General features: G+C 46.7%; 1 protein-coding gene across 1 annotated transcript; it reads left to right on the top strand.

The window, feature by feature from the left end:
* The first annotated feature begins 24,081 nt into the window (after positions 1-24,081).
* Positions 24,082-58,267, top strand: LOC144759288 (uncharacterized). Its single transcript, XM_078646479.1, has 2 exons — positions 24,082-24,117; positions 52,858-58,267. The coding sequence occupies exon 2, from the start codon at positions 53,797-53,799 to the stop codon at positions 55,093-55,095; it is 1,299 nt and encodes a 432-aa protein (XP_078502605.1). The 5' UTR covers positions 24,082-24,117; positions 52,858-53,796; the 3' UTR covers positions 55,096-58,267.
* The last annotated feature ends 2,681 nt before the right edge of the window (positions 58,268-60,948 follow it).

The following is a 60,948-nucleotide window of genomic DNA, read 5'->3' on the forward strand; positions in this document are numbered from 1 at the left end:
CCACCACCAGGTCCACCACATCTACCACCACGTCCACCACCACCATGTCCACCACCACCACCACGTCCACAACCACATCCACCAACATCACCTCCACCACCACGTCCACCACCACCTCCACTACTACCACGTCCACCACCACCACATCCAACACCACCACCACCTCCACCACCACCATAACGTCCACAACCACCACCTCTACCACCACCTCCACCACCACCAGGTCCACCGCATCCACCACCACGTCCACCACCACCATGTTTACCACCACCATGTCCACCACCACCATGTCCACCACAACCACATCCACTATCAACATCACCTCCACCACCACGTCCACCACCACATCCACCACTACATCCACCACCACGTCCACCAACACCACATCCACCACCACCACATCCACCAACACCACATCCACCACTACCACCACGTCCACAACCACCACCTCCACCACCACCACATCCACCACCACTACGTCACCACCACCATGTCCACCACATCCACCACCGCGTCCACCACCCCCATGTCCATCACACCACCATCACGGCCACCACGAGTCCACCACCACGTCTACCACCACCACTTCCACCACCCCACATCCACTACCACCGCATCCAACACCACCGAGTCCATCACCACTACATCCACCACCACCACCTCCACCACCACATCCACCACTACCACATCCACCACCATCACCACCTCCACCACCATGTCCACAACCACCAGCTCCACCACCACCACATCCACCACCACTACGTCCACCACCACCATGTCCACCACATCCACCACCGCGTCCACCACCACCATGTCCACCACCACGAGTCCACCACCACATCTACCACAACCACAACGTCCACCACCACGTCCACCCCCACTTCCACCACCACCACATCCACAGCATCCTCCACCACCACCGCGTCCACCACCCCCGCGTCCATCACCACCACGTCCACCACCACCACCCCCACATCCATCACCGCCACATCCACCACCACCTCCACCTCCACCACCACCTCCTCCACCACCACCATGTCCACCACCACCAAATCCACCACCACTACGTCCACCACCACCATGTCCACCACCACCAACACGGCCACCACCACGAGACCACCACCACATCCACGTGCACCACCACGTCCACCACCACCACATCCACCACCACTATGTCCACCACCACAATGTCCACCACATCCACCACCACCACCATGTCCACCACCACCATGTCCATCACCACCACCACGGCCACCACCACGTCCACCACTGGGCCACCACCACGTCTACCACCACCACATCCACGTCCACCCCCACATCAACCACCGCGTCCACCACCACCGCGTTCAACACCACTGCGTCCATCACCACCACGTCCACCACCACCACATCCACCACCACCACCTCCACCACAACCACCACCTCCACAACCACCACCATGTCCATCATCACGACATCCATCACCACCACGTCCACATCGTCCACCCCCACCATGTCCACCACCACCATGTCCACCACCACCCTCCACCTCCACCACCACCACGTCCACCACCACCCTCCACCTCCACCATGTCCATCACCATCACCACGTCCACCACCACCACGTCCACCACCACAACCATGTCCTCCACCACCACCACATCCACCATCACCATGTCCACCACAACCACCACGTCAACCACCACCACGTCCACCACCATGTCCATCACCACCACATCCAGCACCACCACGTCCATCACCACCACATTCATCACCACCATGTCCAAAACCACCATGTCCACGTCCACCACCACACTCACCACCACCACATCCACCATCACCACATCCACCACCATGTCCTCCACCACATCTACCACCACCATGTCCACCACCACTACACCCATGTCCTCCACCACCACATCCACCACTACCATGTCCACCACCAACACCACCACATCCACCACCACCATGTCCACCACCATCACCATGTTCACCACCACCACCACGTCCACCACCACTACATCCACCACCATCATGTCCACCACCATGTCCATGATTGCTTCTGTTGTGGGGTGGGAAGGGGGAATTCCATAAATCTAATGCCATTTGAATATAATTAAATTGGGGACTTTACTAAGGAAGTAAGCGGCCACTGAGGAATTTATGCCAAACACATGTTTATTTGTTGACAGGAAAATACACCACCACCCTCCACCTCCACCACCACCATGTCCACACCACCATGTCCACCACGTCCACCACCATCATGTCCATCACCACGTCCACCACCACCACCACCACCACAACCATGTCCTCCACCACCACCACATCCACCATCACCATGTCCACCACATCCACCACAACCACCACGTCAACCACCACCACGTCCACCACCATCATGTCCATCACTACCACATCCAGCACCACCACGTCCAGCACCACCATGTCCACGTCCACCACCACACTCACCACCACCACATCCACCACCACATCCACCACCACTACGTCCACCACCATGTCCACCACCACATCCACCACCACATCCACCTCCACCACGTCCACCACCACCACCACCACATCCACCACCACTATGTCCACCACCACAATGTCCACCACGTCCACCACATCTACCACCACGTCCACCACCACCATGTCCACCACCACTACACCCATGTCCTCCACCACCACCATGTCCACCACCATCACCATGTTCACCACCACCACGTCCACCACCACTACATCCACCACCATCATGTCCACCACCATGTCCATGATTGCTTCTGTTGTGGGGTGGGAAGGGGGAATTCCATAAATCTAATGCCATTTGAATATAATTAAATTGGGGACTTTACTAAGGAAGTAAGCGGCCACTGAGGAATTTATGCCAAACACATGTTTATTTGTTGACAGGAAAATACACTATGCAAAATGTTTCAGCAACTGACAGCTTTTGGTTAAACCTGGGCAGAATCATTCAAATTCAAACTTTGTTGACAACGAATTAGAAATTTATGGTTGTGTGTACAGAGCCCTAGGCCATAAAGGCCCACACAAAAGCTTCAAATTTAAGTTTTCTAATGTCACTAAAAAGACCATGAGACTGAAGATAACAAGCATTTGCAATGCAACAGGTAGCGCATTTACACTAGTTTAAGCTATTGGGATTGTAAATGACAAAGCATTTTATTTATGTTTTGAAACCCAAAACATAAATAAAAGGCATTGTCGTTTACAATGCCAATAGCTCAAACTTGCATAAATATGAGACCAATTGCATTGCAAATGCTTGTTCCAGTTTGTTGTGTGTCCAAACAACCATTTGGTAGCAAGTAGCAGGTATACCCCAACTGCCTGGTATTTAGTAAACATCAAATGAATCGCTAGTGGGCTGCCAACTATCAGGGTCGCACTGAGATAGAGAATATTTACGGGCACTAAAATAGAAATGCTCACCATTAGTGAATAGCTGAAGAAGTGGCATCTATAAGCTAACTGTAATGCACAGCTATCATGCAGCACCTAGATCGAAATGGCTAAAACCATTGTGTAGGAGCCTAGGAACAAGATCACACTCAGAAGCCCTACGCATACTATGCTCAGATGCCCGCCCATTTTTTGCATGTTGTATGGCAAAATTTTTAGGTTGGGCCTGGCGTATAAGAACCTCAAGGAAGCTGCTGCTTCAGTAAAGTGCCCCTTGATGAACTATATTCCGTATGGGTGTTCAAATGTTAATGCTACCCTTATTTGCGCATCTCGCTCTTATTGCTTTTATTGCTTTTATTATCAAACCTGAAGGTATTTTATATTATGTAAATTGTATTGTTTTATTTGATGCTTTGTATTGCTTTTAGGATATGTACTGTATCAAAATAAAGCTTACTTACTTACTTGCTAACTGTAATGCACAGCTATCATGCAAAAGGAAAATAATAATAGACTGCTGCATAGAATATCGGTGCAATGCAGTAAAAAAAAAGTACATAGATATGCAAGTCAGATTCAGAGAGGACTAAATTCATTCTATATCATGCATTACAATATTTTAGCTTTCTCCCACTGGAAACTTGCTCTGCCCAGTAAAAGTTAATGTTAACATGTTCCCCCACGTATCATTAAAACTCTCCCACATTGTTGTACCAAAATACATTTAAGCCTTCTTTATTCATGTACATGAGGGTATACGCTGCTCATGTGCGTGCTTATATTACGTGAATCACGGTGCATTACCATTAAGGAGAGGCATAATAGATTTGCAATGTCCCTCTCTGTGACATTAATGCACACTGCCTATGCTAATTTGCAAACCCTGCCCCTCTAAAACCTATTTTTTGTTTTGTTTAGGGCTCGTGCCCCCTGTACTTTTCATTTTTGTACTTGTGGTTCGCTGTTTTCAGTATCGGTATGGACTTAAATATACAAAAGTGATGTTATTACAATCCTTAAAATAGCGAATGTGTCACAAATTGTGGTTTACGTGAGGACTGAGTGACAGGAGACTTATTAGTTAAGTGGAAAATTAATATACCAGCCTTGTCATACTCCCACTTCTGGAAAGTTAGGGAAGGATTAGCAGAATGTGCAACTTTTACTCCCATGGGACCACCAAGAGCAAAGGAGATACAGCGGCCCCGGCTCAACTGCGACCCATTTTTGAAGAACATGGAAATACACATGTAGCTGGGGTGGTCACTGGGAGGATCTAGATCAGTGCTCAAAGTACGGCCCGGGGGCCGCATAAAGCCCTCCAGGTCTTTACATGCGGACCCCTGGGCAGCAGCAGTACTGGGCTGCCGTTTACTCGACTCAGAACTAACATGAAAAAGAAACGTACATATACAGCAAATACTTATTTAAAGGTTAATTGCAGTTAGGAAAAGGAAGTAACTAGGCCTTTAACTTTAGGAACACCTTCATTCTTAAAGGCATCCACTAGATATACATGCTTTGTTTCCCCATGCCAGACTTTACACCCCGCTGGCATCAGTGCGGCCCTCGATCACACCACAGACCAAACTTTGCGGTCCCCGAGAAAATGTTTGTGAGTACCCGTGAACTAGATCAACAAAAGGCAGAAGTAGTTAGACACGAGGACGAAACAGAAGCTTGTATCTCTAAAAGGCTCAAAGAGGAACCAATGAAAACAAGCATTGGCATAGCCAATAGGTTGCGCCTTTGGGACCTTATACATGTTTAGCCATGCAACAGTTGATGTTGTTGCACCAAGGATATTGTGCTGGATAACTAAACACGTATAAGGTCCCAGAGGCGAGACCTACTGGCGATGCCAATGCTTGTTTACCTGATGGGCATTGGCTGACCGCTACCTGGTTACTGAGGCCCTAGTGAGGTTGAGACATATTTGGGGGAGTTTTAGCCTCATCAGATGATGCTGTGCAGGCCCAGGCCCAGGTGCAATGAGGCGCAGTCGGTGCTGCCTGGTTACTGAGGCCCTAGTGAGATTGAGTCATATTTGGGGGAGTTTTAGCCTCATCAGATGATGCTGTGCAGGCCCAGGTGCAATGAGGCGCAGTCGGTGCTGCCTGGTCACTGAGGCCCTAGTGAGGTTGAGTCATATTTGGGGAGTTTTAGCCTCATCAGATGATGCTGTGCAGGCCCAGCCTAGGTGCAATGAGGCGCAGTCGGTGCTGCCTGGGAGTGTGTTGCCAATGCTTGTTTACCTGAAGGGCATTGGCTGACCGCTACCTGGTTACTGAGGCCCCAGTGAGGTTCAGACATATTAGGGGGATTTTTAGCCTCATCAGATGATGCTGTGCAGGCCCAGGCCCAGGTACAATGAGGCGCAGTCAGTGCTGGCTGGGAGTGCGTTGCCAATGCTTGTTTACCTGATGGGCATTGGCTGACCGCTGCCTGGTCACTGAGGCCCTAGTGAGGTTGAGTCATATTTGGGGGAGTTTTAGCCTCATCAGATGATGCTGTGCAGGCCCAGCCTAGGTGCAATGAGGCGCAGTCGGTGCTGCCTGGGAGTGTGTTGCCAATGCTTGTTTACCTGAAGGGCATTGGCTGACCGCTACCTGGTTACTGAGGCCCCAGTGAGGTTCAGACATATTAGGGGGATTTTTAGCCTCATCAGATGATGCTGTGCAGGCCCAGGCCCAGGTACAATGAGGCGCAGTCAGTGCTGGCTGGGAGTGCGTTGCCAATGCTTGTTTACCTGATGGGCATTGGCTGACCGCTGCCTGGTCACTGAGGCCCTAGTGAGGTTGAGTCATATTTGGGGGAGTTTTAGCCTCATCAGATGATGCTGTGCAGGCCCAGGTACAATGAGGCGCAGTCGGTGCTGACTGGGAGTGTGTTCTTTCACTTTCGATTGACGGGGCGGCCCCCCTTAACTCTGGGGAAGCCACAAACGGGATTCAAGTCGATCTTTTCATCACACAGACTTTTCAGGGGGAAAAAATGTCAAAGTTTGCTGAGGCCTTGAAAAGAGCGACCCAACTCCAGCAGAGAGGGCCAATGAGCACTGCTGAGACAAAATAATCATCGATCGATGCAACAACAACAACAACAACAGATGAATCCCGGAGAGCAGGCTCGAGACCCTCCAGCAGCAGACAGTCTTTGTATCTCTGACCTCACCTGGCTTTCATGTGGGTGCTGAAGGCCCTGCTGGGGTCGGGTTAAAAAGGGCCGCGGATGAACAACTGCGCATGCGCGGCGGACAGACACTGTTTCTCATGGCGCGGGCTAAGAGTCCTTGGATAAATTGCACATACGCTGAGGACAGATACTGTTTCCTGCAGCGTTAAAGAGGGCCTAATGGATAAACAACTGCGCATGCTTTGGGGATAGGGACTCTGCTTTTCAAAGCGCGGGTTAAAGTACCCTTAGATGAACTGCGCATGCGCTGATGACAGACGCCGCTGTTAAGGCAATCGAACTCCGGAAAACATTGCAAGAAATATTTCTTTATTTAGTTCACAACACAGGCTCCGACAGCACGGAACGCAGCACAGGCCCCGACAGCTCAGAGCCAGTACGGGTGGGACGGGGCCCTCAGAGGGACTCAAAGAAGCACAAGAATGACAGTGTCCGCGCGGGGACACAATGAATGAGATACAACAGCTGCCTCGCGCCACAGCACGCGCTGAGATGTGTTGCAGTGCAAAGCTCCTCGGTTCGATTCCTCTATGGGGGTAGTGTCTTTCCTCTGCGCAGGCGCAGTGAGGCTGAGCGCTCTCTGGCCAGGGTGCTGCGCCTGCGCAACCGTGAGATGCCATGTTTTGTTCGCTCGGGGGAATAACACACCGGGCCCCACTCCTCACAGTGAGCCGGGCCCCCGGTGCCGGACTCAGGCGTGCCGGGCCCCCGGTGCCCCCCCCCCCCCTCTCCCCAGGCCCTGCAGCCCCCACTGACCGGTGCTCAAGGAGAGGTGAGGTGTCCTCAAAGCGCCCAACCATGTGTGTGTGTGTTAATAATATTTTTAGTGGATCTTATGTTTTTGGTTGTTGTTTTTTTGTTGTTATTTATGAAGAACAAAATAGAGACAATGAACGTCATCCCATAGTCAAACAATTCCATATAATCCCATTCCCCGTGTGTGTGTTTGTGGAATACCAGGTGATGTCCCTGGTGTCTGATTACTGGTTTATTTGTGCAATTTTATATAGCGCGAACTTTACCCGAAGGTGTCCGAGCGCTTTCATAGGATCCAGTTGAAAACATAAGGACTGACGGTTACATTCGTAAAAATGATTGCAAATTTTTGCATTACATAAGAACTAGTTGAAAGCATACGGATTTAGGATTACATGCGTTACAAAAAAAAGGTACAAACAGAAAAAATTGCAAATGTACAAGAGATAAAGTCACACGAGGAGATACAAATGGATACACTCAAGGCATATACTAGTGATATCTCTATCAACATAGGGAGGGGATACACATGGATATACTCTAAGAGTCACATAGGAATGGTAGAGAGCATAGCGGAATACTGCATATTCTAGTGATTAGAGTTATCTCTATATACATAGGGAAGGGATACACATGGATATACTCTAAAAGTCACATATGAGACTAGTCGTTATAGTTATCTCTATATACATAGGGAAGGGATACACATGGATGTACTCTAACAGTCACATAGGAGACTAGTCGTTAGAGTTATCTCTATATACATAGGGAAGGGATATGACTGGATATACTCTAAGAGTCACATAGGAATGGTGGAGAGCACAGCGGTCTACAGCATATGCTAGTGATTAGAGTTATCTCTATATACATAGGGAAGGGATAGACATGGATATAGTCTAAGAGTCACAAAGGAATGGTGGAGAGCACAACGGTCTACAGCATATACCAGTGATTAGAGTTATCTCTATATACATAGGGTAAGGATACACATGGATATACTCTAAGAGTCACATAGGAATGGTAGAGAGTAGAAAGTTCTACTGCATATACTAGTGATTAGAGTTATCTCTACATACATATGGAAGGGATAGGACTGGATATACTCTAAGAGTCACAGAGAAGGGCTGCCCACAACTTGGTGCGAGGCACCAAGTCAAACGCTGATTTAAGATCAACGAAGACTGCAAAAAGCATGCCCCCACCTAATAACACTACACGCCAATATATTGAAACAAATCTAAAAACTTGGTCAATGGTACTTGTATGGCTACGAAAGCCTGCCTGTAGAGGCGACATCATATACATTTCATCTATCCAGCCCTGAATACGCTGCAGTACAAGCCTTGCGACTACCTTTTGTATACATGCAATCAAACTGATTGGCCTGTAGTTTCCTGGGTCCGAGCATTACCCCTTTTTAAAGATGGGAATGATCTCGCCTCCCTTCCAGGAGTCGGGTATTGGTGAACCCATAGCAATGCCATTTGCAACCAGGTAAATATAAGTGGCCCAAAGATCCTTATCATGTATAAAAAGATCTGCTGGGACGGAGTCCATGCCTGGTGCCCTAGCTTTGGGGATCATATCCAGAATTCTAATGGTATCCGCTTTGGTAAAGGATAGGTGGTTGGTACCCTTTTTTACTTTTAGGGGAGCCTCACTCACTGCTTCCGTTGTATCAAGAGCGGTAAACTGAGACGTAAAAAAAGCGACCCAAGCATTTGGTGATACATAATTAGTAGGATCGCCCCTTTTTACCCCCTACCCCATTTTACCATGTCCCAAAAGGAGCACATAGATCTTTCTTTACTGGCATTCAGGAGCTCCTTCCAATATTCGTTGTCCCAATCACTTTTAGCCTTAAGTTAGACTTTTTTATACATGACTCGGGCAAACTTAATCTTGGCTATCGCTTTAGTCTTTACTGCATTTGATAGGGCCTTGTATGCAACTCTACAGGATTTTCCGTACCATTGATCCTCCTTCCTAGCTGGTCTATACTGTTTTTTTGGCGCCCTTTTTACAAAGAAAGATCCTAGTTTCTTAAAGAAAGAATCATGAATCCGACTGGTATTTTGCACTATCGCCTCATCAGTGGAATTATTCCTTAATTCTGATATGGCCTGAACTGTTAAATCCCTTATGGCAGCTAAACCCTCTTCGTTTGTAGCACAGTTTGCCCATCTAATCCGTCTCAAGTTGTTTGAGAGGGCTATTTCCACACTATCACCAATGCACTCAGATTCTTGTAAATTAAATAATCTAAATGCGAGGACTAGTGGGTTATGGTCGCTTTCTACCCGTTCTTCTATCCGCATATCAACCATAGTAGACCAATTTTCCTTGTTCATCAGGATGTAATCGATTCGACTATGTGATATGCCGTTATGAAACGTAGAGGCTCCCTGCTTGTCAGAGCCCGATCTTCCATTCGTGGCACGTAGCCCATGCTCCACGTTGAGGACTTTAAGCTGTAATGCTGCCTCTGACCATTTCTTAATAGGTGGAATTACCAACTGGGGGATATTCCAGATGAAATCCTCTTCCACTGTGAGATCCACATCATGATTATCTAGTGGTTCAAAACAACAGTTGAAATCTCCTGCGACAATAATATTATAATCTGTTGTACGATATTGCTCAAGGAGAATATCTAACTGTTCAACTGCTTCCGTTGGTTTGCCACTAGGAAGTCCCCTTGAATAAACATTAAAAATAGGTACGTCCTTATGGTTTAAACATTTGAGTTTAACTAATAAAATATCTGGGCTGTTTGTGTTCAACTGAGTGGCAGAGTATCTACTATCCTGTTTCACCCATGTCAGCAAACCAGCCTTCAATCTTTCCCTTAAGCTGGGGATGGCAGAGGTTTAGAAATTTAGGTATCCCTGCTTATATTCCGGATTGGCCTGCCATGTTTCTTGGAGAAGTATTATATCCTTATTGTCCCAAAAGGCTTGCCAATCTAAGGATGTTACCTTACTTCTCAGCCCGGCCACATTCCATGACACCAAAGTAGATAGTACTAATAAGCCAGTGTCATCAGGTCTGGACTTAGGGGCATTACCACCCCTGCTTTGACAAGGTAATGCTAGGCTCCCATCTAAACTGGTGACCAAGGCCTCCTGGGTTGGAACATTATTGTTATGAGCAGAATTTGTTGACGTACAGTGATTTAGTTGGTTTATCCCATTAGCCCCTTCAGGAACCTCTACGGTATTACATAGATCCTGTATGGTATTCCGGGGCACACAAGTGTCACTGGGATGGGTAGGACTGGGAACCAAAAGGATCTCATTTACATTCACCTGGGGCAATGTCGTACTGGCAATGGTCAAATCCCCTTTGAGTCAGTCACAATCGTTAAGGCCAGACAAAATACCAAACCTATTTCTTAAACTAATCCCCCAATCGCTAGTTGGGGCACCTGCTCCCCACCTGTTCCACGGGTGTCCCACCTTAACCCTGGAGTCTTGGGATATGTTACGTTTTGCCACTCGCCATAAAAGAATTTTAGGGTAAGGGGAACAACAGTACCATTCCTACGTTGGGGGGGAAGAATGTTAGGCAAAACATTGGGGAGGACTCCTGAATGGGAAAAGTTCACCACCACACAATCCCCTTTGAACTTTTTTGGTTTATTCCCTATCCATGCTGTTCTTCTGGCCGACGTAATCTCCCCTGCCAGTTGCTGTTTTCCTCCAGGGGCCAACTGCATATTACTTGAGAGCCAGTGTAACGCCTTACTGGAAAGGGAAGTAGGAGATTCTGACTGTCCAGGTGTCAGAGGTGGAACATTTGCCAGCACCAATACCAAAGGGGAAGCTTCTACCATAAATTGTGGGAAGTCAGTTTCTTGGCTAGAGGCAGGTTGAGCAGTAGATGAGGACATCGCCTCTTCTCTGGCTAGAGTATGGATATCTACATTTACTGGTACCTGACCTGGTGGAATGGTTACTGTCGAACTTCTTTCTACCTCCACCGTAGTAGAACCATTCACCCCCTGTAAAACTGTTAGGTTAGAGACCAGAGACGCCATATTACCAACCTCCCCATGTACCGTATTCTGAATCCCACCAAGTTTTTTCACCTCTGCTGTGAGTTTATCTATCTTTGCCACCATTGGGTTGATAATGGCTTTTATTTTATTCTCTATAATTTCTGTTATCCTAGATAAAAGCTCATCATCAATATTGTGCTTAGCAATCACCTCCACAGAATCCGTATTCTTATCCTTAAGTTTTCGCGGAGGTGAAACCCTTTTCTTTCTCATCCCTGAGCGTAACCCACCCCGCTTTGGTAGTGTCTTTTTGCCTTTCCTATCTACCCTAGTATCCTGCTCTTCAATAGATACATCTCCCTCCGGAGGAGCCTGAATGTGTACCTCTGTATCCAGGTCATCATCACTTTCCACATTTACCTCTATGTCATTTTCCAGATCGACCACTGGTGGTGTACTATAGTCATGTACCCCACTGACGTGAAGATCAACGTCAGGGACGTCACTACCGGTGGCCTCTAGAGATGTATCTAGCACAGTAAGTTGCTGGGACGGACTTACAGGGAGGAGAATTGGTGATTGACTTAGTCCTAAGGACTGGCGTCTTTCATTGTTTATTTTAGATACTACTTGGACCATATAATTATCGATCGTATTGGACGCATTTGGAACTAGTTTTTTCGGCATGTTAAACAATTGCTAGTATGCGCCACACCGAAGGATAGAAAACATTTTTTTTTTATATGATATATCCCCGGATTAATAGACAAGAAGTACTTAGGTGAAATAGAGAAAGACGAGCAAATCAACACTCAACAACAACTATCTTCTTGTTTAAGTTCCCATAAGGAATTCAGAGGACTAATAAATGTCTTACGCCAGAAAGATGATGTCCCGAACTTAACAGGAACAGAGTGATCGGCCCAGTCCAGTCTCGTTCTGTCTCGGACTGTCTTAGACTGTCCGCCCTTTGTCCGGGCTTCGTCCGGCGTCCCGCTCGCGTCTCGCTTAGCGCTGGAGGTGTGGCTTTATAGGAGGAGCAAGGGGGCGGGAAGAGACTCCAGGTGTGCTTCGTTAGTCCTGCGCGGAACCCTGGGTCTCGCAGTCCCGTCCCTTGTTGGTCTGTATCAGTAGATCCAAGCCGGTATTTTCTCCCTTGTAGAATGATGGCTCTGGGACGCCAAAGCAGACAAGAAAAAAAGTCACAAATTCACCCTAGCAGCTGCGAGCGGCACCCGCGAAGCGGTGACCGCGAGCTGTTTGTAGGCGATGTAGAGGGGAGGAGCAAGGGGGCGGGAAGAGACTCCAGGTGCGCTTCGTTAGTCCTGCGCGGAACCCTGGGTCTCGCAGTCCCGTCCCTTGTTGGTCAGTATCAGTAGATCCAAGCCGGTATTTTCTCCCTTGTAGAATGATGGCTCTGGGACGGCAAAGCAGACAAGAGCAAATGTCACAAATTCACCCTAGCAGCTGAGAGCGGCACCCGCGAAGCGGGGACCGCGAGCTGTTTGTAGGCGATGTACTAATTCACCCTAGCAGAGCCATCATTCTACAAGGGAGAAAATACCGGCTTGGATCTACTGATACTGACCAACAAGGGACGGGACTGCGAGACCCAGGGTTCCGCGCAGGACTAACGAAGCGCACCTGGAGTCTCTTCCCGCCCCCTTGCTCCTCCCCTCTACATCGCCTACAAACAGCTCGCGGTCCCCGCTTCGCGGGTGCCACTCCCAGCTGCTAGGGTGAATTTGTGACTTTTGCTCTTGTCTGCTTTGCTGTCCCAGAGCCATCATTCTACAAGGGAGAAAATACCGGCTTGGATCTACTGATACTGACCAACAAGGGACAAGACTGCGAGACCCAGGGTTCCGCGCAGGACTAACGAAGCGCACCTGGAGTCTCTTCCCGCCCCCTTGCTCCCCCCCTCTACATCGCCTACAAACAGCTCGCGGTCCCCGCTTCGCGGGTGCCGCTCGCAGCTGCTAGTGTGAATTTGTGACTTTTGCTCTTGTCTGCTTTGCCGTCCCAGAGCCATCATTCTACAAGGGAGAAAATACCGGCTTGGATCTACTGATACTGACCAACAAGGGACGGGACTGCGAGACCCAGGGTTCTGCGCAGGACTAACGAAGCGCACCTTGAGTCTCTTCCCGCCCCCTTGCTCCTCCCCTCTACATCGCCTACAAACAGCTCACGGTCCCCGCTTTGCGGGTGCCGCTCGCAGCTGCTTGGGTCAATATGTGACTTTTGCTCTTGTCTGCTTTGCCGTCCCAGAGCCATCATTCTACAAGGGAGAAAATACCGGCTTGGATCTACTGATACTGACCAACAAGGGACGGGACTGCGAGACCCAGGGTTCCGCGCAGGACTAACGAAGCGCACCTGGAGTCTCTTCCCGCCCCCTTGCTCCTCCTATAAAGCCACACCTCCAGCGCTAAGAGGGACGCGTGCGGGACGCCGGACGAAGCCCGGACAAAGGGCGGACAGTCTAAGACAGTCCGAGACAGAACGAGACTGGACTGGGCCGACCACTCTGTTCCTGTTAAGTTCGGGACATCATCTTTCTGGCGTAAGACATTTATTAGTCCTCTGAATTCCTTATGGGAACTTAAACAAGAAGATAGTTGTTGTTGAGTGTTGATTTGCTCGTCTTTCTCTATTTCACTTAAGTACTTCTTGTCTATTAATCCGGGGATATATCATATAACATTTTTTTTTTCTATCCTTCGGTGTGGCGCATACTAGCAATTGTTTAACATGCCGAAAAAACTAGTTCCAAATGCGTCCAATACGATCGACAATTATATGGTCCAAGTAGTATCTAAAATAAACAATGAAAGACGCTAGTCCTTAGGACTAAGTCAATCACCTATTCTCCTCCCTGTAAGTCCGTCCCAGCAACTTACTGTGCTAGATACATCTCTAGAGGCCACCGGTAGTGACGTCCCTGACGTTGATCTTCACGTCAGTGGGGTACATGACTATAGTACACCACCAGTGGTCGATCTGGAAAATGACATAGAGGTAAATGTGGAAAGTGATGATGACCTGGATACAGAGGTACACATTCAGGCTCCTCCGGAGGGAGATGTATCTATTGAAGAGCAGGATACTAGGGTAGATAGGAAAGGCAAAAAGACACTACCAAAGCGGGGTGGGTTACGCTCAGGGATGAGAAAGAAAAGGGTTTCACCTCCGCGAAAACTTAAGGATAAGAATACGGATTCTGTGGAGGTGATTGCTAAGCACAATATTGATGATGAGCTTTTATCTAGGATAACAGAAATTATAGAGAATAAAATAAAAGCCATTATCAAACCAATGGTGGCAAAGATAGATAAACTCACAGCAGAGGTGAAAAAACTTGGTGGGATTCAGAATACGGTACATGGGGAGGTTGGTAATATAGCGTCTCTGGTCTCTAACCTAACAGTTTTACAGGGGGTGAATGGTTCTACTACGGTGGAGGTAGAAAGAAGTTCGACAGCAACCATTCCACCAGGTCAGGTACCAGTAAATGTAGATATCCATACTCTAGCCAGAGAAGAGGCGATGTCCTCATCTACTGCTCAACCTGCCTCTAGCCAAGAAACTGACTTCCCACAATTTATGGTAGAAGCTTCCCCTTTGGTATTGGTGCTGGCAAATGTTCCACCTCTGACACCTGGACAGTCAGAATCTCCTACTTCCCTTTCCAGTAAGGCGTTACACTGGCTCTCAAGTAATATGCAGTTGGCCCCTGGAGGAAAACAGCAACTGGCAGGGGAGATTACGTCGGCCAGAAGAACAGCATGGATAGGGAATAAACCAAAAAAGTTCAAAGGGGATTGTGTGGTGGTGAACTTTTCCCATTCAGGAGTCCTCGCCAATGTTTTGCCTAAGATTCTTCCCCCCCAACGTAGGAATGGTACTGTTGTTCCCCTTACCCTAAAATTCTTTTATGGCGAGTGGCAAAACGTAACATATCCCAAGACTCCAGGGTTAAGGTGGGACACCCCGTGGAACAGGTGGGGAGCAGGTGCCCCAACTAGCGAATGGGGGATTAGCTTAAGAAATAGGTTTGGTATTTTGTCTGGCCTTAACGATTGTGACTGACTCAAAGGGGATTTGACCATTGCCAGTACGACATTGCCCCAGGTGAATGTAAATGAGATCCCTTTGGTTCCCAGTCCTACCCATCCCAGTGACACTTGTGTGCCCCGGAATACCATACAGGATCTATGTAATACCGTAGAGGTTCCTGAAGGGGCTAATGGGATAAACCAACTAAATCACTGTACGTCAACAAATTCTGCTCATAACAATAATGTTCCAACACAGGAGGCCTTGGTCACCAGTTTAGATGGGAGCCTAGCATTACAGTGTCAAAGCAGGGGTGGTAATGCCCCTAAGTCCGGACCTGATGACACTGGCTTATTAGTACTATCTACTTTGGTGTCATGGAATGTATTATATCCTTAGCCATCATTCTACAAGGGAGAAAATACCGGCTTGGATCTACTGATACTGACCAACAAGGGACGGGACTGCGAGACCCAGGGTTCCGCGCAGGACTAACGAAGTGCACCTGGAGTCTCTTCCCGCCCCCTTGCTCCTCCCCTCTACATCGCCTATAAACAGCTCACGGTCCCCGCTTCGCGGGTGCCACTCGCAGCTGCTAGGGTCAATTTGTGACTTTTGCTCTTGTCTGCTTTGCCGTCCCAGAGCCATCATTCTACAAGGGAGAAAATACCGGCTTGGATCTACTGATACTGACCAACAAGGGACGGGACTGCGAGACCCAGGGTTCCGCGCAGGACTAACGAAGCGCACCTGGAGTCTCTTCCCGCCCCCTTGCTCCTCCTATAAAACCACACCTCCAGCGCTAAGAGGGACGCGTGCGGGACGCCGGACGAAGCCCGGACAAAGGGCGGACAGTCTAAGACAGTCCGAGACAGAACGAGACTGGACTGGGCCGACCACTCTGTTCCTGTTAAGTTCGGGACATCATCTTTCTGGCGTAAGACATTTATTAATCCTCTGAATTCCTTATGGGAACTTAAACAAGAAGATAGTTGTTGTTGAGTGTTGATTTGCTCGTCTTTCTCTATTTCACTTAAGTACTTCTTGTCTATTAATCCGGGGATATATCATATAACATTTTTTTTTTCTATCCTTCGGTGTGGCGCATACTAGCAATTGTTTAACATGCCGAAAAAACTAGTTCCAAATGCGTCCAATACGATCGACAATTATATGGTCCAAGTAGTATCTAAAATAAACAATGAAAGACGCTAGTCCTTAGGACTAAGTCAATCACCTATTCTCCTCCCTGTAAGTCCGTCCCAGCAACTTACTGTGCTAGATACATCTCTAGAGGCCACCGGTAGTGACGTCCCTGACGTTGATCTTCACGTCAGTGGGGTACATGACTATAGTACACCACCAGTGGTCGATCTGGAAAATGACATAGAGGTAAATGTGGAAAGTGATGATGACCTGGATACAGAGGTACACATTCAGGCTCCGGAGGGAGATGTATCTATTGAAGAGCAGGATACTAGGGTAGATAGGAAAGGCAAAAAGACACTACCAAAGCGGGGTGGGTTACGCTCAGGGATGAGAAAGAAAAGGGGTTCACCTCCGCGAAAACTTAAGGATAAGAATACGGATTCTGTGGAGGTGATTGCTAAGCACAATATTGATGATGAGCTTTTATCTAGGATAACAGAAATGATAGAGAATAAAATAAAAGCCATTATCAACCCAATGGTGGCAAAGATAGATAAACTCACAGCAGAGGTGAAAAAACTTGGTGGGATTCAGAATACGGTACATGGGGAGGTTGGTAATATAGCGTCTCAGGTCTCTAACCTAACAGTTTTACAGGGGGTGAATGGTTCTACTACGGTGGAGGTAGAAAGAAGTTCGACAGCAACCATTCCACCAGGTCAGGTACCAGTAAATTTAGATATCCATACTCTAGCCAGAGAAGAGGCGATGTCCTCATCTACTGCTCAACCTGCCTCTAGCCAAGAAACTGACTTCCCACAATTTATGGTAGAAGTTTCCCCTTTGGTATTGGTGCTGGCAAATGTTCCACCTCTGACACCTGGACAGTCAGAATCTCCTACTTCCCTTTCCAGTAAGGCGTTACACTGGCTCTCAAGTAATATGCAGTTGGCCCCTGGAGGAAAACAGCAACTGGCAGGGGAGATTACGTCGGCCAGAAGAACAGCATGGATAGGGAATAAACCAAAAAAGTTCAAAGGGGATTGTGTGGTGGTGACTTTTCCCATTCAGGAGTCCTCCCCAATGTTTTGCCTAACATTCTTCCCCCCCAACGTAGGAATGGTACTGTTGTTCCCCTTACCCTAAAATTCTTTTATGGCGAGTGGCAAAACGTAACATATCCCAAGACTCCAGGGTTAAGGTGGGACACCCCGTGGAACAGGTGGGGAGCAGGTGCCCCAACTAGCGAATGGGGGATTAGCTTAAGAAATAGGTTTTGGTATTTTGTCTGGCCTTAACGATTGTGACTGACTCAAAGGGGATTTGACCATTGCCAGTACGACATTGCCCCAGGTGAATGCAAATGAGATCCCTTTGGTTCCCAGTCCTACCCATCCCAGTGACACTTGTGTGCCCCGGAATACCATACAGGATCTATGTAATACAGTAGAGGTTCCTGAAGGGGCTAATGGGATAAACCAACTAAATCACTGTACGTCAACAAATTCTGCTCATAACAATAATGTTCCAACACAGGAGGCATTGGTCACCAGTTTAGATGGGAGCCTAGCATTACCTTGTCAAAGCAGGTGTGGTAATGCCCCTAAGTCCGGACCTGATGACACTGGCTTATTAGTACTATCTACTTTGGTGTCATGGAATTTGGCCGGGCTGAGAAGTAAGGTAACATCCTTAGATTGGCAAGCCTTTTGGGACAATAAGGATATAATACTTCTCCAAGAAACATTGCAGGCCAATCCGGAATATAAGCAGGGATACCTAAATTTCTATACCTCTGCCATCCCCAGCTTAAGGGGAAGATCGAAGGGTGGTTTGCTGACATGGGTGAAACAGGATAGTAGATACTCTGCCACTCAGTTGAACACAAACAGCCCAGATATTCTATTAGTTAAACTCAAATGTTTAAACCATAAGGACTTACTTATTTTTAATGTTTATTCAAGGGGACTTCCTGGTGGCAAACCAACGGAAGCAGTTGAACAGTTAGATATTCTCCTTGAGCAATATCGTACAACAGATTATAATATTATTGTCGCAGGAGATTTCAACTGTTGTTTTGAACCACTAGATAATCTTGATGTGGATCTCACAGTGGAAGAGGATTTCATCTGGAATATCCCCCAGTTGGTAATTCCACCTATTAAGAAATGGTCAGAGGCAGCATTACAGCTTAAAGTCCTCAACGTGGAGCATGGGCTACGTGCCACGAATGGAAGATCGGGCTCTGACAAGCAGGGAGCCTCTACGTTTCATAACGGCATATCACATAGTCGAATCGATTACATCCTGATGAACAAGGAAAATTGGTCTACTATGGTTGATATGCGGATAGAAGAACGGGTAGAAAGCGGCCATAACCCACTAGTCCTCGCATTTAGATTATTTAATTTACAAGAATCTGAGTGCATTGGTGATAGTGTGGAAATAGCCCTCTCAAACAACTTTAGATGGATTAGATGGGCAAACTGTGCTACAAACGAAGAGGGTTTGGCTGCCATAAGGGATTTAACAGTTCAGGCCATATCAGAATTAAGGAATAATTCCGCTGATGAGGCGATAGTGCAAAATACCAGTCGGATTCATGATTCTTTCTTTAAAAAAATAGGATCTTTCTTTGTAAAAAGGGCGCCAAAAAACAGTATAGACCAGCTAGGAAGGAGGATCAATGGTACGGAAAATCCTTTAGAGTTGCATACAAGGCCCTATCAAATGCAGTAAAGACTAAAGAGAAAGCCATGATTAAGTTTGCCCGAGTCATGTATAAAAAAGTCTAACTTGAGGCTAAAAGTGATTGGGACAACGAATATTGGAAGGAGCTCCTGAATGCCAGTAAAGAAAGATCTATGTGCTCCTTTTGGGACATGGTAAAATGGGGTAGGGGGGTAAAAAGGGGCGATCCTACTAATTATGTATCACCAAATGCTTGGGTCGCTTTTTTTACGTCTCAGTTTACCGCTCTTGATACAACGGAAGCAGTGAGTGAGGCTCCTTTAACAGTAAAAAAGGGTACCAACCACCTATCCTTTACCAAAGCGGATACCATTAGAATTCTGGATATGATCCCCAAAGCTAGGGCACCAGGCATGGACTCCGTCCCAGCAGATCTTTTTATACATGATAAGGATCTTTGGGCCACTTATATTTACCTGGTTGCAAATGGCATTGCTATGGGTTCACCAATACCCGACTCCTGGAAGGGAGCTGAGATCATTCCCATCTTTAAAAAGGGGTAATGCTCGGACCCAGGAAACTACAGGCCAATCAGTTTGATTGCATGTATACAAAAGGTAGTCGCAAGGCTTGTACTGCAGCGTATTCAGGGCTGGATAGATGAAATGGATATTCTGTCGCCTCTACAGGCAGGCTTTCGTAGCCATACAAGTACCATTGACCAAGTTTTTAGATTTGTTTTAATATATTGGCGTGTAGTGTTATGAGGGGGGGCATGCTTTTTGCAGTCTTCGTTGATCTTAAATCAGCGTTTGACTTGGTGCCTCGCACCAAGTTGTGGGCAGCCCTTCAAGAGCAGGGTGTCCCACCTTACATTTTGGCACTCTTAATTAGACTGCATGAAAATAACTATGCCCGGGTACGCTGGAACCAGCAGGGAAGTGTAACCGATAAATTCCCAATTGACAGGGGGGTACACCAAGGGTGCGTGCTCGCACCTACCCTCTTTTCGTTGTACATCAACAGGGTGATCAGCTACTTTGAGCGGCAACCAACTGATGCTCCTAAACTGAATGGCAAGCTGGTCCCCCTGTTGATGTTTGCTGACGACACGCTGTTGATTTCGAGAACGCAGCAGGGACTCCAAAAAGCTGTTGGTGTCTTCGAGGTTTTCTGTAAGGATCATGGCCTTGTCATTAACACATCTAAGACTAAGTTCATGATCCTCCACAAAAGCAAAATCGTCAGAGGGAAGATGGTTATGGATGGGGTCCAATTGGAGCAGACTCAGGTATTTAATTACCTGGGCATAACCCTATCATCCAAATTAGACTGGAAACGGCATACCAACCAGCTTCTTACAAAACACGCCCAACTGACAGGAGCCCTCACCGAGGAATTTTATTTATCTAATACTAGGCCCATTACCCCGGTTCTAAAGATATATGATGCCAAAGTAGGAGCGTCAGTTCTCTACGGGGCAGAACTCTGGGGATTTAGCAATCTGAGAAAACTGGCGGGGGCGAAAAACAAATTTATCTGCAACATTACAGGCCTACCACCCTCCACTCCATGAATCCCTCTACAATATGATTTAGGGTCTCATAGCCCCGAGGATATGGCTAGATATAGATCGGTTGCCTCTTTGAGGAGATTATGGGTCACACCAGAACTTTCCCAGTATGCACAGGCCTTCATCGAGGTAAGAGACCTTGATAAAGCCCGGAAAATATCATGGTTGAGGGAGGTAAAGGCTACCTACAGAGCTATGGGGCTATCTCCACTGTGGGATGACCCTGTAGATAATCCTTTCCCACCAAAAAAGACCTTTCAAGATCTGTACTGGAGTATGCTTGAAGCATCGAGATTCGGCCGTTGTACTGAACCGTCACTTACGGCTGATTTTCTAGTTTTCAAGCATTCCCCGGTTTTCGAGGCATATTGGGATTGGATTACCGTTCCAGGGGATAGGAAGAAGTTCCACCAGTTCAGGGTGGGGACATTGCCTTTAAATGCTTTTACCGCTAAATGGCGAGGAGGTCAGGGATCTGCCTGTCCCTTCTGCCCTGGCCAACGGGAAGGTATTGGGCATGTCCTTTTTGTCTGTCCTGAGTACAAGGTCCCCAGGAGGTCCTGGTTAAAACCTATCTGTCTCCAGTTAGGACTTAAAACGGGTACTGAGGCACTCAGGATTTTGTGTACTGACAATTCCCAAGCTGTAGTAATAGCAATAGCAAAATTTCTCCATTGGATGTGGATAACACGGGCCCGTAAAATGAGCCTACAGTAATTTTGTTTATAACATAAATATGAATATGTTAAACGTATTTAGTGTTTAACCTTCTTGGTGATGAATTTCCTCTCATATTTGAAAATATTTGAAATTTTTTATAGAATAATCTTTTTATTTCTTTTTTATTGCAACTATTTATTGATTGAACTGTATGGCTTTTTATGATCTCTGGTTGGTCAATGCTAATTGCTTAAGGATGAATTGTGGATCTTTCTAGTCACAAATGATGTATTTCCCCTATTTTTCTTGTTAGATTTGCAACAATTTCTTTCTTTTCTCTTTAAAATGTTTTTTATGTATTGTCTTTTATGATTGAAAAATATCGAAATAAAGACTTTTGAATTTGAGTAACACCCAACCCATGACAGACTTGCCTCATCATTTTTTAAACAAAGGAGCCCCTTGATCTATCAAAATTTCTTTTGGAAAAGCCACCCCAACGAACGCGTCTATCATGGCTTTGGCCACCATCATAGTAGTGGGATTTGGCAGAGCAGTTGCTTCAGGAAAACGCGTGGCTTAGTCAACAAGTACTAACACATAACAATATCCACTCCTAGAGGGTAAAAAAGGGCCTATTATGTCCATCCCCACTCGGGTGAAGGGTACATCTATGCAATTGCATCTGGGGTAATCTGGGAAGTTTATATCCGCTAAACATTCTTTGCAGTATGTTTGTACTTGTTGAAAAAGACCTGGCCAGTAGAGGTTATCTAAAATGACCCACTTGTTTTCTTTCCTCCCAAAATGTCCTCACAGAAGGTGACTGTGGGGCAAGAACAGGACCTTATCCCTAAAAAGAGTGGGGATCAATAATTGGGTAGGATCCTTAGGGCCACATTTTCTATACAACAACCCGTTGTTGCACATAGAATTGGGGACCTACTTTTGATGGGTTTTCCTGATCTGCTGCTACACGACAGGCCTCGTAGAATGAGGGATCCTCCCGTTAAGCTGCCCTGAAATTGCGGTCATTATCCCAGACAAAATCCTCTGCTTGGGTAGAAAAGACCTCTAAAGGAATTCGTCCTTTTTCTTCCCTATGCTGTTTTCTACTTTTTCTCTGCTTGGCAGGTGGCCATTTATGGTTGTCCATTTGAGAGTTGTCCTTCCTGGTATCTTGCACCAAGGAATTGAGATGAGGATAATTGTTATCTATGATCATTTGTTCCTGTAGTTTTTGTATGAGACCCCCTTTGAGTGAAACAATGGGTGGGTCTCTGTGTTGCAAGCGTATTTCTGCTATGGGGTATCTTTTACTATCCCAATTTACATACTAAATATTCTCTGTTTCTTGAATCTGAGGAGCAGGATGCTGTAAGACTTGGGGCTGCATCACACTTTGCAGACACCCTGTGACTACCAAGGCAATATCTGGTATATCATTAAAAGATACCTCACAATGGTAAGGGGTACATTTCCTCATAGCATTATTATATAGGACTCCAGGGATTCCCTTTTCCATGTGCTTCTTCTTTTGAGGGCAGAATCATGCTATATGTCCGACCCCTCCACATTGGAACCCTTGTAGTACAGGCCTAGGAGTCTGTACTACAGGGTCAGGCAATAAAATCACAAGTTTGGGGTTTCTCTGCGAAGGGGGAGGAGGATGATGAACAGGTACTGAACTTGGGCTTCTCCAGTTTGACTCTTCCCTCCCTTTTTGTAGTTCCTGAGCTCGACTATAGGTGCTAGCTAGTTCAATAGCTTGTTCTAGAGTCAGATGGATATGCTGTCTTACCCATTCCTGTATGGGAGGTGCGGTATTGCTCCAGCAATATCTTTTCCATTATATCCTCCTTAGTTGCTGTGAGGGGTTTTAATCAACAGTCACTTAAGTCTTTCTCCCTGTAAATACACTGCCATGGGTGTTTCTTGGGCTTCTTTAAGATGATTTAATTTTATTCAATAAGTTTAATCGTCAGTCCTTAAATATTCCAGAATGTTCCTTTTATCTCAATTAAGGGACTAGTGTCCTGAGGATTTGAAGTCTGGCTGACGGATTGTAACTCCTTTGTTAACAAAGGACCTAGATATTTGCTTCACCGGTCAGCCTGCCGGCTGCTGCCTGTGCCATACTCTTGAAAAAGTTTGGATCTTCTACTGTCACATATTTAAGCAGAACCACTGAGGGCAAAACAGTTTGCCCCCTCTATTGTCCCATGGTATCAGCCAATCTTCTAAGGGCTGTCTCCTACCTTTTAGCTTGTGTTGTCTGGGCCTTGTGTATTGCAATGCGATCTTCCAGGGCTGGAATAAGGAATTTTTCCATCGCCCGCTCCTGCTTCTCATGGCTCTCAGCCATCTTGCTCACCACCATCTCCATACATCCAGATCCCAATTCTGACACTGCTTGTGGTACTTTTGGGAGACTGGGCAGGATGTAAAGGCGATGAGGATTAATTTGTTTCTCAATGGTGTCTTTTATTCAAAGTATTGCGATACTGATATACATAAATGTTAATGAAAATGTCTTCAAATGTTGATTTCCCATCTTCTCCTTTTTTCCTTCTAGATCTTCAGTTGTGGCTGAGTTGCCCGGATTGTCGGTGGAAAAAGGAAATGAGTGGTAAGTAACGATTCCAGAGATAATACCTAGAAGTCTCAGTCACCAACACCTCTGGTGGTTAGTTAGGAAAAGAAGTAGTGTCACAGTGAAGGCAACCAAACGTTATTGTATAGAGAAGCACCCATAGGCTGCCATTATGTGTCGGCAAATGGATACCATGCCTTTAAGACTCTCCAGAGATCCCCGGTATCCCATGATGCACAGCCAGAGGCAGTTACTTTCAGTTCTTTTTTCCGGCTCCTCCTAGCAGGACCCTGGAGTATTAAGCTCTACCTTTTAAGGTCTCGCCTGCCAATGCGCTTGCGCATTGCTGGCGAGAGATAAAGAGGGCAAACCAAGGTCTGAAACCATCGCGGATTTCGGACAGTTCGTGTGGTGCACTCGGGCGGAACACGCGTCCACCTCAAAGCCATCAGCCGCCCTCCCACAGGCATATGAAGCTTCCCCCACCATGCGCTCAGCCTCAGGCATTTCTGCTCCCCCCTAATTATTCACCCCTGCTGTTGCTGCCCACGGCCGTACTTTCACTTTCACGGCTGCACTTTCACTTTCACGGCCGCCAGGCCGTGTCTCTTTCAACATCCTCCCCCCTCCCAGTGCACTTTAAAAAAAAATCCTACCCACCATTAAACAACCTTGCTTATTATACATTGCTTTCACGGCCGCCAGGCCGTGTCTCTTTTAACATCCTCCCCCCTCCCAGTACTTTAAAAGAAATTCATACCCACCACTCCCGCCCCCCCACAGCAATGCCAAGAGCTTGTTAGGTCTCGCTGAAGCCAACGCGCATGCATGCGCGTGCACAAACCCATCCTCGCACACCAACATTGTCTTTATCTACTCCCCATATGCTTTTCCTCCCCTCGCTCGCTTCCCCCCCACCCCCCACCAGGCTCTTTTATCTACTTGTTGTAGTTGTGTAAACGCCTTTCTTAGAATGGCGCCACTGTTTGCCTGTGTGCTTCGATACATCTGTGCAGTCAGCCATGTTAATCACCGCACTTCATATATAGTTGCAGTTTGCTATGATTCATGGCGCAGCAGCACTACCCTCTCTCTGGCTCCCAGCATGCCTCATCCAGCCTGTGAGACCCAGCCCGGCTGCGGTGCTGGCAGCTCCATTCCAGCCGAGCGTCAGCTCGGTTTAATCTCCAGCTTTGCAGCGCTGCACAGAAAGAGCAGTGCAAAGCGCCGTGAACAGAAGCCTAAGCGCTGCCTTTTGAGTCGTTCGCAGCTCGAGAGGATCTGGGATGGCACACAAAAACATGGTGAGATCACTTAGCTCTGGGATCTGCTGCTTCTGTCTGGAAACACTCGAAAATTAAGAACTACACACATTCCAGGGGATCCCAGAATATTGTTCAACGCCGGTGTCTGCTGCTCTTCAGGTTTGTGTATTTTTTTAAAAATTGTATTTGAAAAAGATATGGTTGCACTTTGAAGAAACGCATCATGCACCCTGTGTGTTAGTTGTGTAAACGTTGCACCCATCAACATCGCACCGCAATGGAATGCTGTCTACCACCTCAGACATCGCTGTTTATTTATTTATTTTTACTTAATAGATAGAGATTTGCTAATAATTACCGCCAATGCCGAGGCTCCAAACCTGTTAAGGTCATCCGTTTTAGCACTTCCCTCTCCCGTGTTATGTTTAATTTGTGGCTCCGGCACGATTCTCTGCATCATTTGTTTCAGATCCTACACTTACCCATCCCAACCATGTTTCCTTTTTCTTTATCTCTTCCCATCGCCCCTCTGAGATTGCGGTTTAATTATTTATTTTTAATTACTAGATAGGGATTTGCTAATAATTACAGTCGATGCTGAGGCTCAAATTCCGTTAAGGGTGTTTGTTTGTGCACTTTCCCCTACAGTGTTATGTTTACTTTGTGGATCTCTCACCCTCACACACCCTCACCCTCACTCACACTCTCACACACCCTCACACTCACCCTCACCCTCACACACCCTCTCACCCTCACACCCCCTCACACTCACACCCCCTCAAGCTCCCTCACGCTCACACCCCCTCACACTCACACCCCCTCAACCTCCCTCACGCTCACACCCCCTCACCCTCACACCCCCTCACAGCCTCTCACCCTCACACACCCTCACACCCTCACCCTCACACCCCCTCACCCCCTCACCCCCTCACCCTCACACACCATCACACACCCGCACTCACCCTCCCAACCCTCTCACCCTCACACCCCCTCACCCTCACACACCCTCACCCTCACCCACCCTCACACACCCTCACACAACCTCACCCTCACACCCTATCACCCTCACACACCCTCACACCCCCACACACCCTCACACAACCTCACTCACCCTCACCCTCACACCCCCTCACCCTCAAACCCCCTCACACCCTCGCCCTCACATACCCTCACCCTCCCTCACACACCCTCACACCCTCACGCACCCTCACTCACCCTCACCATCACACTCCCTCGCCCTCACACCCCCTCACCCTCCCACACCCTCACCCTCACACACCCTCACCGGCATAGGATAGCAAAACATAGCATAGCATAACAAAACAAAGCATAGGATAGCAAAACAAAACATAGCAAAACACAACATAGCATAGCATAACAAAACTCAACAAAAGCATAACAAAACATAGCATAACAAAACAAAGCATAGCATAACATAACAAAGCATAGCAAAACAAAACAGCATAGTATAACAAAACATATCATAGCATAACAAAACACAACAAAACATAGCAGAACAAAACATAGCATAACATAACAAAGCATAGCATAACATAACAAAGCATAGCAAAACAAAACAGCATAGTATAACAAAACATAGCAAAACAAAACATAGCATAACATAACAAAACATAGCATAACAAAACAAAGCTTAGCATAACGAAACAGAGCATAACAAAACATAGCATAAGATAACAAAACAGCATAACATAACAAAACAAAACAAAGCATAGCATAACGAAACATAGCATAACAAAACATAGAAAAACACAACAAAACATAGCATACATAACAAAACATAGCATAGCAAAGCATAGCAAAACAGATAGCATAACAAAACACAACATAGCAGCATAACAAAACAAAGTTTAGCATATCATAACAAAACGTAGCATATCAAAACATAGCATAGCAAAACAAAGCATAGCATAATAAAACACAACAAAACATAGCATAGCATAACAAAACCTAGCATAGCATAACAAAACATAGCATAGCATAACAAAGCATAGCATAGCAATACACAACAAAACATAGCATAGCATAACAAAACACAACAAAACATAGCATAGCATAACAAAACAAAGCATAGGATAGCAAACCTAAACATAGCATCGCATAACAAATCAAAGCATAGGATAGCAAAACAAAACATAGCATAGCATAACAAAACATAGCATAACATAATAAAACATAGCATAACAAAACACAACAGCACATAGCATAACAAAACATAGCATAGCTTAACAAAACACAACAAAACATAGCATAGCAAAACAAAACATATATTAGCGTAGCATAGCATACCAAACACAACATAGCATAGCATAGCATAACAAAACATAGCATAATAAAACAGAACAAAACATAGCATATCATAACAAAGCATAGCATAACAAAGCATAGCATAGCATAACAAAGCATAGCATAGCATAGCAAAACATAGCATAGCATAACAAAACATAGCATAACAAAACACAGCATAGCTAACAAATCAAAGCATAGGATAGCAAAACATAGCATAGCATAACAAATCAAAACATAGGATAGCAAAACACAACATAGCATAGCATACAGCATCACTCAGGGGCACCACAGCATCACTCAGGGGCACCACAACATCACTATGCGTTACCACAGCATCACTGAACGCCACAGCATCACTCGTTCGCCACCACAACACCACTCAGCGCCACTGAGCATCAATCTGTGCAACCATTCAACAACAACTGGTTCAAATATGTTCTCTCAATGTTTCAAGCTGTATTACAAATGTCACAAAAAGATGTTAATATTTCACTTCTGTTCTTGGATTTGCGCCACAATAAAATACAATGAACATAATCTTCACAAAAGTTATTTACAAAAGTTTAAGCTATTGCCATTATAAATTACAATAACTTTTATTTAAGTATTAATTATTTAAAAAAATTAAAAGCCATTGTTATTTGTAATATCAATACATCTAAGTCAAGTAAATACAACACATATTGCATTAGAAATGCTATAGGTGTCACATTTGTGAAAGTTAAAACTATTGGCATTGTAAATAACAAAGCTATTACTCTCACTATTTTCAAAAGCAAAACATAAATAAACAATTTGTCATTTAGAATACCAATAGCTCAAAATTTCCTAATGCGAGACCTATTGCATTGCAAATGCTTGTTATTCACTGCAGGTTTATCAAATGTGATTAGTCTCTCAGTTTGAACCTCTTGAATTGTAGCAAGGTTTGGTCTTCTGCTACTTCTTGGGAGTCCACTGGGCCTACTACTTATTATTGGCCACATGATTGTGGTTTTACCAGGTCGATTGATACAACTCTGTTCTCCTTTTTACCAGCAAGGGGCGGTAGTACTACTGATCTTGTTCCGATGATAGCTAAGACAGGTACTGCTTTTCTGTAAGAAGGCCCAAATTCCTTCTTCACCGTGATGTTTTCTCTGAACAGATCCCCAATCTTTGGAATCCAGACAGATCTTGCTGGGACAGGTGGTTTTTCTTCAGTGGCCGTTGGCTTTAGTTTTGTGTTACTTAGACTTCTGCTTGTTTCATTTAAGTCCTGTAAAACAGCCAAACGATTTTTGATATCAAAGGCTTTTTGTTCCACCACTGAAGTCTGACAATCGAGGTCACTGATGATCATTCTGGTACCAAACAAAAGTTCATACGGAGTGATTCACCCCAGAGAATTTCTTGGCCGATTATTAAGACTACGTTGGACACTTGTTAGATGTTTGACCCACCCGTCACCCGAACCTAATACCCTCGCTGTTATAGATTGCTTTATGTCACGTTTTTTTCTCTCCACTACCGCATTTCCCTCGGGATGGAATGGACTAGAGTACCGCAACGCAATGCCCATGCTGGCCATGGCCTCCTTGGAAGCTCAAGAGCTAAACGCAGGACTCTGGTCAGAATGTAGCATGCCAATTGCGTATGTGCCGATAAAGACTCGCAAATCTTTTATAACAGTTCTGGCGTTAGCCGAGCGCTGGGGCCTCATCTAAATGAATCTCGTCTTAATAATTATGGGATCGCATTTTTCCGTCTGGATGTTTGCGTATAGATTGCCTAATGCTTTCTAATAGAGGTGTCTGGGCTGGTGTCTGGTCCGGTTCACAACTGCGATCTCTGTTGCAGTCCTGAGAATTCATTGCAAAGTTATAAATTTGCACGCTCATCCCCGGCCACCAGTATTGTGATTGTAATTCTATTAGAGATTTCAAGATCTCTTGGTGCCTCAGACTCATTCCCATGTGTGCTTCTTGAATCAAGTAAGCCCTCCGGTTCGTGTTTGGAATTACTCTGTCCCCCACTCCAGGGATTTGAGCAAAAGGAACGGAGTTCGCATAAATTATGTATGTATTGGCGAGTGGATAGTTGAGAGGTAATGCTGCATAGTCGCCTTTTAATGAGGCTTTTACTGCCAGCATGGTTTCGCCATCTATTTGTTTTTTAGAACGCTTTTTTGTAGCTACGGTAGCCGGTTGAACCGCTGCCGTTCTGGCTCTGCTAGCCAATGAATTCCCTGCAACGTGAACACCATCACGTTGAAGACTCTGCATATGTATCACGTGAGTCTTTCGTAGTTCTTTCTGTAAAAGAACTACTTGTTCCCAAAGCAACTTATGCTTTATTGTGGCACCTGTCTCATCTATGTAACCGTTCTTTATCCATGTCTGCATGTAATTATTGTAAGACTGGACGCAATAATGCAAATCGCACACTATTAGTGTGGGGAATTCGCGATCGGCATTCTCAAGCGCCATCTTTAAAGATCTTATTTCAGCTCGCTAAGCTGTACAGTTGCTGAGTGATTCAGTTTTAATGACCACCGGTCTGAATTTACCTAAGCGCCAGCAACCTTTAACAATCGCGCATGCTGATTGTAAACTTGTTTTTTCACAACGTAGTGTTATGCAAATCTGTCTGTGTAGATTACACAGGTGTATTGTTCGAGAGGCAGAATTTCGATTGACAGAGGACATTCATGTTCGTATTCCAGATCTTCTAGTTTTTTCATTTTCGGATCAAATGCGTGTTTAACGTCTGTTGCAGCAAGATAATGTTCCCATTGTATCCATTTTGGATCTAAAGCTTTAGCATTCGGAATGCTGGCTTTTGTTACTGCTTCTAGGGCTGATACTGCTGTTAAAACAGATATGCTCTTGCCTTGGGCTAGGGCTCTTTCTTTTGCTACAGCAGTTTGAACCGCAGTCAGAATTTTTTCAGTAGAACTGAATTTCATTTCAGCTTGTGTGTACAAGTGTGATTTATAAGCTATTGGTACAGTTTCTCCCTCATTAGAGGTCAGGTACGTGAATCCGCATCTTCCTGGGATGACTCGGATTACAAGGTTGCGTTCGTTCGCGCGTGTTTGCAGTTTTGTTTTAGTTAACATATCTGTTTGTATTGATCTTAAAATTTTTGTGTGTTTCTGAGTCCAATTGATTGGTTTGAAATCAGGTTTTATTAATTCGTAGAGGGGTTTAACCCTCTCTGCGTAATTTAGAATGTATGTTCTTCCGAAATTTAGGAAACCTAGAATTGATTGTAAGTTTTTCAGCGTCTTTGGAGCTTGGAGTACTGCACACTTCTCTAAGAAGTTGTCTGCTAGGCTTTTGCGTTCACTTGATAACTCATATCCCAAAAATAGGACAGTGAGGTGGGCAATTCGTGACTTCTTAAAGTTGAATTTGTACCCTTCAGCTGCGAACCCAAGTATAATGGTGTTCACTCTTTTCAAGAGTGTCTCCACGTCATCGTCTGTAAGATAGATGTCATCGACATAAGATAATGCCTCATCATCATACATTTGTAGTAATTCTGTTACCCTGGCTGAAAATAATCCTGAGCTATTCTTGAATCCCTGTGGGAGACGACAAAATTGCTCATGGGCCCCCATACTGGAGAAAGCGGTCAAATACCTGCTTTCTGGTGCAATGTTTTGACAGAAGAAACCATTTGAAATATCTAATGTTGTTTTATATTTTTTGTGCACGATGTTATTCATTAGTGCTGCACTGTGTGAGTTTTGTACTGCAAATGTTTTGCAGCATGAGTTTAGGTGTCTGTTGTCCAAAACTAGACAATATGAATCATCTGGCTTGGAGACAGGAAACAAAGGATTGTTTATTTGTGAGGTGCATGTTTCAATTACCCCCTGGTATTCAAGTTGATCTAAGATCTCTCTGACTTGTTTTTTAGCTTCTTGCTTAACAGGGTACTACCTCTGTGCAGTAGGTTGATTTTTTTAACTGAATTTTATGGTGAGGAGAATCCTCATCCCATCCTACATGATTTTTATATAATGCAGGGGCTTGGGCCCCTGCCCATTTTCTAGCAAATGTGCATTTTTCACTAATTGGAATGTGATTTGAGAAGGCAGGCATAATCATTTCTTCGCCATGTGGGCATTCCCTGACAAACTCTGGCAGCCAGTCTTTTTCTGCTAGCAGGATATCATAGCCTTTAGAAAGATTCTCCCAAAAGAGACCTCTTATTTTCCTAGTTTAGTCCCCCTCTATACTTAATGTTATTTCATATAATTTATGGAGCACACTAACTCTGGTGTCTGCAGTTTCCACCTGAATGTATTCATTCATGTCCACTGTCTCCAGAAGATTCATCAGGATCTTGCGAGCTATGGTCACTTCTGCTGCGCTGTCTAGCATTGTCTGGGCCCATTCTCCGTTTTTGAGTTGTGTCCTCAGAATCCTCGGCATGTTTTATTTTAATGCTGGCTACCTACTTTTTGGGAAATTGTAATTAATTTTTTACTTTGATGAGCAGGCTCCTTGTCTTTGGACTTGACGCGCTCTTCTTTATGTTCTGACCGTCCTCTTCTTTCTGATGTCTGTGAGGAAGTCTCAAAAGATGAGAGGGACGTGTATCATTATCTTGATATCTGTCAGGTTTTCTTAAATTATCCCTGTTTCTAAGGTTGTATCTTTTTTCAGAGGGCTCCCTTTGTGGAGACTTGCCTCCTCGTTCTGGAGATCTATTTCTCCGTTGGGGAGACCTTCCTCTGGACTGAAACTGTTTTTCTCTGGGAGTGGTATGTTTATTACCCTCCCACCCCTTTTTTGGAGTATTGAGATAATTTTTGATAAATGTTTTTTCAGGATTTTCAGTTAGTTGTGGTTTTAGTGGTTTCCCACCCAAACTATCTCTACCTAATTCTTCATATGATTTTTCAATTATTCTGGCAAGTTCAAAAGGTTGTTCTGCTATATCTGTTTCTTTCAATTTTTGGCGGAACGCCACAGATGCTGCTTCTCCTTTTATGTTGGCTAGTAGTATAGCCGAGACTTGCTTAAATTCTTTCAGTAATTTCATACCTAGAGTTAAAGCAGGTTCTGGACCGTATTCATTTTGAATCTGTCTTAGTACGTCTGGTATAACTGCCATAGACGGAACACCATGCGTTTTTGTGTATATTGAAGCAAAGACTGTTCCCCAAGTGTCACAGTCCTCCACATGTGGTGCGATCCCCATTGGTAGGCAGATTGTCGGAATTCTGTGTTTGTCATGAGGTGTAGTATCAGGAAATACTGCCTCTATTTGAGTAATTTTTTGAGCTAACCAGAACGGAATTTGTTCCCGTTTTGCGGGTAATTTGCCAATGACTGATTGTATAGTCTGTGGTGTAATTTTATTTGTATTCCCCTGGTTAGGGGTGTGCTGTGGAATTCTTATTGCTGGTTGGACTGTTAAAGTCCGCATGACATATTGGACCAATTGTCTATGTATTTTAATTAGTTGTTTTAGCTGAACTAAAAGTTCTCCGCTTGACATTTTTGCAATGTCGGGATGTGGTATGTAGCCGGCTAGAACTGGCCATGTGGCTCCTGGTCTACCTAGTGGACTGAGCCTGGTGAAGTGATTTTGATGTTTTAGGGCGCCATTAAACCATAGCTAGTGCTCTTGGTACGTTAGCGGAATTTCAATGTCCTCGAAGGGGACGTATTCCTCTGGAGATTCATCTATTTTGTAGTAGTGAAAATCGCGTGTTACAGCATGTGCTGCTGGAAAGTGTATCCAGGAATAGAATACCTCTTCTGCCGATATTCATGGGCCTCTACCACAAATATGACTGTACCACCTCTTGGTGATACTCCATTTTTTATAAGTTTGTAAGTTACACTCTTCCTTACATTGACTGGAATGATTATAGCATCAGGGTCATCTTGCCAAAGACTTGTGTCTTCTGCTAAAAGTTGAGCTGCTAAAGCATCTCTTTCTTTATCCTCTTCGCCTTCCGACATTTTACTGACTGAAAGGTTTTTTGCAGAGCAAGTTTCAAGGAAACAAAGATTAGGTGCACAATATTTTGGAACACTGTATCCTTCAACGTTGACTAAACCAAAAACTAATACATAGGAATCTCTTCCTACTAAGTTTCGGCGGATATTAACCTTTCACCCACTCCAGACGTCTTTTGGAGTATTTACGGGAAAAAGGGGTCTGTGTGAAAAGCACGACTGAGTTACTCTAGCATCTAGCGTTAAATTATCGCCTTACCAAACGTTGGGCGCCATGTAGTGTAGTTCCTATATTCCCAATAGGCTCTGCGCATTGGAATAACATAAACGATAGTTTAGACGTAGGACTTAGGTCGACTAGGTCTCTATTGAATATGTTAGACTTAATTATGAATGCTAGCTAGCTCAGAGGTCACTAGAAACTTTCTCGAGTAAACAAGAAGGTGTTAACTTTCCTAAATAGACAAGAAGGGATTAGTTTCTGACAACCGCATAAACATGACAACTTTGCTCCCTCCAGAATAAGGAGTATATCTCCAGAGTCGCGGAAACAATAGATAACTATTTCACTCAGTCAATCGTGCATACTTAGTTTCACCAGAAGCGCAGAGAAACGGAGAGACTGGCGTTTTCAATAAAAGTGGTTATTTATTGAACAGTCTTCTTTCTCATGCAAGAGAAGTGAGTTGCCACAATTGCAATACTTGTCATAAAGTAAAGTGCGTACAGTAAAAGGAGTATTATAAAATAATACTGTAAAAGCATAGTATAGTTTCTAAGCCATACAGTATCTAAAATAGATCAAATATATACATAGACAAAACCTTGGCTAACCGTGCTCAGCTGGTGCTTCTAAGATACGCCTACCCCGGTGTACCTAACCTAAGCCTAGTACGTGGGAAGGAGTAAGTGAGCTGCAGTTTAAGTTAAGATAGTTTTTGGCAGGAATCTGAATCAAGAATTCTCTAAGGATCTAATCAGCTCCGTACCTTGGTTACAGAAGGAAGGAGGTCTTGTATCTCTTTCTCAGGACTCGATCACCCAGCAACCCGCAAGGGTGACTGGAAACACTGGAGCTGGATTTCTCGGCAGGAGAAAAGACAGCGTCTCGCTCAGTGGGTCAATGGGAGGGTCGGCTTCCTTCCGCACTTGCCACAGCAGGGCGTCGAGCAAGTAGATAGCTGATCTGCTCCAAACCACCGTGTGTTTGCTAGGGCAGCTGTTGGTATATTTATACCTGGAAGGTGCCGAGTTTGACTTAAGGTTGAACATAAGACGTCACTAAGAACTCGCAGTTCTTTCAGGACTCCAGGAGTTCTTGGACAATTCAAAACAGAAGCAGGGGGAATTCCCGGGCTGCTTGAGGCTTAGTTTGTTTAAGAAAGCGTTGTACTTTCTAGGAGTCTATGGGAGTAGCCTTGCCGTATTTGGACTGCATTGGCTATGACTTAATATGGATATGATTCTTATTCCTTTATTAGGATATGATTTGTTATAACCACACAAGGGCATAAATCGGGAATATTTAAATAGGGTCCTAGATACGTTCACAACACTATGATGCTGCAGCATGAATGCAATACATGAGAGCTATTAAATGCTACAAGTAACTGATTGAAAGAGCCCATGTCGAATTATTAGCAGACAAATCAAAAACAGCTGTAAGCCTTCTAAGGAAATCTTCTCTATTGTGAACAACCTGATTAAACCCACCTCCAGTCCTGGCTTAGCGGAAGCTTCTAATAGCCACTGCAACAAGCTTGGTCAATGATCTTTATCTTTACTTTAACAGGGGTAAGAAAACAGTCAAACCTGTCTCTCTTGAGACAGGGCCCTACCACTCGCAAAGCAGATTGTCATTCCCGAGGCGGAAGCCGGGAATAGAAGCTAAACTGTTGATTTTACTGTGTGTTTTTAAAAAAACCTTTGCACTGTCTTTCACTCACCTACACTGTTACATATCTCTCACCCTCAGCCGATTAGGCGCTGTTGGGGGGATTGAAAAGAAATGCGGATCATTTTCTCAGCCGCCATCTTGGGTGAGTGTTCGGGTTGGAGGACTAGTTGTCCTGCCCCTCCCGCCCTCGCAAGGATATAATGGCCTTACCCACCCGGACGCGCAGCGGACGTGCGCAGCCGGCGCGCCGAAGCCAGCCCAGGCGCCAGCCCCTCTGTTTAAACGACCATCTATTCCTCAGAAGATCTAAGAATGTTACATCAGGTAAATCTCTCACTTTGCCCTGCACTTTTGATTACCTGAAACATCTCGGCATCCTCCGAGACCCCATAAGTCAACCAGGACCCTTGCCCACTGCTCCCTGCCAGAGTAAGAGGCCCGCCCCAGCGCTAGTCACTGATTTAAAACTTCACATCTCTTACCTTAATACCCGTTCCCTAGTCAAGCATCAATTAGATATCTTCCTTTTCCTCTTATCAGACAAACCCGACATCTTTTTTATCACAGAAACATGGCTCAATACTGACTCCTCCCCGGACATCCTGGCAGCCCTACCAGACACCTATTACATTCTGCATGTCGACCGGGCCCCAGGAAAGGTAGGTGGTGGAGTAGCGGCCTTCATCAATAAAGATCATGTTTTTTCCTCTATGTCCGCTTTGATCCTCCCTGTAGCAGACAACCTAATTATTAAACTTGAATCTAAGGCTGGCCCACTAATCTGTGTATTAATATACAGACTCCCCGAACACATGCCCTTATTTCCTCTCTCACTGTGTGAACAATTGGCCACTGTGGTCACAGACTATACAAAAATCCTCTTACTCGGCGACTTCAACTATTGGTGCAACGATGATAAAGGCGCCCCCCAGGCCAACGAATTAATGGAACTTCTCTCTGGCCTCAATTTTAGTCATCACATTTCCTTCGCCACCAACGTCAAGGGACATACCCTTGATCAGGTGTGGAGTACCAACCTCACTGTCTCCACACCCACCATATCCCCTTGTATATGGTCAGACCATTTCCTTATCAACTTCATTATTTCTATCCCGACTGGCAGCAAGCCCCGGGCAGTTAAGGGGGGTTACATCAGAAAATGGAGCACTCTTGACAAACAAGCCTTCCTGGACAGTTTAGAAAGTTCCATCCCAGCTGACAACATGGACCTTGATCAGGCCAAAGCCAACATCTCCGACTGGCTACTAGCAGCAAGTAATACAGACGTCCCACTGAAAAGACTTAAAACCGCCTGCCACTCGGATGCCCAGAAGTGGTTCTCCCACGATCTGAGGGTTCAAAAATTTGCCATCCGCCAAAAGGAGCGGAAATGGAGGAGAGATTATGATCCACACGCAAAATCTCTCTATCTGACTGCCCGAGCAGATTACAAGAAAGCTTTCACCCAAGCCAAAGCCTTGTATTTTTCGGACATAATAGTACATTCGGAAAACAAATCCAAAGACATTTTCACAATTGTCAATAAGCTATCCAACTCTGAGAGTTCTTCCCAAACCCTTAGTCACCCAAAATCTGTGCAACTCTCTCAATCAATACTTTCTCGTTAAAATTGCCACCATCAAAGCTAGCGTCCCGGACATTAACCATAAGCCGAACCCCCCTGCACATATCTCCAGCGCCCGCTCCTTTGATCACTTTCCACCTCATGATGTACACTCCATACAAGCCCTTCTGACCAGGGTAAAATCCAGTTCCCCCAGGGATTGTTGCTCCCCCTACAACCTAAAAGACACTTTTTCGGCCCTCTCTGCCCCCATCCTGACCTTTCTCAATTCCTCCTTGTCCCAGGGCATGGTCCCTAAAGCCTTTAAAGAGGCAGTTGTCGTACCCCTCTTGAAAAAACCGGGAGCAGATCCCTCAACCTTTTTCACTTACACGCCTATCTCCCTCCTCCCCTACCTGGCCAAAGTCCTTGAAGCTTATGTAACCACCCACCTTTCCAATTTCATCGAGCAATCCAACTACCTAGATCCCCATCAAGCAGGGTTACGCCCTGCCCACTCCACCGAGACAGTCATCACTGCTGTCATGGACTCTCTCTGCGACAACGCAGATAAAGGAATCCCACGTGCCCTGGTCCTACTGGACCTCTCGGCCGCGGTTGACACGGTCGATCATACCATCTTATTGGACTGTGTCAAACAGGCCGGCATCTGTAACTCAGCCTACAGCTGGATCAGGTCCTTACTCAGCGACCTTACTCAAGCGGTCCGTCTAGCTCCCTTCACGGACCCCAAACTCCACACCTCCTGTGGGGTCCCTCAGGGTTCCTCACTGTTCCCCCTTCTGTTCAATCTGTACTTGGTTCCTCTGATCCAGTCCCTGAAAGTGTTCAAGGCCGTCACATTTAATTATGCAGACGATCTTCAACTCATCTTTACAATAGACAACTCCCCTGAATCCATCCGGGAGTTCCAGGGCACCATGCTGCACATCCGTCAATGGATGGATTCTAACCACCTAAAGTTGAACCCCGGCAAGACCGAACTAGTCCTTAACGGCAAAAGTCAATCACCCTGGGGCCCACATTATTGGCCTCCAGAACTTGCCCCCCCCTACTCCCTCCACCTCGGCTAAGAACCTGGGGGTGGTCATCGATAAGGACCTGTCACTGAAAACCCAAGTATGCACGGTGGTGTCCTCCTGCTTTTTGCAGCTCCGCGGGATCAAGAAGATCAGTCAGATGCTAACCCAGTTGGCCTTGATCCAGGTGGTGATAGCCTTAGTACTATCACACCTGGACTATGCCAAATCCATCTACTTGGGCCTCCCTATTTTTCTCAGCAAACGTCTCCAACTGGTTCAGAATCAAGCAGCCAGATTGATCCACCAGCAGCCTCGTTGGCAATCAGCCAGGCCCCTGTTAAAAAAACTTCATTGACTCCCTATCTCCCAACGAGTTGCATTCAAAACGGCCTGTATCATTTTCAAGTCTCTTCACTCCCGGAGCCCCCAATTCATCAACACTCTTCTGCCCAGATACGTCCCTTCTCGCAACCTCCGGTCCGCCAATCTCCATCTTCTGGTCACCCCCTCCTTTCACTCAGGCCCATGCATAATCCTCCAACCACCCGGGCATCTGCAAGTCAGCGCCATGAAACCTCTGGGTGTACGTGCGCTATATAAAAGATTGTTAACATAACATAACTCGCAATGGGCTACCTTGGACCAATTGGCTCTACTTGACGCAGATTCTTTTTCCACCTTAATGCGTGAAGTGAATTCTGGATCTCTGGATGACCCTTTAAACCTGATTATATTTTTACATTTCAGTAGAGCGTCACACCCATATTTCTAGAATTAGCCAAACTCTTGCTGAGCACTGAAGAAGTATCAATATCATGGAAACATGCCAAGGTTATCACTTTTCTAAAAAAGTCTTCGCTAGATGCCACTCAGCTAGAAAACTATCGACCCATTTCTGTTCTGTTGTTTCTGTCCAAGGTTGTGGAGAAACATGTAAACATTCTCTTAACAAATTCTTTTTTTAACGTAATCAAATATTAGATTGTTCGCAAAATGGATTTAGATCACACAGCTCTGAAATTGCTCTTTTAACAGTTATTGAATCCCTTTGCAGTGGGTGGCACTTCTATTTTCTTAAATATTTCCCAAATTAATCCTGTCCTTTAGGTCAAAGTAACCTGATAATGTTGTCATTTTGTGGTCAATGGTTCACCATTGAAAGAGTATAAAGATCTGCTCCTCATTCCATTCGATGGACGACCCCGCTGCAGGGACACCTGGGGTCACTGACGCCTGTGTGGTCTCCTTCAGCCCTCTATCTAAGCATCTTTGGCTGAAACTCTAATTGTTTCTGGTACTTTAAAATTGTCTCTTTCTCTTTCTTCTGCATTGCCCTTATTCTAAAACATTATTGCAATTGCTCCTAACTTAACATGTGCATTCCTAGCATTATTGAACAGCCCTACTTTGTTCAATCTCTACGTTCAGCCACTGGCTGCGGTCGCCAAAAAATGGGAACTGTCCATGATCTCATACGCAGACGGCACGCAGCTAGTGGTTGCTCTGACTGATGATTCCACTCTGAGCACCTCCAGGTTTAAGTACGGCCTGATGGCCGTGGCTAATCGAATGCCTGCCAATTACCTGCAGCTATGTGTGAGTAAGACAGAAGTTCTGTTAGTGGGGATAAACGCCAATTCCCGGGGTGAACAATGGTGGCCAAACACACTAGGAAGAATCCCGGACCCCAAAACATAAGTAAAAAATCTTGGGGTCTGGATAGACTCCTCTCTCAGTTTTTCCACCCACACTAAAAAAACAGCAGCTACTTGCTTTGGGCTCTTATGTGGTCTCAGGCCCATTCTGAAATTCTTTGACCCTCCTACCCACCAACTAATAGTGCAATCAACTATTCTCTCTCGCTTGGACTATGCCAGCTCCTTGTTGCTAGGAGCCAACCAGGCAGAGATCAGGAGAATGCAGCGCATACAAAATGCGGCAGCAAGAATTCTGGTAGGTCTCCCTCGCTTCCATCCTACGACCGAGACTATTAGCAAACTCCATTGGCTTCCTGTGGCAAAGCGGATACAATTTAAAGCTCTCGTCCTCTCTTTCAAGATTCTGAAGCTTGCTTCTCCTCCGCTGCTCTCTTCACTATTGATCCCGTATGTTCCCTTGCGATCACTGCGCTCGGAGGGTCAGCACTTGGTTGCTGTCCCTCGGGTGAAGCGCTCCCGTTTAGGCGGCCGCTCATTTTGCTATCTTGCCGCCAAACTATGGAACGCTCTGCCGTCCCCGATCCGTGGTTTGGAGGACTTGCTAACGTTTAGGAAGGCGATTAAGACCCACCTTTTTCCTATAAAGTAAGCTCCTTATGTTTAGCTGTTGCTCTGCTGTGCTCTCAGTGGTGACAGGTACCCTCCTTGCCAGTGACAGCGCCGGGACGCCCCTTGGCTGGGGCAGCTGAGCGCTATACAAACCATGTAACATAACATAACATAACAACATAACTTAACATGTGCATTCTTAGCATTATTGAATCTTAAAAAAGGTTCTTCTTTCATATAAATCAGAAAGCTATTTTTCTCTACCGTTTAGACGTCTATTTTGTGATAGTTTCGCAGAAGCACGCCCTCAAATTAAGCTGCCTTGGTGCAGTGTCTCAGGACAATGACATTTCACCCTTTCTTTACATTTAAATGTACTTTGAAATTGTAAATTCTTGCATGGTTAATTTACTCATTTAAGGGTTTGATGAATGAAAGTGCTACTTCAACGTAAGACCTTTGTTTCGCATCTGTATTCATTACTTTTAGACAGACAGTGTTTCGGTGGCCTGTGACCACCACAGGAGGGTCTATTTCACCCCTCAACACCCTTTGCAACAAACTACCCCTACACATGTGGTGTCACTCCTATACTACACCATCCAAAGCGACCGTGACTACGGCCTTCTCCCAGCCAAGGGTCTCTGGGAGGAGGAATTGGGGTCACCCCTCACTGAAGAACAATGGTCCTTCTGCTGCCACCAAACTGGAACTATCTCTGCCAGAAGCAGATTGCGCATCATTCACTACAAATAAATTCACTGCCTTTATTACACAGCGGCACGCTTAAACCGTCTGCACCTTCAATATAACTATCAATGTGATCATTGCGGTTGCGCGGGGCGGACTTGAGACACCTTGCCTGGGATTGCCCGCCCATACAAAGTTATTGGACGGAGGTCTTGCTGGCACTGGACCAAATGACTGGTCTACATATTCCTGCTGACCCCCTAACCACACTACTAGGGTACACTGAGCCACTCGCCGGTAAGATGCAGCGCTATCCTTCCCTGTCGCTCCTCCTGGCCAAACGACGGGTTGCCTGCAGGTGGGGAAGGGGGAGAACCCCAAAGTTCAAACATTAGCTACACAATCCTATCTATTGTCAAGAGCAATTACACGTCTACTCCAAACTACTACCAGCGTCCTCCTGCCCACGCGATATATGGGCTCCCTTCAGACCTACCTCCTGGAGGACACCACCACCAAAGACACGGCTACTGAGCCTTGTACCGGTGACGACCGGTAGAGATGTGAATACATGTGGGAGCTCGCTTAGATCAGAGTATAGCAGCCAATTTGTCGCCAGTACTCAGGATAACATCACATACTTGATTGTATGTTCAGCATGAATCAGCATAAATGGGCACCTTCTCCTCTCAAACGTGCATAAAGTAGCAATGTTGTTTTTCTTTATGTTAAAAAGAAAATGTTTATGACCTTTTAATGCTCCTAATTGAACGCGTCCCACCTAATGCGGCTGGCCCAAAGTGGTTGTAGGCAGCTTGCTGTGTAGACCCTCCCGGCCTATAATGCTTTATAGAATAATATATCGCACTGTAGGCCCGCCAAGGGATGTAGGCATCATGCTGTGACCAACAACTTTCCACATCAATCAAGGTCTTTAAAAAGAAAACAATCAAGTAAAGGTGCTAGTAGCCATAGGAGGATACAAATGGCTACATGCCCATACTAAGGAGGGACTAATAAGCCTCATAATGAATCAGGAGCCAGCATTTACGAAGGACAAAAAAAACAAGCCAATCAAAAATAAGGGCGGGGGATTGAGCGAAGCTTCTCCCCGAACCTTACAGAACTACCACAGATCTCTGCACAGCAGCAACTGCACGCTGGCTCAGGCTCGACCTTTTAAAGGACTCTACTCATTCCAGAGGAATACTTTTTCCTTCTCAGTCCCGCTATCATAACAAAGGTTTATCATTTGTTAACAAGCAGACCCAGTTCAGCCTTGAATATTGAACAAGATCCAATCAAGCGCTGTAGGGCCAGCGGTGTCCTGGCCATCAAAATCACATCATCTGCATAGAAGAGAGCAGGCCGCGATAAGCCACCTGCTGATGGAACATCTCTGCACTGCGCGGTCTACACTTCATCACAGTTATTGGTGTACAAGGAAAAAAAGAAAAAGGGCAAGGACACACCCCTGTCGCACCCCCTTTTCAATTTTAAATAATTCCGAACATTCCTCCTGTTTACCAAATCTGACTACTGCCACAGCCTCTCCATATGTCTCCCTAATAAAAAGAATTATGGAGTTGTCCACGCCCATCGACTCCAAAACAACCCACAATTTTGAGTGGTTTACGTAGTCAAAGGCCGTGGACAAGTCCACAAAAGCCAGATAAAACGGCCCTTTTTTCCACAAACATATTTTGCTGCAGTAAGGGTGAATTTTGTCCGTGGTCGATCGTACCCCTCCTCTTTCTAAACCCGTATTGTGTCTCAGCTAAAACATTATTATTATTTTTATTTTTTTAACTTTTTGTTTATTGGCTTTTCAACATGTTACACATCATACTTTTCATTCAGGTTTCAATTCTAGGATACATACAATTAGGTCGTTCTGTTATACATTTTCTAGTTCACACATCATGCAATGTTCGTCATATCTCCAGACGCGGACCGAGGTCCGGGGTGTGCAAGAGCTCAGGTTGAGCCCCTGTACTTCCAACAGTGTGCCGTGAAGGTGGGTGTCATGTTGCGTAGACCGTGCCCGATTGCCCATACAGGGTCGCTGCGGCCAGGCCATTGTGTCTGAGTGCTTGAAGAAGAATTGGTGCGTATGCTGCGTGTGCATGTAAAGAGCCAACCATGTGAAAAACGTACAACTAAAACATAAACTAAACAAAGTCAAAACGTAGAAACCCCCTACTCCCCACACTGCCTCCCTGCCCGGCGGACAATAAACCTTCCACCTCCCCAACTGAGCAGAGTGCTTACAGTCCCAACACATGAAGATTGTTCGTGGGGGTGAGACTTCTGTGTCCGCTGCCGTTCCCTCCGCTCAGAGAGTACTCGTGCAGTGCCAGTCTTAACTATTAGTCCTACCTGCGTGGGTCTCGTCGTGTACGATCAGAATCTCACCATAGTTGGCCAGCCGCAAGTGGCGGCCCGCCGCCTCACCCTCTCCCTGCATGTCCGGCAACTTTCTTCCTGTTGAAAAAGAGTGGGCGGACGTCTTATTCGAAAATTAAAGTTTAAAAGGTCGGTTTACAGTGTCGGAGTTTGTATTGCGATGATCCGTGTTCAGTCTGTGTCGTCGGTTAGCCGAGGGCTTCTATCTCCGTGGTTCCGTTGCATATTGCGGTTCCGCGGACCTCTCGCCGGTCACCATCCCTCTAGCCATTCCTTGGTCGCTTGAGGTGTGTCAAAGAACCAAGTCTTTCCTTCGGATTCCACACGTAATTTCGCTGGGAAAATCATCGAGTACTTTAGCTCCCGAGCACGTAGTTCCTTCTTGACCTCCGTGAAGCCCCGGCGTTGTTGAGCCACTGCCGCTGTGTAATCAGGATAGAAGTGGATTTCTGAGTTATCAATTTTGATCGGCGGTCGAGTGCGCGCTGCTAGTAAAATGGCGTCCCGCTCCCTGAAGTTAAAAATTCGGGCCAAGGTGGGCCGTGGCGGCGCCCCGGTCTTTGGCTTTCCTCCAGGTACTCGATGGGCACGTTCCACCGAGAAATAGTTCGACAGTCCTTTGGGTTGGAGCTGCTTATTTATGAGGTCCTCAACGTAGAGGTCCAGGGCCGGGCCGCGTTCAGATTCTGGCACACCAATCAGGCGCACATTATTACGCCTCGAGCGGCCTTCCTGGTCGTCCAGCTTTGCCCTCAGCATGAGATTGTCGTCTTCCAACCTTTTGACTCTACACTGTAGATCCGATGTGGCCCCCTACGAGGTCGGTAGTTGTCTTCTCGACCTCCACAACGCGGTCTGACATTTTTGCGAAGTCAGCTCTAATCAGGGAGACTTCTGTTGAGATCGTGCCCATTGAGGATTGCATTGTCTTTAGGGTCGCCATGACGTCGTGGAGGGTGATCTTTTCTGTATTAGCCGCGTCTCCCATGGATTGGGGTGGTGTCCGAGTTGGGTCCCCCTTCGCATTGTCTGGCGGGTCCTTGTTATAAGCGTACTTCTCCAGTTTCGAGGCCTGTTGGCCCCTTGTCCCCCTGCCACTCATCACAGCAGTCGTCGTTGGTGGGGCAGAAGAGAGTGTCTGGATTGACTGGTGCAGTGTCCCCTTGAATAGGCCTCTCGAGCGCTGAGCTGCACTGTGGGTGGAGGTGTTGCGCGATGCTGTCGCGCTCTGCGCCAGGCTGTGGCCTCTGCCTCCCAACCAGGCCTGTGAGGTGATGGCTGCGAATACACCCGGGGAGCAAGTGCGGGACCGGAGGCCTCAGGGTCGGTGCCGAGCCGCGTCGCGGCTAGTGTGGAGCCCGAGAGTGAGCTGGCAGTGTGGGCTGGTTGCACAGTGTCAGGGCAGTCTCCTGCAATCCGCGTCGGGAGCATGCTATGGCCCCCCTCCTTTGTGTTCTTTTCCACCCCCCGGGTGCACCGGCTGTAGGCCTGTGAGATGGAGCTGTGTGGGCGCCCAGGTGAGCAAGGGCAGGATCGGAGGTCGCAGGATCAGGCTCGGGCCGTTGCGCCTAGAGGGGAGCCGGAGAAGGAGCTGCTGGCGTGGGCTTGCTGCTCGAGATCAGATCAGCCCTTCGCGATCTGTATCAGGAGCGGGCTACGTCTTCCCGTCTCTGTAGTCGTCTCCGCCCCCCGGGTTCGCCGGTAATTACACTCGCCTGCCTTGTTATCCTCTGAGCTTGCATGGAAGATAGGCTCCGTCTGAGACTTCGATAATACCTGTGGATAGTGCGTGATTGTTTCCGTCCGTCTCCGGAGGCTTCCGACAAGCAGGAGATGATGGGTGTCGCCGTGCGTGAGGCCCTTTGGACCCGTCCCGCACCTGAGTCCCCGGCTCTTGGCGCCAGAATAGGCCGCAGTTTACAGCACGACGTAGTGTCTCCGGGGAACCTCGGAGAGAGATGCGGGTAAGAGCAAAGTGCACCGGAAGGTGAGATGCTTCCGATCCCACAATTTAGCAACTGCTAAAGGGACGGATTAATTAACGGATTTCGAGAGGAGGGCTCGTCAGTCACAGAGCTCTCTCAGAGTGCAGCCATCTTGGCTGGTGGTTAGCCACGCCCCCCCAGTTAATACATTATTAACAAATGCCCACTCCTCCAGTCTATTTAGGAGCAATCTCCCCATTAGTTTGGCAGCGATATCCAGCAGGGCGATTGGGCGGTAATTTGCGGGATTCAAGGGAACCCCTCTTCTTATATATGGGGATAATCACGGATTGTTTCCAAGATACCAGGGGTCGCACTTTGGAAACTATTAAAAACGTGGGTCAAGGGTGGAGCCCATACATTTTTATGTACAAAGAAAATATCCAGAGGAACCCCCATCTGACCCGGCTGCCTTTAGGGCAGGCGATTGAGAGAGTGCAAGCTCAATTTCCTCTAATGAGAATTCCATCCCCAGATGGGCAGTCATCAAGTCTTAAGGTTTGTTGTAGCGCTATCCATCTCTACATTAAAAATGCTCTGGAAGTGAGACCCCCAGGTCGATTGATCTATATGAATATTAAGAGAGGGGCCGCCCTGATCTTGCCGAAAAGGGGCATTTACCACCCTCCAAAATGCCTTGCTATCTTTACTCCTCGAAGCCTCACACAAATGTACCCATGCTTCATCCCGTAAATCCTTTTTTCTCTCTGCCCTACCTATCTCATAGTCCGCTCATAGCTTCCTTATCAAATCTTTGTTTCTGGGACTTGTTTTAAGAGCAGTGTGAAGTTCTTTGGAGGCCTTTGAGAAATTTGTCTCAATCCCCTTATCGTCAATGGAGTGTTTCTTGTAGTTGGATGTAAAAGATTCGAATTTCTAGATGTTTAAATTTTACTAAATGCTATTACTACTTGATGACTATCAGTGTTGGTGTCTAAGCAGGATTCACTGTCAGGTACCACCTCCTTTGCAACCTTTGGGAGGAAGGAAATAGGGTTAATTTTCTCTCAATTGAGTACATCCATTTTCCTACTCCGAATCGGTTTTGGGACAAATATAGTGCTTGACTTAGCAGAAAGAGGCCAAACAAAACAAAAAAGAGAAGGAAAGCATGATCACTGAACTCTGTCAACTCGGCTATGGAGGACTTAATACATCTCTTAAAATTAGTCTGAATAATTGTACAATCAGATGTCGAGGTAACTCCTGTAATTTGAAAGGTGGGGAGGGGTTGACCAGTCATGGGGTGATACAGGTTTATTATAACTAGGTCCCAAGATAATGAAAAACATTTTGAAATGTTTCCGTAGTTATGATGCATAAAATGCCTAGCAATGAATCATTAGTGTCAGTTACCCCACACATACATTTTTCCGAATTCGGGTTACAGTACACATGAAAATCCAGAGCTCAAATAATTTTTTTTTAACATGATTGGTATGTTAACAGAGTTTCCAATATTCCTGCCAACTCATCTGTCACCTGTGTAGAATTCTTAAAATTATTATTATAAAATTGAATGCGTAACAAATCAATTTTCCCAGAACCTTCAGCCACGATAACATGAAAATGGGGCGAGTTATTGATAAAGGTCACCTTACCTAGGGTGATCGCGTTTGCTGTAATTCTGAGTAAGCCCCCCTTAGATCTACCTGCTGCTGATGGAACTGCTGGCGTAACAAAGGAGCTGTAGCCGTTTATAGACGGACTGCTCTGTCCAATTTTCCTGAAAGCAGATAATATCAGAATTCGTAAACACTTTATACCAATTTTGATTATCCTTTTTTGTTTTCATAGCCCGCTATTTTCCTAGAGAGAAACTTTATATCACTTAGGGACTCCTGCAACCAAATTGGTGTTGGTACTGGTGAGAAGGATGATGGAGGGTCAATTGGTAAGGATGTAATACTGCTTAGTGATCTAAAATGACCAACTGAACCCTCTCCACGGGTACCAAAACAGAAACCGTTCAAAAATCGTTATAAAGAACATAAAGAACAGACTGAGGAGGCAAATAATTAAGGGGAAAGATCAGTCAATCACATGCCTCCATATCTTCCAACAATGAGTACCTATTTGATAGAGCAAGGGCATCAAAAGCCACCTGGGTAGGCTTATGACCAGTTCTCACCAAAGAAAGGACCTGAGTGAGTACGGTGGAACTACGTACCTGTGCGGACCTATAAAAAAAAGCCCAATGAGACTGCATAAATCTAAGAATGGAGTGAAGGGGAAACCGGTAAAGTCCCTAATGGGTCTCTCACAAGCCATTCATTATCAAAGGTTAAAATAACCAGTCATTTTTGTTGTTTTTACATCAGACCCAATTCACTGCGTTATTCTGGCCATTATCAATTGATTTTGGATGAGATGACCGTGATTAGAGTTTTGAGTCATCCAGTGTCTTGCCTTGGCCATCAGCTGAAGTGAAGATTTTCTAAGATTGGGACGTAATAAAGGCACGTTGACTACAATTTAAACATAGTGACAAGCTGCAGGAGGGAAGTTCATGTATTGCTGATTTGGTTTGCTATGGGCCTGAGTAGACGGGAGATTTACCATAACCTGTGGTCTTGATAAGTCGTGTTATTGCCCCTTACACATAGAATCGTATATGGTCACCTGCGGTGGGCAACACCTAGGGACCAAATCTGCATGGTCTGGACCTATAGGATCCCTGCTGGGGGCCAACTGATTTTCAACACAAGGATGACCAATAGAAGTAGAGAGTGATTTAGCTAACTCACGACCAAGGATCATGTTTTCACAATTAAAATGCAAATTATGACTTTCACAATTATAGTTTTTTAAGAGTTTTACAGACACAGAGGGGATGACCTTTAAGTGCGATCTGTAGAATCTAAACGGGCATAGATTGGTTGAAAAAGTTGTTTAAAGTTATCAAGAAGATCACACCAATATGAGGGAAATGTAGTCTCTGAATGTTGTTGGCCATTCATACATGTGGAACTCGCTGGCATAGCGGCCTATCTGATCTTCTTGGCAGGTCACCTGGAGGGCAGTATCGCATAACCTCTTTTTCATTTACCATTTACGCAGGTAGCGTCAGTTGTTTTCCCACTAAATGTAGAGGCATGCTGGGAATGTTCGGGGGTTGGTACAGAGACTGCCGGCAATTCTGGAAGAGAAACCCCATATAATTTCTTTACACCGCCCTTAGTTGGAGAAACAACTAGATTAGATGACTGCCCTGTCCCTGACCCCAACGAAATTCTCTTTTCTGTAAGTACGATTTATTTAATGTCGATGTTGCCTTGGCCAGAAAGGTATCTAAAAAGGTAACAGTTACCGCCTCTGTTGCTCTCAGCTTTTTCTTGCCCAAGGTGGGCCTGTAACGGGGGAGTGTAGAAGTTAGAGGGGGGGCCCAGCCCAGCCTCCTCCGGGCTCCTCCGGGCATGGATGGGTCCGCCCTTGGCCCGGGCGAGGCCCATGCAGAGGTACCACGCTGCTGCCTATATGCATCTCCGGGTGCCGGAAGAGTGATGCTTTGTGCAGTGGAGCCTGGGGCTGTAGTTCATGCCCTGGCTCTGCTCCGATGAGGACCTAACTGCTGCCTTTAAGCGGCTCAGGTTTGCGGTAAGAGTGATGCATTGTGTGGTGGAGCCTTGGGGCTGTAGTCACTGCCATGGCTCTGCTCCAATGCGTCCCCCACAGCGGGACCTCACTGCTGCCTTTAAGCGCCTCCGCACACGGGAAGTGTGACGCAGCGTGCGGTGGAGCCTCTGAGCTGTAGTCAGTGCCCCGGCCCTGCTCTGATACATCCCCAGGGAATCTCTAATAGAGTGCTCTACCTTGCACTCACTTCAATTGTCCAACTTAAGCATAATTGGAGACTTGAATCTTCATCTTGATTTAATCAACAATAAAGAAATCCAGGACTTTACTAATGACCTGGCCACTTTCCAATTAGCTCAGTTAGTAAAACATTCAGCTATGAGGCCGGCCATCTGCTGGACCCTTTTCTTTTCAACGTGGCCACCCTTCAAACTGCTCCCGCTGTTCCAGTGACCTGATCAAACCATTATATGGTGCCTATGACCATTGATACACCTAGCGTTGAAAACAACATTACCGGTAACCCCACAATGAGAAAGCAGTAGACCCATCTGCCTTTTCAAGGTTTATCGAAAGGAGTGTGCCTCTATTAGACTCCAATAGAGAACGGGCGGAGACTTCAACCAAAGCATGGAAATGTTCTCTATTGTGAACAACCTGATTAAACCCACCTCCACTCCTGGATTAGCAGAAGCTTCTAACAGCCACTGCAGCAAGCTTGGTCAATGATCGTTATCTTTACTTTAACAGGGGTGAGAAAACAGTCAAACCTGTCTCTCCTGATACAGTGACCTACCACTCGCAATGGGCTCCCTTGGACCAATTGGCTCTACTTGACGCAGATTCTATTTCTACCTTAATGCGTCAAGTGAAATCTGGATCTCCGGATGACCCAATTAAACCTGAATATATTTAAAATTTTCAAGAGAGCGTCACACCCATATTTCTAGAATTAGCCAAACTTGTTGAGCACTGAAGAAGTATCAATATCATGGTAACACGCCAAGGTTATCCGTCTTCTAAAAAAGCCTTCGCTAAATGCCACTCACCCAGAAAACTTTTAACCCATTTCTCTTCCGTCGTTTCTGTCCAAGGATGAGGAGAAACATGTAAACAATCTCCTAAGCAAAATATTAGAACAATATAAAATATTAGATTGTTCCCAAAATGGATTTAGAACATACAACACTGAAATTGCTGTTTTAACCGTTACAGAATCCCTTTGCAGTACTGCAGATGCCGGCAAATCCTAGGCTTTGATACTCCTAAATTTAAGTGTGACCTTCAACACTGTCTCACATGCAATTATATTAACTCGCCTCACTGACCTGGGGGTACAGGGCATAGGTCTTGCCTGGTTTACCTTCTTTTTAAAGGAGTGGTCTTTTAAAGTTATACCCCCCCTTTCGTCTCATCACAAAGAGGACCGGCTCCTGGCATCCCTCGGGGTTCGGAGCTCAGTCCTACCCTTTTTATTATTCACATTAGGCGGAGAAAGTGAAATATTTTGGAATATGGCCAAATGGATGCGGGACAACTGTTTAAACTGAACTAAAAAAACAGAGATCCAAGGAGTACCCAGCCTAGCTGCCTGGATGCAATTTTACATGCCCTCCAGAACACTACGCTCCACCAATCTATACCTGTCCCACATCCCTCGTCACAGCAGAACCAGAATGGGAGGTTTCTCCTTCCATGTCTTAGCTCCGACCCAATGGAATTCTATGCCTCCTAACCTTAGAAATCTTTTCCGGAAACAGTGGAGGACACAGCTCTTCTCCATCTGGACTGACGATCTTGCCTCTCTGCCGCTGTGTTTCTTAGGATCCTTTTATGTCCCTTGATGATATTGTCTGACACCTGGACTCTCACCTTCCCCTCAGGCCAGGCAGCCTTCAGGTGTTGTGCTTTCTAAGGCTCTGCTCCCCTCTTGTAAAGGGTCAAAGTGGTAACACCCTTGCAACAAGTGCCTTTATCAGCCGCAGTATTAAGATATAGTGCACACCAATTCCCAGCCCAGTAAAGGCCTGAAACAGACCCAAAATGGAGCATGTACCTACATGTTCGCCTCCTCTGTTTGTGCCTCATATGTATCTACCTGTGCACTTCCTCCGTTTTTATGTCCTGGGCAAGCTTCTCTAAAGACTCTTTTGATCCTTCTACTGCCAACCATGGCATTTATCTATCAGATCATTACCTGATGTCTGTTGTGTTCATCGAGTCACTCCGCTGCTTTAGCTGTCAATGAACCCTGTTGAGCAAGTACTCAGACATAAGGGAGTATGGAAGATGATGAACAGGGAGTAAGGTAAAGCTGATTTTAAGAAATTCCCAATGTTGTAAAATGCTACACTCACCTGAAAGCAATGGACATCTTGTTCCACTCTGCCAATGCTCCATCCCGAACTAGCACCAAACGAAAGACATTAAGTCAGATACCATGGTAAGGTAGAAAAAGACAAAAAGCAGACATGTATTGGCAGCAGAGATATCGCAGGTATATTACTGGTTGTGATGGAATCTCTATAATAAATGCTGCAATCTTCCAACAAATGCTTGAACCATCCCTAGGAATGGGGCAAAGATAACTTAACAAACAGAAAAGTAAAGACAGGCGTTGGAACTTAAGCTTCTCCAGTGTAAACTGGAAAGTACTGTCAAGATGAGTGTGAATGGAGCTACATTTGTTATATACTTCCTGAAGCGTTACCTTTATTATATACTTCCTGGACCGTTACTAATATTATATACTTCCTAGAGCGTTACCTTTATTATATACTTCCTGGAGCATTACCTTTATTATATACTCCTTTATTATATACTTGCTGGAGCGTTACCTTAATTATATACTCCTTTATTATATACTTCTTGGAGTGTTACATTTATTATATACTTCCTGGAGCATTACCTTTAATATATACTTCTTGGAGTGTTACCTTTATTATATACTTCCTGGATCGTTACCTTTAATATATACTTCCTGGAGCGTTACCTTTATTATATACTTCCTAGAGCGTTACCTTTATTATATACTTCCTGGAGTGTTACATTTATTATGTACTTCCTGGAGCATTACCTTTATTATATACTTCCTAGAGCGTTACCTTTATTATAACTTCCTGAAGCGTTATATTTATTATATACTTCATGAAGAGTTTTCTTTGTCATGTAGCCTTGAAAGTGTTACTGCTGTTATACAATTCCTAAAACTGAAGTGACAGCAACACATCCTGATCCATCTCTTCTTACACAATCCCTTCTTGTTTAACCCCTTTGCCGCGGGGTTAATTCCCCCACGGCGCTGGGGGAGGTAGGGTGCACGAGCACCACGGTGCTTGTGACGAGCTTGGCTTGTCACGCTGCACGGTGGTGCTGTGCTCATGACGAGATAAGCTCGTCATGGCCACACCCGTTTCTGTGGAACGCTCAGCACAGCAGGGGAATTAACCCCGCGTGTGAGTGCCGCGCGGGTCATGACAAGCTCAGCTCGTCATGAGCACGGGAGGGGTTAAATGAAATCTTAGCCATGTGCGTCTTCGTAAAGCTGTACCTCTAGCAAGTGGGCACTCCATGTGTGCTCTTTCTGTACTGAGTTTCTGTGTGAACACCAAAAAATCACCTCCTTTTCTGAATTAAGTAAAATGTGACATGTTCTATAGAACATTTACTTAAATATCTGTGTATGGTGAAATATCTCTTGGAAACTTTCGTAAATGGTAATGACCAGATGTCTTTTACAACTAGTTAAGTATTGTGTATTCACATGCTCTTACATTTCCATTTAGTGATTTTAAATCTCTTTACATCCAATAGGAAACCAGCCTTGAATGCACAAATGATCGTGAATAATGACAGTAATCGTGAAAATCTGAAAAATGGTGCTTAGAAAAAAAGAGCTCCAATATTTAGGAAAAGATCTGCATAAAGACTGAGGAACATGAACATAAACTGATAGATCCTGGAAGAGGCAGTTCAGAGCAATTTGGTGGATGTAAGAGTCTGAGCTGTGCACCTCCACACAACAGGATAAGAAATGACCTCTAGAAAATTAAGGCAACAACACTGACAAACCACTTCCTGTATAAACAGGCCTCTACCACCAGCTTTGATCATGTGTTCGGTATGAGGTAGATACAGCGTTTCTCTGCTTCCTGTAATGATGGCAGACCACCATTCAGCACACTAGGTGTATTGTAAACTTTTTCTGGCCAAACCACAGGAACAAGAGAAAAGCACAAGGGAGTGGAGCCAGACAACTGAATGGTAAAGGAAAGAGAGGGTCTCTGATCTACAACAGACTGTCCCAATTTGCTTCGACCAGAAGGAAGACTGATCTTCACTCATAAACATGCAAAACCATTCCGCAATCTAAAAACATAACCACCTACAAAGAAGCTTTACTTGCCACAATTATAATATATGTAGTTGGTGAGTCTTGTATTTCATTGTGAAATCTGAAATCAACCATCCAAAATACCACAGACATACTGGGAATATGAGAATAACACAAGTGCTTTATCAACCATGTTAGCTCCTCAGGAAACGCAGTCATGGGATGCAGACAAATATAAACCCGACCCAGAGACACTAACCAAGAAAGAAAAATCATACACAAGCAGCAAGAGCTTTAGTTTGTGATCACTACTAAAGAGCCATCAGCAAACACACGCAGGAAAAGCAACGTGCAATTGCAATGAATGTGTGAAGAACTTTAGTCAGTTAGCACTCCTAAAAGATCATCAGCGAACACACATGGGGGAAAAACCGTACCGTTGCACTGAGTGTGTGAAGAGCTTCAGTCAGTTATCTCAACTCCAAGTTCATCAGCGAAAACACACAGGGGAAAAACCATACCATTGCACTGAATGTGGGAAGTCATTCAGTCAGTTATCAATTCTTCAAAGACATCAGCAAACACACACCGTAGAAAAACTGTACCATTGCACTGAATGTGTGAAGGGCTTCAGTCATTTATCACAACTCCAAGTTCAACAGAGAACACACACTGCGGAAAAACCATACCATTGCACTGAATGTGTGAAGAGCTTCAGTCATTTATCACAACTCCAAGTTCATCAGCGAACACACACTGGGGAAAAACCATACCATTGCACTGAATGTGTGAAGAGCTTCAGTCATATATCACAATTCCAAGTTCATCAGCGAACACACACTGGGGAAAAACCATACCATTGCACTGAATGTGTGAAGAGCTTCAGTCAGCTATCACAACTCCAAGTTCATCAGCGAACACACACAGGAGAAAAACCATACCATTGTAATGAATGTGTGAAGAGCTACAGTCAGTTATCACACCTCCGAAGACATCAGCAAACACACACTGGGGAAAAACCGTACCATTGCACTGAATGTGTGAAGAGCTTCAGTCATTTATCACAACTCCAAGTTCATCAGCGAACACACACTGGGGAAGAAACACACACTGGGGAAGAAAAACAATACCATTGCAATGAATGTGTGAGGAGCTTTAGCCTGTTAGCAAATCTCCAAAGACATCAGCGAATACACACTGGCGAAAAACCATACCATTGCAGTGAATGTGTGAAGAGCTTCAGTCGGTTATCACAACTCCAAAGACATCAGCGAATACACACTGGGGAAAAACCATACCATTGCAATGAATGTGTGAAAAGATTTAGTATGTTATCAAATCTTCGAAGACATCAACGAACACACACAGGGGAAAAACCATACCATTGCACTGAATGTGTGAAGAGCTTCTGTCGGTTATCACACCTACAAAGACATCAGCGAACACATACTGGAGAAAAACCATACCATTGCAGTGAATGTGGAAGTAGTTTTAGTGATTCCTCAAATCTCAAGATTCATCAGCGAACACACACAGGGGAAAAGCCATTACAGTGCTGTGAATGTGTGAAGAGCTTCAGTGGGTCATCAGACCTACGAAAACATATTCGAACACACACTGGGGAAAAACCATACCATTGCAATGAATGTGTGAAAAGATTTAGTATGTTATCAAATCTTCGAAGACATCAACGAACACACACAGGAGAAAAACCATAGCATTGCAGTGAATGTGTGAAGAGCTTCTTTCGGTTATTGGCCTACAAAAACATAAATGAACACACACTGGGGAAAAGCCATTCCAATGCAGTGAATGTGTAAAGAGCTGTAGTGGGTCATCAGACCTACAAAAATCAATCAGTCAATCAATCAAGCATTTGTTAAGTACCCCTCATACCCGAGAGGGTCTCAAGGCGCTGGGGGGGGGGAGGTAGGGGTCGCTACTGATCGAACAGCCAGGTCTATAGTATCCTCCTGAAGGTCAGCAGGTCTTGGGTCTGTCGTAGGCTCAGTGGGAGGGTGTTCCATGTCTTGGCGGCGAGGTGGAAGAAGGATCTCCCGCCGGTGGTTGTTCTTCGGATGTGCGGGACGGTGGCGAGTGAGTGGTCGGCGGAGCGTAGCTGGCAGTTGGGGGTGTAGAAGGAGAACCGTCTGTTGAGGTAGGCAGGGCCGGTCTTGTGGAGTGCCTTTGGTGTGTGGATGAGGAGCTTGAAGGATATCCTCTTGTTGACGGGAAGCCAGTGGGGGGTGATGTGGCCGTGTCGTGGTACATCGAGGAGTCGTGCCGAGGTGTTTTGGATGAGTTGTAGTCGATTGATGAGCTTGGTCGGGGCTCCTGCGTAGAGGGCGTTTCTGTAGTCGAGTCTGCTGCTGACGAGGGCCTGGGTGACTGTCTTTTTTGTATCTGTCAGGATCCATCTGTAGATCTTGCGGAGCATGCGGAGGGTGTTGAAGCAGAAGGAGGAGACGGCGTTGACTTGCTTGGTCATTGAGAGTGTTGAGTCGAGGATGTGCGAGGTCGGTGGGGGTCGGGGCTGCCCCCAGTGCCATTGGCCACAAGGAGTCATCCCAGGCTGACGGGTTGGAGCCGAGGATGAGGACCTCCGTCTTGTCCGAGTTAAGCTTCAGACGACTGATCTTCATCTAGTCGGCGACGGCCTTCATTCCTTCATGGAGGTTGGCTTTGGCAGTGATGGGGTCCTTGGTGAAAGAGAGGATCAGTTCAGTGTCATCGGAGATTATGGTGAGGTTGTGCTGTCGGGCGACGTGTGCGAGCGGGGCCATGTAAATGTTGAACAGTGTCGGGCTGAGGGTGGATCCTTGGGGTACGCCGCAGATGATCCCGGAGGCTTCAGAATGGAATGGGGGGAGGCGGACGCTCTGGGTTCTGCCGGAGAGGAAGGAGGGGGTCCATTCCAGACCCTTGTCTTAGATACCTGAGGCGTGGAGGCGTGCGCGTAGTGTGCGGTGGCAGACGGTGTCGAAGGCGGCGGAGAGGTCTCCCCATTGCAGTTTCCCCATTGTCTAGCAGGGTCCTGATGTCATCGGTGGCGGCCATGAGGGCGGTCTCGGTGCTGTGGTTGCTGTGGTACCCTGACTGGAAAGGGTCCAGTATTCTGTTCTCTTCGAGGTATGGGGTTAGCTATCTTTTAACGATTTTCTCGATGACCTTGGCCGGTAAGGGGAGTAGAGAGATGGGTCGGAAGTTCTTGAGGTCTCTTGGTTCTGCCTTGGGTTTTTTGAGTAGGGCGTTGATCTCGGCGAGTTTCCAGCTCTCTGCGAAGGTCGCAATCTCAAGGGAGAGATTGATGACGTTGCGTAGGTGGTGTGTGATGGAGCTGCTTGCTTTGTTGAAGATGTGGTGCGGGAATGGGTCTGACGGAGAGCCGGAGTGGATTGTGCTCATGGTCTTGATGGTGTCATCGACGCTCACGCTGGTCCAGGCTAGCAAGGGGACATGGTCGATGGTGTGCGGAGGGTCTGTTGTGTTGCTGTCTGTTGGGGCTGTCTCGGTGTTGAAGCTGCCGTGGATGTCTGCTATCTTGCGGTGGAAGAAGGTAGCGAGGGAGTCGCACAGGGCTTGTGACGGCGGGATGTTGTTGGTGTTGGAGCTGACGTTCGAGAGTTCCTTCACGATGTTGAAGAGCTCCTTGCTGTCGTGTGCGTTGTTGTCAAGGTGGTCTTTGAAAGAGGTCTTCTTGGCAGCCCTGATGTGGTGGTGGTGGTTGCGGACGGCGTCCTTGTGTGCTGCGTGGCTGTCCGGAGTTTGTTCACTGTGCCATTTCGTCTCTAGTTTCCGGCAGGCTTGCTTAGAATCTATGAGTTCTGGGGTGAACCAGCTGGCCCTCTTGCTGGTGTCTCTTTTGGGGGGGCTTCTTCAGCGGGGGGAGTGTGTTGGCACAGTCCTCAATCCAGCGTCTGAGGTTGTGGCCAGCGACGTCGGTGTTGGAGGGTTCGGTGGGTGGGCTCATAGCGAGGTTTGCATGTCTTCGGTGATTTTGCTCCAGCAACGGCGGGGGATGCAGCGTTGGTCGGTCCAGAGGAGTTCGGTGGTGTGGCTGACGGAGACGTGCGGGCTTGAGGAGAAGACGGGGTCGAGTGTGTGGCCGGCGGAGTGGGTGGGCGTTGTGACGAGTTGTCTCAGTCCGAGGTTGGCGAGGGTATCGATCAGGGTTGTGGAGTTGTTGTTGTTGTTCTCAAGGTGAAAGTTCAGGTCTCTGAGGAGGATGTAGTCGGTGGAGCTCAGGGCGTGCGTGCTCATGAAGTCGGCGATGGAGTCGCTGAACTGGGGGCGGGGTCCTGGGGGTCGGTAGACGAGGGTGCCTTTGAGGGTGGAGTTGGGGTCTGTGTGGCTCTGGAAATGCATGTGTTCGGCGGTGCTGAGCGCGTCGTCTGTGCTAGTCGAGACCCTGATGCTGTTCTTGTGGACGATGGCGATTCCTCCTCCGACTCCGTTGGTGCGGTCTCTGCGGGTGATCTTGTAGTCGTCTGGGATGGCTATGGCATTGTCGGGTGCGGAGGAGTTGTTCAACCAGGTCTCTGTCAGGAAGGCGACGTCTGCGGAGGTTGTGTTGAGCAGGTCCCAGAGCTCGACGGCGTGTTTACGTGCAGAGCGGGTGTTCAGTAGTATGCATCAGAGGTGGTAGAGGATTTTCTTGGTGGGTGGTTCGTCGGCTCTGTGGCTGGTGTAGCTGCAGTTCCGGCAGGTGAAGGGACTGTGTGTGCGTTTCGGGGCGACCTTGAAGCAGTTGTGGGCCCGTCCAGGTTTGAGAGCGTGCAGAGTGCTGGCGTCGTAGTGGCGGCAGTCGTCGTGGCGGGTGCGGGGGCCAGGGGTTCTTGCGCTGGGCACGGTCCAGATGCGGGCGGGCGCAGACGGACTTACCGCGCAGAGGCCGCCATGTGTAGGGAGGTGGGAGTGAGGAGCAGCTGGGAGGCGGGAGGTGGGGGCAGCAAATGGGCAGTTGGGGGGCGTAGCCGCAGGGGACGCAGCGGCGGGGCAGTGAGGGGCGACAAAAGAAACAGAAGGCAAAAGGGCACAACAATTGAGGGGGAAACAAGTGGCACAGAGGGCAGAAAGGTCACAGAAAGGGCAAAAAGGTCACAAGAATACAGGGGGAAACGAGTGGCACAGAAGGCAAAAAGGTCAGAAGAAGGGCAAAAAGGTCACAGAAAACGGGGGAAATGAGTGGCACAGAGGGCAAAAGGTCACAAGAAAGGGCAGAAGGTCACAATAAACGGGGGGAATGAGTGGCACAGAAGGCAGAAAGGTCACAGAAATGCAGGGGCATCTAAGCAACAGAATGCAAAAATGGGTGGAGAGACATGTGGGCCGCGAGGGGAGCAGAAGGAAAAACCGTGCTGAGAGATACGGGGGCAGCGAGGGGGGCAGAAGGGAAACCAGGCAGAGAGACACGGGGGCATCAAGGGAGAGAACGGGCACAGGCGGTGCTGTGCGAAGGGGGAGCGATCTACCTGGAAGGGTCAAGGGTCGCTCTCCTCACCGCGCAGCGGCCGGCCTATATGGGGAGGTGGGAGGTAGGAGCAGCTGGGAGGCGGGAGGTGGGGGCAGCGTATGGGCAGTCAGGGGGGCGGGGCTGCAGGGGACGCAGCGGCGAGGGGCGACAAAGGAAACAGTAGGCAAAAAGGCACAACAATTGAGGGGGAAATGAGTGACACAGAGGCAGAAAGGTCCCAGGAAAGGGCAGATGAGGTCACAAAAAACGTAGGGAAACGAGTGGCACAGAGGCAGCAAGGTCACAAGAAAGGGCAGAAAAGGTCACAAAAAACGGGGGGAAATGAGTGGCGTAGAGGCAGAAAGGTCACAAGAAAGGGTAGAAAAAGGTCACATAAAAAACATGGGGAAACGTGTGGTACAAAGGCAGAAATGTCCCAAGAAAGGGCAGAAAAGGTCACAAAAACGGGGGGAAACGAGTGGCACAGAGGCAGAAAAGTCCCAAGACAAGGTTACAAAAAATGGGGGGAAACGAGTGGCACAGAAGGCAGAAAGGTCACAGAAATGCAGGGGCAACTAAGCAATAGAAGGCAGAAACGGGCAGAGAGACACGGGGCCGCAAGGGGGGCAGAAGGAAAAACTGGGCAGAGAGACACTGGGGCAGCGAGGGAAGCAGAAGGGAAACCGGGCAGAGAGACACGGGGGCAGCGAGGGAGAGAACGGGCACAGGCGGTACTGTGCGGAGGGGGAGCGACCTACCTGGACATATTCAAACACACACTGGGTGTTAGCAATGGGATCCCTGGCTGGCCAGGGCTTGCGCCAAAGTCAGTCAGAGACCACCACTTCTATGTCAAGGCAAGGGAGTTACACGCCAAGATAACCCCTGCTCACCCCCTTGGTAACGTAGCACGAGCAGTAAGGCTAAACTTGGAGGCATGTGAGTTAAGTGTTTGCGAACGCACCCCCAGCAACAACACTCAAGGCCCACCAGAAAGGAAACTCCACACAAGGTTATGTATAAAAATAGCCTTTGTATTACACCAAAACACATTAGATAAAAACACACACTTTACAATGTGCCAACAGGCACGGGCAGAATTTACAGGGGATATGTACAAGACAGGGCCACATGGACCACTGTCAGGAATCAACACTTTTAGAACTTAGCACCTGGTATATCACTTAGAACATAGAATATAAATTCACTGTAGCACACAACCAGTAACTACTGGTAACAGTTAAGTACCTCCTACGCAGCCCTAACCACCTTAGGAGAATATTGCGCAGGGAACCAGGACCTCACTAGCACCACCTGTACTAGCAAGAACAACCACCTAAGTATCACAATACCTGTAGGGGTATAAGCATAAGAACATTACACATGATGCATAAACATTCAGAGGTGTAGAGAAGGAAAACACATGATGCATCAACAACAAATTCAGAGGTGTAGGGAACACAATTACGCCAAATTCACTTAAGTCACCTCTTGTGGCAGTCCCTAGGCCAACTGGCCTCTCTAGGGCCAGGACGCCCTGTGTCCCAATGTCAAGGGCCTAAACGTAGCAGCTGCCCACGAAGTGCTGAGCAGCTGTGTAGATACTGAAGGCCAACGTTGGAGCCTCGTGGACTCAAAAACAACAATGGGGCCAAGCACAGCGTGGGAGCCTCGGGCTCTGACCAACTAACTGTGGGCTGGGGGCCTCATGGCCCTAAACAAATACAATGTCACCCAAGAGCCTCTCAGGGCTCGTAACCGATATGGGCTGTGAGCCTCTCTCAGGGCTCTAGAACAAAGAAATGGCACCTCGAGCCTCGCAGGCTCGTAACTACAACGTGGCGCCGTGAACCTCTCGGGGCTCAAACACTACTGTGCCCCCGCGAGCCTCTCGGGGCTCGAGCACACTGGGGCTTTTGCTCTGGAGGGGAGGGGCGGGCACCGACAGTGTATCCCGATGCCCCTTCCACCACACGGGAAACAGCTACCCCACTCACCGGCTTCTCTTGGGCCTGGAGGCAGTCTCCGATCTTGGGGCGGCTCTTCACTCTTGGACGACGGGGCTCTCCTGACAACAGAGCCCCGCCTGTACCCTCCGTCGCCTCTCTGCTCGCTGCCC

The sequence above is a fragment of the Lissotriton helveticus genome, chromosome 1_1 (assembly GCF_964261635.1).
Source record: "Lissotriton helveticus chromosome 1_1, aLisHel1.1, whole genome shotgun sequence".
Classification (NCBI taxonomy): Eukaryota; Metazoa; Chordata; class Amphibia; order Caudata; family Salamandridae; genus Lissotriton; species Lissotriton helveticus.

Excerpts from the sequence above, each read along its gene's own strand:
- LOC144759288 (XM_078646479.1), top strand. The coding sequence starts at position 53,797 with ATGGGGGAAAAACCGTACCGTTGCACTGAGTGTGTGAAGAGCTTCAGT.